Source organism: Agrilus planipennis, unplaced genomic scaffold (genome assembly GCF_000699045.2).
Source record: "Agrilus planipennis isolate EAB-ADULT unplaced genomic scaffold, Apla_2.0 scaffold81, whole genome shotgun sequence".
NCBI classification, from domain to species: domain Eukaryota; kingdom Metazoa; phylum Arthropoda; class Insecta; order Coleoptera; family Buprestidae; genus Agrilus; species Agrilus planipennis.
In genome coordinates this window covers 1,224,149-1,290,972 of record NW_020438902.1, presented here as the reverse complement: position 1 = coordinate 1,290,972, position 66,824 = coordinate 1,224,149, and the positions used below count along the sequence as shown (strand labels likewise).

The 66,824-nt window shown below is 33.9% G+C and overlaps 2 protein-coding genes across 2 annotated transcripts; both read right to left on the bottom strand.

Moving 5' to 3' along the window:
* Positions 1 to 13,190: 13,190 nt before the first annotated feature.
* LOC112904079 lies at positions 13,191 to 27,472 on the bottom strand. Its single transcript, XM_025973303.1, has 3 exons — positions 27,392 to 27,472; positions 14,161 to 14,292; positions 13,191 to 14,052 (listed from the first exon to the last, which is right to left on the bottom strand). Exons 1-3 carry the CDS (start codon positions 27,470 to 27,472, stop codon positions 13,807 to 13,809), a joined length of 459 nt encoding a protein of 152 aa, XP_025829088.1. The 3' UTR covers positions 13,191 to 13,806.
* Positions 27,473 to 57,225: 29,753 nt separating this feature from the next.
* On the bottom strand, positions 57,226 to 58,350 carry LOC108740975. Its single transcript, XM_018475528.1, has 4 exons — positions 58,199 to 58,350; positions 57,935 to 58,143; positions 57,642 to 57,849; positions 57,226 to 57,610 (listed from the first exon to the last, which is right to left on the bottom strand). The coding sequence occupies exons 1-4, from the start codon at positions 58,348 to 58,350 to the stop codon at positions 57,226 to 57,228; spliced, it is 954 nt and encodes a 317-aa protein (XP_018331030.1).
* Positions 58,351 to 66,824: the final 8,474 nt, after the last annotated feature.

Here is a 66,824-nt window from a genome sequence, read left to right as displayed (position 1 = left end):
TGTCTTACTGCTTATCACATTTACTATTGCATTGTGGAGGCTTCTGCTTACTGGCGTTTGCAGTAATGCAGCAGTGCTCTGGCAAGCAGTACTATTGATCTAAAACAAATGAAATGTAATAATGAACTGTATTTGTAATTTCTAATAAAAAAGTACTTCTTGTACAGGTTCCACCATTCCACTGCCAGTTGCACCTTTGTATACTGGCGTATAATCATTTTCGGAGTCCTAAAATATACGACAAACAGTTCTAAAATATTATAGAAAAATGCAAATTTTTCATAAAAGCAATGAACTACCACAACCTTCGACTATTCTATCAATTGTAATGATATTAATAATTGATGAGCGAAAAATCAGTTAGTATAAGTTTCAATTTTCCATTACTTCATCAGTCTCAGCAATAACTTCTACAGAGTTATCGGCCATAAAGTGCTCCAGCAATGGTGTTTTTGACATTGTCTGCATAATAAAGGAACAGATTAAGTATACTGTATATTTACATATTTTTTATTACTAATACATACTGATGTATTTTTAATAGGTGGTAAGCTGCCCGAATCGCTATCAAATTCATTTGTGAGCCCATGAATGGTTTTGTCATTCACGATTGATAAAATTAAATCCATGTTCGGGGTGTTTAATTTTTTCTCGGGCCCTCCAAAGCTTTATACTTGTCTTCTACATAAATAAGTGTATGTTAATTTGTTACCTGTTATGTAACGCTCCTTTCTACCTTCTGCAACTACCTTCCTTATATGCATTTTTTTATTAGTGTAAAATTTTTTAAGTGAATTTGCCGTCCTATACCGTCCATCAGGACAAGTTGCATTAAATTCCCGTTCAATACGCATCCACATTTGCATTTTTTGATCATTTGTGGTGCCATCAGTTTTTTTGTTTTCTATTACATCCTTATATTTAAATACCAAACTAAACAGTTTTTATTTTTCAGATGCCGAAAAATTAGCATTTCTACCTTTTTTTCCTGTTAAGCAAAACATTATTTCATCAGTAAATTATAAATTGCTGAAATCGTCTATATTTACCAATATCCATGTCGACTATGTATGTGATATTTTGTATTTTATAAAAAATGCCTGTACACTATACTAATTACTACTAAAAATTGTATTTAACACTACACTACTACTATTTCTACTAACTAAAACACAACAACACCAGACAAAACACAAATAAACACAAAAACAAAAACGTATGTATAATCACAGGAAAAGGCGGTAGACAACACTTCGCAACACCAAAACGTTACTTAACGGACAAAGCAGTTGGAAACTTCTTCACTATTCGGCACAAAAAACCCTACAAATTGTTAAATTGTACCGTTGTTGCCAAACCATCAACAACTAAGCACTACTTAGTTAAGTTGGAGATAGGCAGCGTACAGTATTGCCATTTGTATGCATTTATTCCAGTATTACCGCAGTACCAATCAACGTCGCCTCTATGTAATGATTTATCTGGCAGAAAAGTGGGCAAATTCCTTCTGCTACTATTTACAGCGGCACATGGATACATCTTCTTTTCCAATAAGTCATTCATCAATTTTACACTGGAAACGAAATTATCAAAATAAGGCCTATGATACTACCCGTCTATAATTGTGGATAATTTTTTAACAACGTGTGCTCCTGGTTCCTTTTCAACCTTACCAACAGTTTTCCCTGTATATACCTCAAAATCTAAACAACCTGTTTCATCACAAATCATCCAAACTTTATAACCCCTTTTGACAGGTATTTTTGGTAGATATTGTTTTAGAGAGCTGCGGCCTTTAGCTTTAATCATAGACTCGTCGACTTCCACGTGTTCATGGGGTTTCATACCGTTATTAAATTTTTCTCGTGTACTATCTAAAAATGGTCCGAGTTTATAAAGTTTATCAAAATTGCTACTGCATCTCGCAGGCATACAACTATTATCATTTAAATGTATGTTGCTGAGTCACCCTTGAAAGCGATGAACGGTCATTAATCTGCTGATAAAGGGATCGTGAAAATCAGGACTTTTTGACCAGTGGTCTCGATAGGATGGTAATTTTTTCATACCCATTAGAAAATTTATGCCTAGAAATGTTCTCATCTGTGCTAAATCAGTCTTTTTATACATCTTTCCCGTTTTCTGATATCTTTGTTCAGTATAAAGATTAGTTTGGAATACTATATGTTGTAACAGGTCATCTGTAATGAATTGTCGGAAGATGTCGTAGGGTGCTCGGTTTCTAAGATCATTCATAAGTTGAGCAACACCGCAGGATATGGAAAATTTTTCAGATTCGGGAATATTATTTACCTTGGGAAAATTTTGATGCCAGACGAAATAAATACTCTTCGGGGGTCATAAAAAACTAATCAGTATGGTGAAGACTCGTACTTTTTTTAAAAACAACAGTAACATGGATGATACTGTGGGTCTATACTATGCTATTAAAACAATAATTTTTTTTGTAGTATTTATTTGTGAAATTTATAAAAATAGTTTCTTCTAATACTGTAGCATAGAAAAACGTTGCATTGAACACACTTACAAAAAGTTATGTTTTTACATCCCGGATATCTGCACATAATACATTTTTGTTTTTCACTAACGTATTCCGGAAGATGTTTAGCTTCTTGCTTTCGTGAACGTTTATCAGGAATTGGCGTAAATTTTCTCCTTTTGTTTGGCGATTCGTTTTCCTCATGTTCTCTTATTTTATTTTACAAAAGAGATTTAGCAAGGGAAAATTTGAACGACAGATAATCTTGGATCTTTCTAGGGAATTTCTGTCGTAACACAAGCTTCTCGATACTGTAACCAGCTGGCTGCAGCGCAAAAATCAATGAAAGCATAAATACATCGGATGGTCCATTTATTTGTCTTACTGCTCATAGGGTATTTTGACATAACTTTATCCAAGAAGTCCACGCCGTCCATTTTTTTATTGTAATGCCGAACTACTGCTGGACGACTGATTTCTATGTATTTTTTTGCTGTGCTGACCATTGTTTGCATGATCCTAGCGGTTCTGTTCCAAATTCTCCTGAAACCAAATAAATTGTTTTAGAATCAAACCATTTTGTAAGAGCTATTGTGTTATCTTCGGTAACCAACACGTCATAGCTGCCCCTTCCAAATTTTTTTAAATCTTTGTCAGATAACTGAATATTTGGTTTTAGTGTTCTCATTTTTATTAGCGTGCCAGTTAGATATATTTTTCGAGAAAGCAGAGTCTCAATCAATGTTTCTGATGTGTAGTATCTGTCGACAAAAACGGATACTCCTATTGGTAAAGTATCGGTTAGTTTCATGAATAATTCTAATGAAAATCGAGTGGTATCCCCTTAGGAGTCGTCATAACAAAATTTTTTAGTCCAACAGGGTTGGGTTTTCCCCGCACACAACTGCCTCATCAATACCTTTCCATGGAGCGATATCATTTGTTCGTCAATTGGTACATGTTGGGATCTGTCATTTTGTAGGCAAGCTTTTTGGATTGAATCCAACAACAATCGCCAAGTTGACATCCAGGTCGAGTTTCGATGTTTTCGTCATAGATACTTTCTTAGAAAGATGTAAATAAGTTAGTTGGCTATCTTTGGTATTCCATTTATATATTTGATGGTTTTATTATTATCACCGTTTTCCATTAAGGTATTAAGTTATGATCATAGAGTTTTGAGGTGATTTCGTTGAGCCTGAGTTGAGCTGGGTTTATCTTATCTTCACTTACGGCAGAACACTTTTTATGAAACCAGTTCTTACAGTTGATGCAACTTATGCTACCTGAATTTTCCCTAATTTGTTCAGTACAATTAGCACAAGTGTAGGTACATATTTGGCACCATCCTTAATTTTTTATCAGAGGAAAGTTCAATATTTAACTTTTATTTAACGTTATCTCCCGTTTGACTTGACTGCTCGGATCGACCCCTTGAAGGCCTTCAAACCGATTGATTATGCTAAAACAGATAACGACGCTGTAGCTTTGCGATACAGACATGAGAAAACATATAATATCTGTTACTGTTACTACCAAAGGATATATACGCTCCTTGTACTACTGGCACATTTTATCCTACATCTACACCATAAACAGTAATTGTTTGCAATTCCAGCGGAAGCTACTATTTGAACATCATTACAATGTCCACATATTTCTTAATAAATTAAATAAAATAGTCAATTTAATACATTTTGAAATAAAAGTGCGTGTTACTATATACAGTATGTTATTTAATAATAAAATAGAATATTATGTTTTATTAAAGCATCTTATACACATAGGTACATTAGAAGTTGCCGGATCGGACTTTGTACATCATTTGACCGTGAAAAGGGCCGATTTTTGAAAAAAAACAAGCGTTAAGCATCCAGTGCATCTTCGTCTATTAAATTAAAGCTATCGGTGTCTGAAAAATCAGACGATTCATCATCATGAGTTCTCAAATTTATTATTAGGTCGTCAATAACCACATCAACTGCCGGGTCTTTAGCGGCATATTGGTTTTCAATTTTTAGGACATGATCGCACAAACGTTTCCACGATTCTTCGATAAACGACGTGGAAAACTCTTTGCAATGTTACTCAACGTCGTCTAATTTGAAACTAACGTTTCGATCTGCAACGAATCAGTTCAAATTGGACCAAACGTTTTCTATGGGATTCAAGTCCGGGTGGTAAGGTGGCAGTCTACAAATATCATGTCCCGCGGTCCTAACAATTTTATAGATTTCGTACGTGCCTTGGCTTGTGCATCTTGATTGAATAATAAAGATTCGGCCTTAAGGCTTTATTGTCAAATGGAATGTGTGGAGCTTGCAGCCAATTCTTCATTTCCGCTTTTAAGGCGTTCAAAGAAGGTACCTTTTTTGGTATTGTGGTACGTTGCGTTGTCAATTACCAACACCAAACGGGGCGGTAAATTAGAAATAAACTTCTGCAACTATTTTTTATAGTTCATGTCTTCTCCCGATTTCATGCCAGATATAAATATTAAACCAGCATTCTTAATGAAGCCCATGGTTCCACCTGCATGAACTACAATTAATCTTCTTCTCTTTCCAATAGGCTGCAGTAATCCCGTTTAGTCGCCATAGCCCCAATAGTTATTGTGGAAATGATTGGAGTGAATGCACGTTTTATCCATGTAAACAATCGAATAACCTTCTTGGCGGAATGTTTTCATTTTTCTTAAGAAAACTGTTCTTAAATTTCTTTTGGTTTTGCTTTTCGTCCATTCAAACACCATTTTATGCAGAAACGTCCACATAATTGTAGTTGAGCCTTCATATCCCCTTTCTTCTTGATATTGACAATCTATTCTTTTCAGGGTTGGAACTATTTTCTTTGTTGCGTAAAAGTTGTGAATGATTCTCCGCAGAAGATCTTGATCAAATTCATCCAAGCTTGATTGTAGACAGGGTTTCTGGAGTTCTTGTCTTGGTTTCTTGAACGAATGCTGCTCCCCTTCTTCAACTTTCTTCTTTTCAGCTGCTATTTGTCTAATAGTTCGAAGACTATATCACGTTGCGGCTGTAACACGTTCCTCGATTTTATTAAACGGAATAATAAAGTCCTTTTGCTCCCTCGCTGCTTCAAAAAATTGCAAAACGTTTGCAATTACTTTTTTACATTAGACATTTAACGCTTGTTTTCGACTCGCACTACTTTTCATGGTGGAATAAAACTTTTGACAGGTACTGTGCGAAAATGTATGTTTAATAAACAAGAGTCGAGAGTATAATGAGCTATTTCTCTCTACTTACCAGCGCGCATCCAAGACGTTGGAAGGGGCATATCTCTAGAGAAAGTAAATGAAGTATAACTACTATATCTTGATTTTATTAAGTTGGAAATAACATAAATTTATTATGCCGAATTAATCTTGGTAAATTCTGTAGAAATAGTCATGGGCTAATTGGTCGATACGTTGCAAGATTTAAATACAGGCGAACCTGGATAAGTGAGAGTTCAAGGAACCGCGGTCTGTTTTCCTCTTATAGAGGTTTCTCACTAACCCGAGTTTCTGTTTCACTTATAGAGGTATATAAAAATATTGTTCGACAACAGATTATTGAGTTTTCGTTTAGACATTACGAGAAAGTACAGAACCTTTCTTCGCAACTGCTTTTATGAACTGACTGTAATAAGATTGATAAACAAGTCGGTACGCACATTTGCCTATAATAAAATAATAAAGACTTACTCGGTCATTCAAATACAACGTAAGTTCCTAGAACTATAGAAAACAACAACAGACGCATATTTGGTCATTCGAATGAAATAACAGTCTCTTGAAATTTAAGAACGAGTCATTAAACAGCAAAAGTAAACTGTCGCTTATAGAGGTATAGGCAATTAGGCAAATAGCAATCTCACTTAAAGAGGTTCACGCATTAAAAATGACTGTCACTTATACAGGTTTTATGTTTCTCACTTATAGAGGCTTTCGAAGGGCAAAATGACGAGACCTGACAAATACTCTCATTAATAGAGTTTTCTCGCTTACCCAGTTCTCACTTATCCAGGTTCGACTGTACGAGGGTGGATTGATAAGTTTCCGGCCTGACCAAGAAAAACAAGGTTTTTAAAAATTTTTTTTTTTTATTTCTCAACATAATCTCCTCCAAGGCTGATACATTTCTCATAGCGGTGTTCCAGTCTATTAATGCCATCTCTATAGACTGATTCGTCAAGCTCCTCAAAATAACCATTTACAGCTTCGATTACTTCTTCATTGTCCGCAAATCTCTTACCGCCAAGCCATTTTTTGAGATTAGGGAACAGAAAATAGTCACTCGGGGCTAGGTCTGGAGAGTAAGGAGGGTGCGGCATCAATTCAAACTTTAGATCGTTGATTTTAGCCGTCGCAACGATTGACGTGTGCGCTGGTGCGTTATCGTGATGAAACAAGATTTTTTTCTTCGCCAGATGAGGTCGTTTAATTTTCACCTCGTGGCTCAAACGTTGCAATAAGTCTGCGTAGTATTGACCAGTGATAGTATTACCCTTTGCAAGGTAATCAATGTATATAATACCTCTTGCATCCCAAAAAACAGTAGCCATAACCTTGTTCGCCGAAAAAATTGTTTTTGCCTTCTTTGGAGTTGGTTCCCCTGGTCCAATCCACTGTTTAGACTGTTCTTTGGTTTCAGGAGTGTAGTGGTGGACCCACGTTTCGTCAACGGTTACGAATCGACGCAAAAATTCGCTTGGATTACGCTTATACAATGACAAATTTGCGGTAGAAATGTTTTTTCGAATCAATTTTTGGTCGACTGTTAGCAAACGCGGCACCCATCTTGCACAGAGCTTTTCCATATGCAAATGTTGGTGCAAAATATGTTGCACACGTTCATATGACATCTTACAGGTCTCAGCTATCTCACGCACTTTCAATCTGCGGTCTCCCAGCACTATTTGATGAATTTTTTCGATCATATCTGGAGTTGTGACCTCAACGGGGCGTCCTGAGCGAGGCCCATCAGAGGTGCTCACACGACCCTTTTTAAACTCGGAAACCCACTGCTTAACGGTTGAATATGACGGGGAGGATGTCCCCAGTGTTGAGTCCATCTCTTTTTTAATTTCCTTCGGCGTTAACCCCTTCAAATAAAAGTATTTGATGACAGCACGATTTTCCTGCTTTTCCATTTTTACGAAAACCACAGAGGCGTCTTGTTCAGCGTGCTGTCAAACCTACACTAGCAAGGAGATCGGGCTGAAACTATAGCTACAAGCTATCCAAGGATGGTACTATAGAATGTCACCTCAAGGTAGGCCTAGTGGCGTCATCTCTTGGTTAGGCCGGAAACTTATCAATCCACCCTCGTATTAATAAACACTTCCAGATGCAACTATTGTCTTGGAGAGCGTTTCTTTATTTAGTTGTAATTCAACTTATTTAAGGTAATAGTATTAACTTCTGAATAAAATATCCAAACTGAAGATAATAAGTTTATTACTTAAGAATCAATGCACATCTTAGGGATGATTGTTCCTGTACTAATATTTATAATTTCTTAATTTGATAAAGCCTAGTCACTATCGGTGAACTGTGGCTGTTTATTTAAATTTGTGAAAACGTCTATGAGAAAAGTTAATATTGTTTGAGTATTATTGTTTTTGGTTTTTGCGTTGGTGTACTATAATTAAACGGTAATAACGTTGTTTGCGAAGTTGTCTGTTTAGTATATGAATAAACCGTAACAAGATACAATAATGGTGGAATTATTTTTGTAGTCCAGCCTGAACAAGATGTAAATAGTAATTATTGTTTGCTGGAATTGTAATATCTCTTCGGTTTAAAGGTTGAATCAGCTTAAGTACCTACTGCAATCTGAAAATCACAGATTTGATCTTCAGTAAAATTTCTAAGGGTACTATTCCAGCAAAAAGTACCATATCACTGATCATTTTTTTTGTTTTGCTTTGGTCCCAGTGGTATTCCTATCTTTTAATCATAAACATTTTTCCATTGTTTTACTAGCAGTGGTAGATTCTGACCATGTATTTTCCTATGTAGATAATGGGCGTATGGAAAAGAAAAAAGTTAATCTTCTAAAGATTTATGAGTTTCTAATTATGGTTATGTTAAAATAAGACAACACAAAACACTAATAGAAACATTTATTTCAAACACAATTCAAGGAGACTCCGATAAACAAGGAAATGGAATTGAGGTCCAATAGTAATACACAAAATATCTATAGGTAACTGTACGTAACAATTCTATGCGCTTCAAGAAAATGTTACAATCCCTGTCAAACGTCTAACATCGAATGTTCTTCGTCTGTCTCCCTTTATCCAGCGTTCCTGCATCGGGTGACGCAGTTTGGCGTCAAATATGTGCCGATAACCCCTTCGACCATATATATACTAGACACGCCATTCGTTTCGAATAGTGAAGTAAACATCCGCCGTGACGCCAGTAAAGGGCAAAAACTTTACTCGCTGTTGTATACTCGCTTGTCATTTATGAATTTAATCGTGGTATAGCAATAAGATGCATTTAAAATTAAAATTAATTAATCTAGTTTAGTACCTGAATGCAAATCATTAATAGAAATAAATGCAAAGAAATCGTTCATGTACAGTTTATTAAACAAATTGTATGTATGAAAGAAAATTATACATATAGGCATCATAACTAACTACTGCAGCTACTGATTCGAAAAAAGGATTAATTTTGTAAATTTGTTTCGAATTCTTTTTTCCCTTTCCGCAATAAATGCATCTGCAGCGTGGTGTAATCGAACTTTACAATAATTGTAAATAATTAATTTTATGAAATGATATAGATGATTGTTTTTAGGAGTTTCATCAAATATATGATCATGGAAAAAACTGGAAAAAACCCACCCACCGAGATTATTCATTATGTCTACAACCAATTTTTCCATGAAGGAATTTCCTTTCATTTTAACGGCCTGAAGAGGTTTACTAAATTCAGTTAATCGAATTTGTCTCTCAGCAGTGTTACAAATGGATATCACTGCTGTGGAAGGCTGAATTAAATATTTCTTTGATTCCTCATAATTTTTTAACTGAATAAATGTGCTAGTTATTTCCCTATGTACTTCAAGCGCATCTGCACATTTGCTGCAATCTAACTTTTTTTTTATCTTATTAACGACAAATCCAGAAATATAAGCTATAACGTCATTGTTATACCTTGAAAATTGATTTTCAAGATTTCTGTATACAATTGATGAATCATCGCGTGAATAGCAAGGTATTAAACAGTAGTCGTGGTCAAAACTAACCATTTCAGTTTCTGACGTACTTTCATGGGGTTCATAATTTAAAAAGTTGTCGATTTGTGNAGTGGTAGCTGCTGTTATCATTATTACTGTATCCGCTTACATATATACTAGACACGCCATTCGTTTGGAATAGTGAAGTAAACATCTGCCGCCGCCGTGACGTCAGTGAAGGGCAAAAACTTTATTCGCTGTTGTATACTCGCTTCTCATTTACGAATTTAATCGTGGTATAGCAATAAGATGCATTTAAAATTAAAATTAATTAATCTAGTTTAGTACTTGAATGCAAATCATTAATAGAAATAAATGCAAAGAAATCGTTCATGTACAGTTTATTAAACAAATTGTATGTATGAAAGAAAATTATACATATAGGCATCATAACTAACTACTGCAGCTACTGATTCGAAAAAAGGATTAATTTTGTAAATTTGTTTCGAATTCTTTTTTCCCTTTCCGCAATAAATGCATCTGCAGCGTGGTGTAATCGAACTTTACAATAACTGTAAATAATTAATTTTATGAAATGATATAGATGATTGAATTGAGGAGTTTCATCAAATATATGATCATGGAAAAAACTGGAAAAAACCCACCCACCGAGATTATTCATTATGTCTACAACCAATTTTTCCATGAAGGAATTTCCTTTCATTTTAACGGCCTGAAGAGGTTTACTAAATTCAGTTAATCGAATTTGTCTCTCAGCAGTGTTACAAATGGATATCACTGCTGTGGAAGGCTGAATTAAATATTTCTTTGATTCGTCATAATTTTTTAACTGAATAAATGTGCTAGTTATTTCCTCATGTACTTCAAGCGCATCTGCACATTTGATGCAATCTAACTTTTTTTTTATCTTATTAACGATAAATCCAGAAATATAAGCTATAACGTCATTGTTATACCTTGAAAATTGATTTTCAAGATTTCTGTATACAATTGATGAATCATCGTGTGAATAGCAAGGTATTAAGCAGTAGTCGTGGTCAAAACTAACCATTTCAGTTTCTGACGTACTTTCATGGGGTTCATAATTTAAAAAGTTGTCGATTTGTGTATACCCTCACCCTCGAGATTTTGAGGAACTGACTGACAGAATAATTGAAGGTGTTAATTCAATGCAGTTATGGACCCACTTACGCTAGTGTGTAACAAAAGCTGTTTGTGTGACGCTTTAAATTGTTTAGGTGTAGGATTATTATTATGACCTCCCCTACTTCGAATTGCGCTGAAAAATACTTCTAAGTAGTCTTGGCACATTTTTTAAGACCAAATAAATTTTAAATATTTTTCTTGTTCAACAAGAGTTTCATAGAGACCTTTAAGTGATTTTAAAGAAATCATTAAGCCAATAAAACCAGTTTTACGTTGGCTTACACATAGCGGTTCTCTGGAAGAAGATTTTAGTTGTTTTATATATTCAAGAGATTCATTTATCCTACAAAAAGAAAATTCCCTATTTTTCTCGTTAATGCCACATTTAAATCCTTTAGCAAGGAAATTGCGGCTATTTAAAATATGAAAAATATCATTAAAAAAAAAATGAAAATTATAGGTATAGAGGTACCGCACCGAATACTGTCGACAACAATGTATGAATGAAAATTGAAGGGTAGTCAACCTTTTTTGCAAAACTTACCAAAAACTGTGCCAGGACAACTTAAAGGGATGCTAGTAGAGTGGCGAAAATTATCTGTGACTGTGAAATCTGTAAAAAAAATGAAAATTATAGGTATAGAGGTACCGCACCGAATACTGTCGACAACAATGTATGAATGAAAATTGAAGGGTAGTCAACCTTTTTTGGAAAACTTACCAAAAATTGTGGCAGGACAANTTCAGTTTTACCCCTACTCCGCGGCCGGCTGTAATGCCACATGCGATAGATGGACGAAAAAATTTGAGGCGGTGTAATAAATGTTTCACTATAAAAAAAAAAATGGGTGCGTGTACTTATGTACGCGCGTGAGAAGTTATACTTCTTTGGCATCATTAAAAATAGAAAAATACACAACATGTCAAAATCTTCTGTCACACAATGATAAAGAAAAGACGTATGTAATAAAAAACAATAAAACAAATAACGGATGTCTTACATTATATTTAAATAATCTATTAAATTTTTGTCACGAACTTTTTATTAAATGTTCTATTAAATTTATTTCTTTATTTTGTAAATATTAAATAACCAATAATAAATATTCAACATTGATAATTTAATAATATTTAGTATTAATTATATTAAATAATGATATTTTAATTTATATCAATAAATAATACATAGGGATAACTAACCTCAATTATATTGGAGCACTTAAAAAAGTATTTTAGCACAATTTTTTCACTAATATTCACAAATAGTAAATAATATTAATCCAAATATTCAATTTAAATCACTACTGAATATATTTTATTGCCACATATATAATTCGCACTTGTATGAAAATAAAACACGTGTTGTGACTGTAAAAACTAAAACCATGTGGATAAATATTATAAATAAATATGAAAACAGTGATCAGAGGCGACAAGCGTACCAACATGCGCGACTAAGAGAGGTTTTATTTCTATTTCGTTGGTAGCTTTTTTCCGAGACTTAATGAATTCGGTTGAGTGGGCAACTTCATGATGTTAATTTTGTGTTACAGTGATGCGCGCGCATCTTGAAATTTCACTCTCATCAGTTTTTCATAACGCGCCTAAAGAAGTATAACTTCAATAATAGGAAGCGTTCTGTTGCTTCTGTATCTGCAAAATCATCAGAATACCTAATCTGCCTCCAATAACATAGAGTTTTCGAGACACTACAACTGAAAGTTTGTGCAGCCAATTTGACCTTCATTTTTTCTTGAAACCAATTTATATGTCTTCTGGTGATTCTGGTTGCAAGATGTAACCCTTCTTTCTCTTGAACATCAATTAATTTTTCTAAATAATCCCATTTGATAGGTTGTTCATATTCATCAAAAAATATCTTATTTGTACCCAATACGTTTCGAATTAATTTTAGCATATGGGGGGGATCTAATAAAAAATAGACGGGTTTGTTTGTGACAGGGTGCGAAAAGTAAGTTTTTTGGGAGTCAGGAGAAATATCAACACCTAAATGTGTGGCCATCGCTGTATTTGAGGCTGCTCCATCGCAAGTTAAGCTACAAATAGTAACACCTGTTTCATGAAGAAGTGTTAATGGTTTCCTAATCAAATTAGCTTTTTGATTTCCATTCAGGCTACAAATAAAAAAGTATCCTATGGGAAGCTATCAAGTATCATTCATGCAATTTATTAAGAAAACAAATGCTTCTTTGGCTTCTATAAGATCGTCACTATTTGTATCACCCACTAAATCAACATACCTAAAACAAGTTTCAATTTTAACATTATTGTTTATTATTGGATAACTATTGTCTTTCATTATTTTAAAGATGTACAAGTATAAAAATAGAAAACAGTAACATGCAAAATTCTATAGTGTTTACCCAATAAACCGCTCACCATCCCATTCAATTTTCTTACACAATGAAATTTCGTCTACCATTAAGCTACAAATACAAACTTTGTCTCTCATTTGCATTTCAAGTACTTTATCTTTTAAAGTACGCATTGACTCTGCATTAAAACCAGGTTCACATTCGATTATTTGATACTGTAGTATCGGGAATGCGTGCTTTTTAGTTTATGGTAGGCTTAAAGTAATTTAGGAATAGTTTGTAATTTTAAGGGATTAAGCAATTGTTATCCGTATGTTTAGAATAAGAAGCAAAATATTTTTAAGCAATAAACTTTAAGAAAACTACTGCGTCCTCTCCAGCCTTAGGGTTTTATTAGCTGACTGAAGGTACCATGAGAAAGTGACAAAATTGACACCTGCAACGTTGGGGCAAAGAGAGACAAAGAGGATATACTTGACTGAGGGTCTCAAAAACATTACGGTCAGTCTTGTGAGGTAGAGTTGAATCAGTTCTCGAAGACAGCGGTTGTAGAGTATCGAATTTGTACGAACTTATGATATGTTCGTTTTGTATTTCATTTTATTTAATAAACACTTTTAATTCCTCCGAATTCTAAACTAACTTCACTATTATTAGTCCCATAATACCACTTTTGTAATGTGCGAGGATGAGGAAGTGCATTATTAAAATTTTTTCTAACGAATTGGTAACCTTTTGGGGAATAGAAGGTAAGCGTTAAAGCAAACTTTTTTAATTCTACTGGATAAACGCGTTGTTTTCTTTGTAATATCTGCTTAAACAACACTTTGGTCGAATGTGGCACAGTACTCTACAATGTTTCATTCTTCAACCACCAAAATAGTAACATGCATTGATGTAAATTAGTTATTTAAGTATCTGTAAATACTCTCCAAAAGTACATAATGTTAAACTTTACCTCTATTACTACAGCTGATAACAATTTCTTCTGTTTAAGGTGTTGCATTAAAGAGTGGATACTATTAATACGCTTCCTAAGTAGCCGATTTTGCTGTTGCAATATTTTATTTTTTTTATTTTTCTCCCTTATAATTTCAATTTAGATTTATTAACCAGATAGATACATGTTATTACATAGTAAATCCTGCAGAAGTAATCGAAGTTACTTGTGCGCAGGGCCGGTTATAAAAATTAAACTTAAAATTAGAAACTTAAAACTAAAAATACAATNGTACATGGTAATACCGGTAATGTCACCATTGAATGATATCATCTTTTAACCAGTTCCCAAAACTAACGTATTAATATAATATATTTTTAACTTAATTGCACAATTAATACCTCTAATAAATAACAATTATATATATCTTTTATCCATTCTTTAAATTTTGCTTTAGTATATTTGAACACATTAACTCTTTTAAGTTGATCAGGGAGTTTATTGAAATTTATAGTAGCTGTCATAATACTCATTCTTTTGCTAACAGCTTTTTTCATTAGTGGTATAGATATTTGCTTATTTTTTGTTTTGCTTTTTGAATTCAAGAAAGTATTTCTTAGTTCATAGTAGTGGAAGCTTAATGATTCAAGAACAAAAGATTGTTCAATATTTAGTGGGTCTTTATCATTTATAAAATTATTCTTATTGACAATTTTTAATAGACGTGTTTGTAATCTTTGTAATAAGCCTAGAACATTTGTATATGCTCCACCCCAAGCTATTATACCATAAGTAGCTATGCTATGAAAAAAGAAGTAGTATATCGTTCTTAGTGTTACTGTCGTCATTACTTTGGCCAGTTTATAAAATAAAAATATTAAGTATTTAGTTAATGTATTGAACATGTTCCTCCCATCTCATATTGTAATCAAAAATAATTCCTAGATATTTACAACTATTAACCCTTTTAATTTTAGTCCCAGCTATTCGTATATTAATATTTTTTGGAACACTATCACAGTAATTACCAAAGGTAATAAAAACAGTTTTATCAATGTTCAGCGATAACTTGTTTAGTGCTAGCAGCGCAGAGAATTGTTGTAAATAGTGGTTCATCCTTGTTTCCACTCCAATCCAATCCTTATCAAAGGCTATTAGAGCAGTATCGTCAGCGTAAGAAATCACAGCATCCGTTGGCATAGATGTTAGTAGTCATTGATGTAAAGTATAAAGAGTAAAGGACCAATTACCGTTCCTTGTGGAACTCCAGTTGTTATTTCCTTGTAGTCCCCATAGCAGCCATTAATTCTGATACATTGTTGTCTATTAAGTAAGTAGCTTTCAAGCAATTGAAAAGCCATACCTGTAATTCCATAATTCTGCAGTTTATCTAACAATATCTTGTGATCTACTGTGTTAAATGCCTTAGCAAGGTCCAGAAAAGTGACTGCAATAGGTACACTGTTATTAAGTTTATTGTATATAATATTAGTGATAAGTTTATTGTATATAATATTAGTGATATGATGCAAGGCATCATTGGTCCCTCTAACTCTCATAAATCCAAATTGCAGATCCGAAATTATCTTGTGCTTGTTAACAAAGTCTATAATTCTATTGTAGATAAGCTTTTCAAATATTTTAGCTACATATGTTGGATATCAACGATATTGGTCTGTAATTGGTGACATTGGTTTTACTTTTATTGATTCTGGTTGCAAGATGTAACCCTTCTTTCTCTTGAACATCAATTAATTTTTCTAAATAATCCCATTTGATAGGTTGTTCATATTCATCAAAAAATATCTTATTTGTACCCAATACGTTTCGAATTAATTTTAGCATATGGGGGGGATCTAATAAAAAATAGACGGGTTTGTTTGTGACAGGGTGCGAAAAGTAAGTTTTTTGGGAGTCAGGAGAAATATCAACACCTAAATGTGTGGCCATCGCTGTATTTGAGGCTGCTCCATCGCAAGTTAAGCTACAAATAGTAACACCTGTTTCATGAAGAAGTGTTAATGCTTTCCTAATCAAATTAGCTTTTTGATTTCCATTCAGGCTACAAATAAAAAAGTATCCTATGGGAAGCTATCAAGTATCATTCATGCAATTTATTAAGAAAACAAATGCTTCTTTGGCTTCTATAAGATCGTCACTATTTGTATCACCCCCTAAATCAACATACCTAAAACAAGTTTCAATTTTAACATTATTGTTTATTATTGGATAACTATTGTCTTTCATTATTTTAAAGATGTACAAGTATAAAAATAGAAAACAGTAACATGCAAAATTGTATAGTGTTTACCCAATAAACCGCTCACCATCCCATTCAATTTTCTTATGCAATGAAATTTCGTCTATCATTAAGCTACAAACACAAATTTTGTCTCTCATTTGCATTTCAAGTACTCTATTTTTTAAAGTACGCATTGACTGCATTAAAACCAGGTTCACATTCGATTGTTTGATACCACTTTTGTAATGTGTGAGGATGAGGAAGTGCATTATTAAAATTTTTCCTAACGAATTGGTAACCTTTTGGGGAATAGAAGTTAAGCGTTAAAGAAAACTTTTTTAATTCTACTGGATAAACGCGTTGTTTTCTTTGTAATATCTGCTTAAACAACACTTTGGTCGAATTTGACACAGTACTCTACAATGTTTCATTCTTCAACCACCAAAATAGTAACATGCATTGATGTAAATTAGTTATTTAAGTATCTGTAAATACTCTCCAAAAGTACATAATGTTAAACTTTACCTCTATTACTACAGCTGATTCATCTGTTAACAATTTCTTCTGTTTCAGGTGTTGCATTAAAGAGTGGAAGAGTGTTGTTGCAAAATTTTAATTTTTTTATTTTGCTCCCTTATAACTTTAGTTACAATTACTTTATATGTAGGATCTACTGCAGCTGAATTGCGATCTTCCTNGGCCACTTCAGCATTTACAGAAAGAGTATTCTCTGTTATGAACGCAAAGTGGCGGGACGACAGGAATAAAGTTTCATTAAAACTAATTAAAAATGAACTCTTAGTTTACTCAAATCTTTGTTTGCCATGTTTAGAGGCTATTAATGTATTTAAGAGCGACAGCAATTTGTTACTGGCTGCTAGGTGTAACAAGAAATATGTTTTTAAAAACAAAAAATTAAATACCTTATCTTTATGCCGAGTACTTTTTTTTTAACCTTTTAGTCGAAAAATACGTTATATAAAGCCTGAAAAGGTGGCTACCCTATTCATAGTGTACAAATAATACCATTAAACCAATTCCTTAAACCCTATCCCGGTATGTGTTTGTGCTTAAAGAAGTTTCACTTCAGTAGCATGTCTTGAATTTTTTTATTTGTATGTTATTGTAGTTAAAAATCGTATTGGTATTATCTCCGGCAAGGGAAACTTTTTTTATCCGAAAATATGGCAGTTAAGATTTTTTTATAAGAGGTGTGTACATGGTAATACCGGTAATGTCACCATTGAATGATATCATCTTTTAACCAGTTCCCAAAACTAACGTATTAATATAATATATTTTTAACTTAATTGCACAATTAATACCTCTAATAAATAACAATTATATATATCTTTTATCCATTCTTTAAATTTTGCTTTAGTATATTTGAACACATTAACTCTTTTAAGTTGATCAGGGAGTTTATTGAAATTTATAGTAGCTGTCATAATACTCATTCTTTTGCTAACAGCTTTTTTCATTAGTGGTATAGATATTTGCTTATTTTTTGTTTTGCTTTTTGAATTCAAGAAAGTATTTCTTAGTTCATAGTAGTGGAAGCTTAATGATTCAAGAACAAAAGATTGTTCAATATTTAGTGGGTCTTTATCATTTATAAAATTATTCTTATTGACAATTTTTAATAGACGTGTTTGTAATCTTTGTAATAAGCCTAGAACATTTGTATATGCTCCACCCCAAGCTATTATACCATAAGTAGCTATGCTATGAAAAAAGAAGTAGTATATCGTTCTTAGTGTTACTGTCGTCATTACTTTGGCCAGTTTATAAAATAAAAATATTAAGTATTTAGTTAATGTATTGAACATGTTCCTCCCATCTCATATTGTAATCAAAAATAATTCCTAGATATTTACAACTATTAACCCTTTTAATTTTAGTCCCAGCTATTTGTATATTAATATTTTTTGGAACACTATCACAGTAATTACCAAAGGTAATAAAAACAGTTTTATCAATGTTCAGCGATAACTTGTTTAGTGCTAGCAGCGCAGAGAATTGTTGTAAATAGTGGTTCATCCTTGTTTCCACTCCAATCCAATCCTTATCAAAGGCTATTAGAGCAGTATCGTCAGCGTAAGAAATCACAGCATCCGTTGGCATAGATGTTAGTAGTCATTGATGTAAAGTATAAAGAGTAAAGGACCAATTACCGTTCCTTGTGGAACTCCAGTTGTTATTTCCTTGTAGTCCCCATAGCAGCCATTAATTCTGATACATTGTTGTCTATTAAGTAAGTAGCTTTCAAGCAATTGAAAAGCCATACCTGTAATTCCATAATTCTGCAGTTTATCTAACAATATCTTGTGATCTACTGTGTTAAATGCCTTAGCAAGGTCCAGAAAAGTGACTGCAATAGGTACACTGTTATTAAGTTTATTGTATATAATATTAGTGATAAGTTTATTGTATATAATATTAGTGATATGATGCAAGGCATCATTGGTCCCTCTAACTCTCATAAATCCAAATTGCAGATCCGAAATTATCTTGTGCTTGTTAACAAAGTCTATAATTCTATTGTAGATAAGTTTTTCAAATATTTTAGCTACATATGTTGGATATCAACGATATTGGTCTGTAATTGGTGACATTGGTTTTACTTTTATTCTTATGAATAGGGATAACCTCAGCACTTTTAAAGTCTCAGGCCACACAGATTCATCAATACACCGATTGAAAATGTAGACCAATGGTTCGAGTATAAATGGCTGTATAGCCTTTAATGTTCTGACATCAATGCCATCCACACCACCGCCTTTCAGCTCCATTCGGTCTATTATCATAGCAATCTCATATGCTGAGATTGATGCCAGAAAGATGGAATGCTGATTAGGGATGGGCAGTGCGTTTATGACATTTGTTGGTTGTTGTATAGTATTACTGAGATTTCTGCCAACGTTGCAAAAAAAAGGAGTTCATATAATTGGCTAAGTCTACAGGTTCTGTGATTTTTTCGGTTTTATTAAATAGATACTTTATATCATTATTCTTGGGATTCCTACCCATTTTCGTGTTTATGTAATTCCGTAAGTTTTGTGGGTTATTGGAGTTTCTTTGAATTTGTTGTTTGTCATGTATTATTTTGGCTTCAGTTATAGTTTTGTTTAAGCTTTTAACATAATTTTTGTATTCAGTTTTAGCATTTTCGTTAAATATATCAGCCTTCCATTTTTTGTATAGGATTTCTTTACGATGACATGAGTTTATTATAGCTTGTGTTATCCAGCTGCTTCTTGGCTTGTTTTTCTTCCCATTTTGATTATCAATCACTTCAGCCACTTTCATGCATCTTTTTATTTTCAGTATCAATGCATCAATGAGCGGGTAGTGATCCGTGAAGGAGCTTATGAGTTTGGCTGCTTTTGTACCATATGTCTCCATTTTACTAAAAACATTATCTATGCATGTTCCTCCATCAAGGTTTGAGGCTGGTCTAGTGATTCCCTGAAAACCAGGGGAATAGCCCTTTTCTAAAAAGTTGTTCAGAAACTCCTGACCAAGATTATCAAGTTTCAGTGTATCTATATTAAAATCTCCTATGATTAAGTGATTCTTAACCTGTTTTTTAAGTTCAAGAAATTCTTTCAGGTTATGAATGAATTCAGCCTTTGGTAGATCATGAGATCTGTACACTGCTGAGATCTCAAGTTTTTTTGAATCCACTATATCCACAATAGAATTAATTATTTTAAGATTATTTATTTCAATAATTTCCACATCATGTATAACACTCTCAAGAACAAAAATAGCAACTCCATCAAATCTATTGATTTTGCTATTATTATAATATATTTTATATTGATTAAAAGCAAAATATTGATAGAAATCTAAATTCCATGTTTCAGTGCNTTGATGTAAATTAGTTATTTAAGTATCTGTAAATACTCTCCAAAAGTACATAATGTTAAACTTTACCTCTATTACTACAGCTGATTCATCTGTTAACAATTTCTTCTGTTTCAGGTGTTGCATTAAAGAGTGGAAGAGTGTTGTTGCAAAATTTTAATTTTTTTATTTTGCTCCCTTATAACTTTAGTTACAATTACTTTATATGTAGGATCTACTGCAGCTGAATTGCGATCTTCCTTAAAATCTCCTATATATCTTTTTCTTTTGTTGTCAGCATTCACACTTTCCTCGATATCATAATTACTAGTAGATGGCTTACTGTATAGGTAATTCACAGTCAGTCAATGCAATATTTTTTTGTATTAGGCGTCTTACTTTAGATCTGATAATAACAAAATTCACTACTTACTCATTAGTGATGGTTTCTGATTTTTCATTCGAACAATTACGTTGCCGTTTCATAGGCTTCCTCTTAACACTTTCTTTTTTTAATAAATGTGTTGGAAAATCAAAGATACTAGGAACTGCATCTTTTTTCAGAGTGATCCTATTACTCTATGGGTTTTTCTTGAAACAATCAGCACCGAAGTGTTTTGAGCATATTCTAGTAAATTTTGTAGGCACAAAATTTTCTCGACGGATTGCTACTAACTACTTTTTCAGTAAGCTTTTCTCATCTGGAAATCTTCAAGAAATTAAAGCAAGCGATCAAAATAACGTTTATATGGGATTTTCAGCGACTAACCTAATGTCATGATGATGTCACTTGTCCGACTTGTTTCGACTTATTACTGCCTATCACTTTTGGACATGCTTAAACAGTCCACAATCCACTTTCGTCGCAGTTATATATATATTTTGAGCCTCGAAATTGTATTTTTCACCCATCATCTTTAAATTTGTAAAAAAGCTGTTATATATTTTTTGATTAAAACTAGTAGCGCGAGACAAGCTAGTGGCTACAGGTATTCTTAAACTTACTTCTGGATTTCTGGAAAGAAAACCAGAAAACCAATATTTTCCAGTAGCATTGTTTGATGTCCAGCTATCAGGATACTTTTTGAATTCGCCTCTGCGAATTTAAAAGCCAATTGCAATGCTTGTTTTCTAGTCAGACCGTAATGCATTTTACTGCATGATAGTAAATATTCAACTAGTTTTTTTTCAGTAACAGTAAATATTTGTGACTCTTTGTACTGGCCACTTTTTGCTTCAAATTTTTGTAATTTTCGTTCAACTTATATCGACTTAGTGTACTTCAGTAGTGTAGCTATAGGGATACTGTGACAGTTCGATGGCCTGTCCATCTTCAGTCCCTTACCATGCCCTCTAAAGCCACCTTGAATGTAATTTTTTTTGTGCGTAAGACCGAAACGTCGTGGCCAGTGTTGTAAAAATGTGTTTTGTTTGACCTCTAAGACACCTTGGAGATTGAGAAATGTCACAATCATAAATTTTGTTAATTAAGTTTGTAAAAGTTTTTTTCGATCATAAATTGAACTATAAAAACTTCCTCGAGGTGGTAATTCAATATCTTGTAATTTTTCCCAACAGTCTAGTTATTCATTCGAAAAAACACCCTTACGCTGAACTAATTCAAATTCTTCATCATTTTAGTAATACATCCTTGTGATAATTTTTGGTTTCTTTTCTATCAATTTTGTGAATGAAATATACTTCTCTTTATTGACCGGCAATATAGACATATTACCTTTTATTTCTACGCTTAAAGCTTTAATTATGAAATGACTGTCATATCCGGATAAATTGTGAAAAATTACAGGTATTTGTATGATCATTCTTATAATTCAAGTTACAAATTGAATGCGCTGGACCTCTATAATTTGCTCTTAAATGACAGTGATCCTTTACTTTAACATTTTCACTACTAAATGGTTTACAACAAATATGACAATATCTAACAGTAAGATGTTGATTTTCTTGTTCATATGATAATTATTTAATTGGAATAATGTTTGAAAAGATATTTTTAAATTCGAAAGCTAAAGTTTCAAGTTCCTTAACGAACCATGTAATACAATCTTTCCCTGTGTATAACTTAAATTTAGAAAGAGAATCATCATAATAACACTTTAGATAATATGCAATACTGAAAGGCTCATGTTTCTGATACTTTTGCATTTTACTTGTACATTTTAAGTCATTGTGTTTAACTAGTATACTTTCCAAATCAGCATAAATTACAAACGGTACAAATTCCTTATTTTTAAAATTTTTAAATTTTAAAAACTTTTCGTTATCTTTTGGCAAAGTGATTTTTGTCCTGTTTAAATTTTTACAATCAATTAAATGCGTTTCTAAAGTCTGCTTTGATGTAAAGTTGTTGAGACAACGGTTACATATCCATTTTCTAATTTTATTGTTTTTCATTTGTTTGTGTAACAGTCGCGAAAGGTCATTAATTAATGCAAAATGAAATGTTCTGTTTAATTCAACATTTGTTTCATTAAACTCAGTAGAGGAATCTGAAAAATTATTTTTATCATCAATATCGCAATTTAAATTATCACACGGAATCATTAATAAGTTAATATGAGGTGTAAAATCGGTTTTACTCAAACAAATGGGTACAATACTACTTTTATCAAGTGTGAAAACATTAATGGATAAATTGTTAATTTTTTCAAATTTATTTATATCCTTCAATTGAATTGGAAAATTAATTCCTTCATACTTAAGGATTCTACTAAAGTGTGGATATGATGTTGTTCTATTTGGATTTTTATTGAACGGTGAAGGATGTAGTGCAGCTACAACTGACCATAGAAAACAAAATTTATCGTTATTTTGAATATTGATAACTGATTTTGAATTTTTAATAAATGAAGGCATTTCTACATATGTTGAAATACCTACGTTAATTGGAGCATAATTATTAATATTTATTTTAAGTTGTATTATTTCGTAAAGGGCCCATCCTGACTCCCGTTCTTGAAATCCTTCTAGTTTTGTTAATATTTTGTTTTTAATGTTTTCATTGTACCAATCTTTTAAATTTGAATTGTGATCTATAACGCTATTTCTAGTTGTAAAGTGTTTAATTCGTAAAGGGCCCATCCTGACTACCGTTCCTGAAATTCCTCTAGTTTTGTTAATATTTTGTTTTTAATGTTTTCATTGTACCAATCTTTTAAATTTGAATTGTGATCTGTAACACGATTTCTAGTTCTAAAGTGTTTAATTTCAGTCTCACCATTTTGGGATTTTATAAAATTGCCGTAAAAGATTGCATTTACCTTTAAAATAGACTGTTTTAAATAATTTTTNTGGTGTTATTGGTACCAATTACTACTGAAAATATCAACGAGATGTTTATTTATATTTGAAGACATATTAAAGGCTTTAACGCTTGTTTTCGACTAGCACTACTATCTATGATTGAACATAACATTTGGCAGGTACTGTATGAAAAAGTGTGTTTAATGAACAACAGTTGAGAGTATAAGTATTAGGTTTTTTACCCTACCTACGATTTTGCCAGTACGCATCCAAGACAGTTTCACTTGTAGAGTAAAACGGTTTAATTTTAAACTTGAAGTGTGTTAAATTTATTACATATTTGTAGCAGAATTTTTTTTTATAGTAAGAGGTGAAGAGGTCATCTTTTATTATTATTATTGATATTTGCATTACTTCTGTACGAACAAGTTGTTGCTTGTTTATACGGGAGATGTAATCCGCGTGTTTGTTTATAGTATTAGCATTTTTTAAGCCTCTGTTATTACATGTCACGTGCGGCGGATATCGATCGTAGACATGCAAAAAAAAACAAATACCAATGCAATTTATGTATAAATGTTATAGAACAAAAAAGTCTATTTTATGGTTCAGTATTTTATTAATTTTATTGCAATTACAATCTATTTACATGTATATTCATATATAAAAATACATTAAGTTATTTTTTCACAGATTAACTGAGCTATTTTATCACCTATCTCTATTACAAATTCTTTATTAGAATAATTAAATAATAATTACACCTGTTCTCCTATGTCTATACAACAAAAAATTATTAAGCCTTTTCAAAGGAAAAAAGCCCCGCTTCGTTACCTTTGCCGACGTCTTTACTTCCCTTGTATGTAATAGTTAGCTGGGAATGTTTCATATATTCTATGCGTTCTTCTGTGAGGCACTCGTACATTCGTTTCGGCAAGTAGATTGTATTGTTTTCGGTTTCCACCACTACACATTTACCGTGTCTTGTTTTGCTACGGTAGATGTTGATTACTGGAAGAGGCTGGTCCTTTACCATGTCTTTTATATGTAAAATCGGTTTAAATTGGTCACACATTGCCATCTTATTAATTGTATCCAACGTACTATNCAACTGACCATAGAAAACAAAATTTATCGTTATTTTGAATATTGATAACTGATTTTGAATTTTTAATAAATGAAGGCATTTCTACATATGTTGAAATACCTACGTTAATTGGAGCATAATTATTAATATTTATTTTAAGTTGTATTATTTCGTAAAGGGCCCATCCTGACTCCCGTTCTTGAAATCCTTCTAGTTTTGTTAATATTTTGTTTTTAATGTTTTCATTGTACCAATCTTTTAAATTTGAATTGTGATCTATAACGCTATTTCTAGTTGTAAAGTGTTTAATTTCAGTCTCACCATTTTGAGGTTTTATAAAATTGCCATAAAAGATTGCATTTACCTTTAAAATAGACTGTCTTAAAGAATTTTTAACTTTTAAAGCGAAACTTTTGTAGGCTGCATCTAAAAATTTAATCGGTTCCTTAATTTTATAATTTACAATGCTACCAGTTCTAATTCTTCCTCTAAAACATGAATCTAGGTCTACCCATTGTATATTTCTATTTTTAGTTTTTTTTGATTTATTCACATTTGAATCAAGTTCATATTTAAATTTATTCTTATAAAACTTTAACATTGCCAAATTTGTTTCTAACTGAAGCTTATTTCTAATATTATCTTTCTGTTTTATAAGTTTTTTTACTAACCGAATATTTTTATTTAAAAGTTTAATGAATTTCGTATATTCATCCTTAGTTTTAATTAATGTACCAACTTTTTCTATTTTCTTAATAAAATTCTTAAGTATAATATTAGCTTCCATTACGAATTATAAAAAGTATCTATTATTTTATTCCTGAAGATCCAAATCCACAATTTGACCTATATGTATTATCTAATGATGAACATTCAACAATTGTTGGATATGATATTTTTTCACAAATTAACTGAGCTATTCTATCACCTATCTCTATTACAAATTCTTTATTAGAATAATTAAATAATAGTACCTTAATTACACCTCTGTAGTCTTCGTCAATAACACCTGCTCCTACGTCTATAGAATGATTGACTGCTAGTCCAGATCGTGGAGCAATACGACCGTAATGACCAATCGGTAGTTGAATTTTAATTCCAGTATCAACGAGAGTTTGACCACGAGCAGGAACTTTGTAACTATAGGCACGTCTCAAATCGATACCTGCAGCGAAAAGTGTTGGTCTGGTGAGTGATTGACTATTGTCTGTTAATTTAACATATTTTAAAATAGGAGAGTCCATAATGCTTTAATATATACAAAAACTATAAGCATGCAATAAAAGTAAAAATTAAAACATAAATCACCACTTATACTTCGTTTAGTTTCTGTAGCGATGTGACCTTCAGTTTGACCGGCGCAAAGTGGAAGAGAACAGCACTAGGTCAGAAAAGAAAGGAGACAACTCTTAACCGGTGAGGAGTGTATAATCTGTACAGTACTGCACGGAAAAGTTGACCATTTTATCCACCACAATTGCATAGCTCAAATGTGCTGTTATTGGTACCAATTACTACTGAAAATATCAACGAGATGTTTATTTATATTTGAAGACATATTAAAGGCTTTAACGCTTGTTTTCGACTNGAAATTATTTTGTCGTGAATAATATTTCGAAACGTTATTTCTTTATAAACAGATGTTTTTACTGACCTTGACCATCGCACAACATATTATTATTATTATTGATAATTGCATTACATCTGTACCAACAAGTTGTTGCTTGTTTGTTTATAGTATTGACATTTTTTAAGCCTCTTATTACACGGCACATGTGGCAGCGGAAATCAATCGTACACATGTAAAAACAAATACCAATGCAATTTACGTATAAATGTTATAGAACAAACAAAAATTCTATTTTATGGTTCAGTATTTTATTAATTTTATTGCAATTACAATCTATTTACATGTATATTCATATATAAAAATACAGTTAAACGTAGAACAAGAAACATTGTCTTTATTAGTATGATACATACAATGGGCTGGTTTTTTATTAAACTCTGGTGCAATATTACTGTAACCTAAATCTATAAGTAACATTAGCTTGAGGTAAATAGGAATTTACGAGTTGATATTTTTGATGAACTTTTAAAAAATATTTCATCGGCATTAGAAAAATATCTTTCTAAAATAGGTCGTAGCTGGGACAGACTCTTATATCCATGGTAGAAATTGATACCGAGATGATTTTTTTCAATCCAACGAACCATTCTTTTCGTGGCTTCTGATAACGATGTAAGTGTACACGGTGGACGGAAAACAAAATGAGCAGTACGATTTCCATCGAATATGCTCAATTCTTTCGGCACAAACCCTTTTAGTTCGGGAATATGAAATCCTTGAGTATCTACAATAATTCTATTCATTTTTCTTCTTCTGGTTTATGTTTAATAGAACAAAGATAAAAATACTGAATGTCTATGCCCTCTCACTCTCAACTGGATACTGATCAGAAATTTAACTTAATTTGTTGTCTACTTTGAAATTCCAATTTAACATCGACTGTTGAAGATTATATAGACTCATTTTGTTTTGTAGTGTTAAGGACAAAAATGGGTTTTTTCAAAATCTTTGTATGAAATTAACGGTTCCGGATATACTTTGTTTAAGTAGTTCTTTTGAAAATCGACATACATCTGATATGCTTCTGCATAGCGCTGTTTCGTAAAGTCCATCTTCAGCGATTCATACGGATAACATTCGGAATTCAAAAACAAACGGATATCCATCAAATCTATATTTTCGAAACTGGTTATATCTTCTAGGATATTATCTCGTCTGAATATCTATGCCCCCTCACTCTCAACTCGATTTGAAGGTCATTGCTGAAGAAGTAGACGACACACAACCCCTTCTTCTCCTCGATGTCTTTCAAGGTCATTCTTTGGCCACCACCACCACCACGACCACCCCTTTTTACTGTAGGTAAGTGGTGATTTTTGTTTTAATTTTTACTTTTATTGCATGCTTATAGTTTTTGTATATATTAAAGCATCATGGACTCTCCTATTTTAAAATATGTTAAATTAACAGACAATAGTCAATCTCTCACCAGACCAACACCTTTCGCTGCAGGTATCGATTTGAGAAGTGCGTATAGTTACAAAGTTCCTGCTCGTGGTCAAACTCTCGTTGATACTGGAATTAAAATTCAACTACCGATTGGTCATTACGGTCGTATTGCTCCACAATCTGGACTAGCCGTTAATCATTCTATGAACGTAGGAGCAGGTGTTATTGACGAAGACTGCAGAGGTGTAATTAAGGTACTATTATTTAATTATTCTAATAAAGAATTTGTAATAGAGATAGGTGATAGAATAGCTCAGTTAATTTGTGAAAAAATATCATATCCAACAATTGTTGAATGTTCATCATTAGATAATACATATAGGTCAAATTGTGGATTTGGATCTTCAGGAATAAAATAATAGATACTTTTTATAATTCGTAATGGAAGCTAATATTATACTTAAGAATTTTATTAAGAAAATAGAAAAAGTTGGTACATTAATTAAAACTAAGGATGAATATACGAAATTCATTAAACTTTTAAATAAAAATATTCGGTTAGTAAAAAAACTTATAAAACAGAAAGATAATATTAGAAATAAGCTTCAGTTAGAAACAAATTTGGCAATGTTAAAGTTTTATAAGAATAAATTTAAATATGAACTTGATTCAAATGTGAATAAATCAAAAAAAACTAAAAATAGAAATATACAATGGGTAGACCTAGATTCATGTTTTAGAGGAAGAATTAGAACTGGTAGCATTGTAAATTATAAAATTAAGGAACCGATTAAATTTTTAGATGCAGCCTACAAAAGTTTCGCTTTAAAAGTTAAAAATTCTTTAAGACAGTCTATTTTAAAGGTAAATGCAATCTTTTATGGCAATTTTATAAAACCTCAAAATGGTGAGACTGAAATTAAACACTTTACAACTAGAAATAGCGTTATAGATCACAATTCAAATTTAAAAGATTGGTACAATGAAAACATTAAAAACAAAATATTAACAAAACTAGAAGGATTTCAAGAACGGGAGTCAGGATGGGCCCTTTACGAAATAATACAACTTAAAATAAATATTAATAATTATGCTCCAATTAACGTAGGTATTTCAACATATGTAGAAATGCCTTCATTTATTAAAAATTCAAAATCAGTTATCAATATTCAAAATAACGATAAATTTTGTTTTCTATGGTCAGTTGTAGCTGCACTACATCCTTCACCGTTCAATAAAAATCCAAATAGAACAACATCATATCCANATATTATACTTAAGAATTTTATTAAGAAAATAGAAAAAGTTGGTACATTAATTAAAACTAAGGATGAATATACGAAATTCATTAAACTTTTAAATAAAAATATTCGGTTAGTAAAAAAACTTATAAAACAGAAAGATAATATTAGAAATAAGCTTCAGTTAGAAACAAATTTGGCAATGTTAAAGTTTTATAAGAATAAATTTAAATATGAACTTGATTCAAATGTGAATAAATCAAAAAAAACTAAAAATAGAAATATACAATGGGTAGACCTAGATTCATGTTTTAGAGGAAGAATTAGAACTGGTAGCATTGTAAATTATAAAATTAAGGAACCGATTAAATTTTTAAATGCAGCCTACAAAAGTTTCGCTTTAAAAATTAAAAATTATTTAAAACAGTCTACTTTAAAGGTAAATGCAATCTTTTACGGCAATTTTATAATATCTGAAAATGGTGAGACTGAAATTAAACACTTTAGAACTAGAAATCGTGTTATAGATCACAATTCAAATTTAAAAGATTGGTACAATGAAAACATTAAAAACAAAATATTAACTAAACTAGGGGAATTTCAGGAACGGTAGTCAGGATGGGCCCTTTACGAAATAATTCAACTTAAAATAAATATTAATAATTATGCTCCAATTAACGTAGGTATTTCAACATATGTAGAAATGCCTTCATTTATTAAAAATTCAAAATCAGTTATCAATATTCAAAATAACGATAAATTTTGTTTTCTATGGTCAGTTGTAGCTGCACTACGTCCTTCACCATTCAATAAAAATCCAAATAGAACAACATCATATCCACACATTAGTAGAATCCTTAAGTATGAAGGAATTAATTTTCCAATTCAATTGAAGGATATAAATAAATTTGAAAAAATTAACAATTTATCCATTAATGTTTTCACACTTGATAAAAGTAGTATTGTACCCATTTGTTTGAGTAAAACCGATTTTACACCTCATATTAACTTATTAATGATTCCGTGTGATAATTTAAATTGCGATATTGATGATAAAAATAATTTTTCACATTCCTATACTGAGTTTAATGAAACAAATGTTGAATTAAATAGAACATTTCATTTTGCATTAATTAATTACCTTTCACGACTGCTACACAAACAACTTTACATCAAAGCAAACTTTAGAATCACATTTAATTGATTGTGAAAATCTAAACAAGACAAAAATCACTTTACCAAAAGATAACGAAAAGTATTTAAAATTTAAAAATTTGTTTAAAGTATACTAGTTAAACACAATGACTTAAAATGTACAAGTAAAATGCAAAAGTATCAGAAACATGAGCCTTTCAGTATTGCATATTATCTAAAGTGTTATTATGATGATTCTCTTTCTAAATTTAAGTTATACACAGGGAAGGATTGTATTACATGGTTCGTTAAGGAATTTGAAACTTTAGCTTTCGAATTTAAAAATATCTTTTCAAACATTATTCCAATTAAATAATTATCATATGAACAAGAAAATCAACATCTTACTGTTAGATATTGTCATATTTGTTGTAAACCATTTAGTAGTGAAAATGTTAAAGTAAAGGATCACTGTCATTTAACAGCAAATTATAGAGGTCCAGCGCATTCAATTTGTAACTTGAATAATAAGAATGATCATACAAATACCTGTAATTTTTCACAATTTATCCGGATATGACAGTCATTTCATAATTAAAGCTTTAAGCGTAGAAATAAAAGGTAATATGTCTATATTGCCGGTCAATAAAGAGAAGTATATTTCATTCACAAAATTGATAGAAAAGAAACAAAAAATTATCACAAGGAAGTATTACTAAAATGATGAAGAATTTGAATTAGTTCAGCGTAAGGGAGTTTTTCCGTATGAATATCTAGACTGTTGGGAAAAATTACAAGATATCGAATTACCACCTCGAGGAAGTTTTTACAGTTCAATTTATGATTGTGACATTTCTCAAACGGAATACAATCATGCATGTAATGTGTGGAAGACATTTAAAATTAATAATTTGCAGGAGTATGCAGAATTCTATCTAAAAACAGATGTGCTATTGCTTGCTGATATATTTGAAAATTTTAGATCAACATGTTGGACAACATATAAATTAGATAGTTTACATTATTGTACTGCGCCAAGTCTTGCTTTTGATAGTATGTTAAAAATAACAGAAATTGAATTAGAACTATTAACCGATATAGATATGATAATTTTTATAGAACGAGGTATAAGAGGGGGAATATCGCAATGTTGTAATCGCTACGGAAAAGCAAACAAGTATATGGTAGATGAATTTAATTCTAACGAACCTACATCATATTTAATGTATTACGACGAAAACAATTTGTATGGTTATGCAATGAGTTTTCCACTGCCTAAAGGAAAGTTTGAATGGGTATATGACATTTACTCAATTAATATTGATGACATTAATAATAATAATGAATACGGTTACATATTTGAGGTCGATATACATTATTCAGATGCATTACACAAAACACACAAAGATTTATCGTTACTTCCTGAACATTTAGTCCCACCTACACTTAAACTGAACTAAAACCTACAAAGACACCTAAACTGTTAACAACACTTTTGATAAGAAAAAATATATCGTTCACTATAAAAATTTAAGACAAGGATTAAGCTTAGGTATTAAACTTGAAAACATTCATAGAGTACTGAAGTTTAAACAGTCTCCGTAGTTAAAAAAATTGTTTATTTAAATACCAATTTACGGAAAGCTAGTAAAAATGAATTCGAAAAAACTTTTACAAACTCATGAATAATTCAGTATTTGGTAAAACAATGGAAAACGTACGAAAATATAAAGACGTTAAATTAGTAACGAAATGGTCAGGAAGATATGGTGCTAATTTTTACATTTCCAAACCAAATTTCCATAGTTGTATTATATTTAACGAAAATATGATTATAATAGAGATGGAACGATTAAATATTAAATTTAATAAACCAATTTACGTAGGATTTTGTATTCTTGACATTTCGAAAACTGTACTGTATGACTTTCATTATAATTACATTCAAAATAAATTTTCTAATTCTGCTAAACTTCTCTATACTGATACAGATTCACTCATATATCAATTCTTTGTCGATGATATATACCATCACATAAAATGTGATTTACATAAATTTGATACATCAGACTTTTCACAAGATAATGAATACAATATACCTTTAACGAATAAAAAAGTAATGGGTTTAATGAAAGATGAAAACAATGGTAAAATCTTTTCTGAATTCATTGGACTCAGATCGAAAATGTATGCAATCAGACTTTTTAACAAAGAAAATAATAATACAGATATTACGAAGAAAATTAAAGGAATAACAAAGGCAACAATTAGAGGAATCACTTTTGATGATTATTATAAATGTTTATTCTATAATCAAATCATAGAGGCCAATCAAAATTTAATTATTTCTAAAAAACATAACGTCTATACAGTCAAACAAAGAAAGGTCGCACTTAGCCCATATGATGACAAGAGAATAATAAATACTTTAACAACGGATACGTATCCATGGGGATATAAATAACGTTTAAAATAGACTGTTTTAAATATTCTACGTAATTACAAACACATTAATTACTACTTTTGTTTGTAAAAGTTTATTATTTATAATTTTACTAACAATAATGTTTTATTTTTAAAAGAAATTAGCATAGTTTTAAGTATTTTATATATTATTTAAGATGTTATTTATAATCGTTAGATGTTTTAAATATTCTACGTAATTACAAACACATTAATTACTACTTTTGTTTGTAAAAGTTTATTATTTATAATTTTACTAACAATAATGTTTTATTTTTAAAAGAAATCACTTATTTACAATAATATTAAGCGGTGGAAATTTACGAGAAGCTACAGCAGAAATAAACAGAATATGTTCTGTAATGAGGCAACAACATACATATGAAGAAGGAAAAGAAAAAATGAAATTTATTAATTGTTATTTAAGATGTTGTTTACAATAATATTAAGCGGTGGAAATTTACGAGAAGCTATAGCAGAAATAAACAGAATATGTTCTGTAATGAGGCAACAACATACATATGAAGAAGAAAAAGAAAAAACGAAATTTATTATCTATGTTAATAACGAAACTGAAGATTCAATACGTATGGTTGAAGGCTTAAGTTCCATCGGCTATTACGAAAATTATAAAATGTTGGGAAAAAAATCGATTTTGTTTGCATGGAACAATGATGATGATGAAGACAAATAAACCTGTAAATACAACGACTTTAATGTAACCTGTGTAACTACTCGTACATATTACTACATATACAAATAAAATTACTTCTTCGTTTAATGTGGTTCATTATTTATCAATAAAACTTAAACTCTCAGTACATCTATGCAGGTTCAGTCCTGTTTTGTGACGTATCCTCTTATCTACACAAAAATTCAAATGACCAAAGTTCAATTACGTCACAAAGTATTCAATAGGCCAAATTTCAACAACGTTGAGTAAACATTATTATGGCGTGCTGCAACTCCTCTAATTTAAGTGACAAAAATTAAACCGCATTCTAAAAAGGGGCGGTGGTGGTGGACGAAGAATGGCGTCTGTGTCGTCTACTTCTTCAGCATTGACCTTCAAACGCGCGCGAAACTCAAAATCGAATAGGCTCCGCCCACTATGAGGACAATCCGGAGGCTCTTATAAACTTCTTCAGCTGAAGAAAGACCTCAAAGGTGTCTTAGAGGTCAAACAAAACACATTTTTACAACACTGGCCACGACGTTTCGGTCTTACGCACGAAGAATGACCTCAAAGGTGCCATTAAAGGGCAGGGACTGCGGATGGACAGGCCATCGAACTGTCACAGTATCGTCTATCGGTTCCATAGATAATAGATGTTTTTCTTAAAGATGCAAAGGCATTTTTCATGCAATTAACCTGTGAGAAAGAATAAAATTAAACATTAAAAGAAACAAGCAAAATACAAATAGGACACGCGTATTTAGGTTTCCGAATTATTTTTAAATTTAGTCAAAAATTTTTAAATTTCTACATCAATAAATAAAACCCCAAATATCCTCATACAAACACTATAGAGGGAGACATGAACCACTGAGCATATCTCCCACACACGCCATGGTGAAAGACTCTCGCATACACTATTTTGACATTAAATTTTACTCACAGAAAAAACAATCGGTCTTAGCAAAAGCACACGTCAAACTGCAATAATTAGGCAGTACAATAGTAATAACACACAGTACATACCTCAACAACGCGACCGCAATCAAAAACTACATAAATTAGTAAGGTTTACTCGGCCGTAACAAAAACACCTTTCCGAACATGAAATCCAACCAAACCAGCTGTTCAGTTTAATGAATCTTTTTTCAAAACTTTTCAAACGTTCAAAATAGCCTCACCATTCACCCGCAGGTAATTTTTGTCGAGGACCTTCACTAACCATTTTTATGATGGTCCGGCAAGTTCGAACTCTCAGTAATCCCTTGAAGTGTTATTGTTCGTGAAGAAATAGTGCGTTATTTTTTATCCGTATCAATTTTCAACCTTTAAACTACCTATAATCACTTAACTGGAGTTATAAGCAATTGATAACAACTCAATTCCACACCGAGTTACGTTCATCAATTAACACCAGCCATTGTTAAAAGTGGTGGCGTACTGGTTATTACCGGCCTCCTACGCTCTACCAATGACCGTCTTGACGTTTCATTAGCGCGAAATTTAAATTGAGTTTTCAAAGATGGTTCAATTCTCCCACCTGAGCAAGTCTCCCGGACTTTCCTTATGTACCATATGCGGAACAGTTACAATTTAAAGGATTCCAGATATTATGTTTAAGCTTGATACTTTTATAATTGCACGATTTGAAACTTTTTAATCTATTACTGTACAGCTTGATTTCACACACATCAGAATTTAAAATTAGTTGAATTGGCTGATTTTGTTGACAAAGACTTTCGTACTTTGACACTTTACACTGAGCGAATTCACTTTCACTAAATTGCACAAAAAGATGTTGAGTCTTATCTATGACAAGATACGGTATAGTTGGTTCGATGAAAATAAATCGTGTAGATATATTGGACTTTGTAAGTAGCGGGTGTAATTTGTAGACTGTAAATTCTTTCTTTTACTAAGGGAATCCTAACTGCTATTATGAGGTTTCCATTTATGGTGATGATTTCCAACTTTGCGATGTTCAGCAATAAATGAAAGTTTTCCGTAGAAATAAGAAGGGATAGTTGAGTCCAGGAGGAAGATTTCTGACATAAACTGCGTAGGATTTAGGATAAAAGGATGTACTTGTCCCAACCGTGCTACCGTTACTGCATTAATTAAGTTATGAATGCTAGCTTGAAAATGATAAATAATCTGAGATAGAATAGTTGCATGTTGTTGAAACTTTGTTTCGATATCAAAATATCGAGAGAAGCCTTTCGATCCTATCAGCTCTCTTATAAGAATTTTTTGAGCTTTTATTTCTTCAATATCGTAATGCGCCGTTGCTGTACATCGGGCACATTCGGAAGAGATCTCCAGAAATTAATTTAATAGGTACAAGTGATGTTACAAAAATGCTAGTCATCATTTGCTGATAGTTCGAAACTTTGTTTATATTGAGATTGTCCAGAAGACCCGTCAAAACCGCATTTGCTTATTAAAACAATGGAGTCTACACTATCGTCCAAAGTTAAAATAATTTCTTCTAAGGACAATCATCGTGTGATTCAATAAATCTTGTAACGGCACTTCAGCATTAATTTCAGTTACGGAAATGTTTTCAGGATAGCATCTTTGTTTAGCTCTAGTTACTGCTTCGTAATTCGAATATACATTATGACCTTCTTCACTGGCTGTACTTCTTATAGTGTTGTATTGAAATTTGGACAAATTTGCGCTTATGAGCATTGATAATGCTTTATCGTCGCCAATTTTATTTTCCGGTGTGTTTGCACTTGGAATAGCTAATTTTAACGTTTTCTCTCTAGTATCTACCTGATTTTTTAACATTTTACTCCTGTCGATCATTCCTTCTGCTCTACATTTCTTTTGAGCTGCATATAATAACATATTACTTTCGGTTTCTATTCTTAATGTTTCCGTTTTCCTTCTTTTGTATCTTTCACTACAATCTTCGAATTTTTTTCTAGTGCCCCTAATTTTTTTCGTTTTATCGGCACTAATAAATCAACTGTGCAATCCATCCAACTTTTGTGTTTGCGTTCAAATTCAGTTTGAGTCCTAGAAACAGCTTTCCATTTCGCTTTTTTTTTTATGTAGTGTCTAACTCATTAATACGTAAAATTTCTGAAACTTTCTTTACTAGGTAATGAAATTTATCAGATGACGTGTCATTCTTGTAAATATTTATCAGTTCTCGCCTGCTAATAGACTTTAATTCGTTTGTGGTACTACCTGTGGAAAAGGATTCCTTATATCATAGCAAACTGCTCTAACAATACCAATGTCAGGCTAATTTCGGCAACCCAATTAATGTTACACTAGCTGATAATATTGTCAATTTTTTCCCAATCTAGATTATTTATTGGAATACATTAGAATATAGGATACATTTTCGACAAGTTTTTATGTTAAATCATATAACAAACACGCTCAACTTCAAATCAAGTCTACCTGCCAAAAAGACTACAATTAAGTTAAAATAGGTAATGATAAAATTCAACACACCTGTAGGAATAGAATTCATAGTCAAAAACTTTTGTTTAATTAAAAATGAAAATAAATTCTATAGTACTGCTTGATATCAATAAAAGATATTTGTGAATATTTATTTTTGACAGCTTTCCCGCTAAGATTTTTAAGAAACTGCCATCTTGGAAAAATTCAAATGTCACTTCAATAATGCGTCATCTATCGAAGTTTTAAATAACTAGTTACATATTGTTTTATCGGAAACTTTTAAAAATATTTAAAGATCAACTTTTTGGTAAATTTCGCCAGTGTGGAACGTCTAATCTATATATTCTATATATTATATTATCTTAGTCGCTAAATGATGAGCCACGGTTTTTGCCTCCTGTTCTGGAATGTGTATTGCCTCTGAATATTTTGTTAAATTATTCTGAAAAGTCAGTATGTAGTTGTTACCGCCTTCGGTTAGAGGAGGGGGTCCAACGATGTCGATAAAGCACTTTTGCATAGGTCGAATAGCGGTGTCTGTGATTACCATAGAATTATTTTGAATATTGGCTAACTTTCATTTGGCATCTTCCACATTTTTTTTTATACAATCGCGGATGTGCCTGTTCATATTCGGCCACATGTGGTACTGTTTAATTTTTTTTAGAAGTTCTACTATATCCGATGTGTCCTCCTACAGGAGTGTCGTGATATTAATAAAGTATTTTACTTATATCGTCTGGAGAATATTTCTCGGTAAATAGATACTTCTATTAAAGTGTTCTTAAATACAGGGAGTTCCATTTATAATAATTAAAAAAAAACATGGCTTCCTGACACAAAATACAACAAAAAAGGGTTATACAATTTTTCAATCCAGTGACAATTGAGCTCGCAAAACGACTTTGTAAATTTGAACCAACAATTTGTTTCATTACAGGCCTGGATCTAGGTGACTAACGTCGCGTGTGAATGTAACAAGTACCTAGCGGGAAGAAGCCGAATGCACTTCCACCTTGTAAAAAAAAGGTAAAAGTGAAAAAGAAATGCGTACCTTTTATAAAAAATGTTGAAATTGTTCGCCATTCGCTTCAATGCAACACTGACAGCGGCGTACCCAGTTGCTGCGAATTTTGGCCCAGATATCGGGAATATTTCGTATTATACGATAGGCATTGGTAATGTAACTCACCACCAACTGATGGTTGAATAAGAACCCTACTAGAATGCACTATCACACTACTTATTGTCATTATTGTAATAGTCTTATGAAATGACCACTAAATAAATAAACTAACACTAACAAACAAGTAAATTCCACAACAATCCAAACAACTGAACAACCTGTTAGAAACATTATGTGTATTTATTCTCGTTACTTCCAGCAGTGCAATTCTACGAGGTTATATCAATATTTAGCTTTTTACATTTAATGAAAACAAAATAACCAAAATTGGTCCTTCTGGACACATCCTTGTATTACCCCTCGTAGGGTTAATGAGCCATGCCAGACAAAACTAACGTTTAACACATGTGAATGGTCAAAGTAGGTCTGCATCTTGTCTCAACTTTTACAACCATAACACATTATTTGTTTTCGTACAGTTAAAAGATAGATTCGTAGATTGGTTTAAAAAAACTTATTTATTATTGCCACTTGACAAACACAATATTACAAAACTTACAACTAACAAAACGTTTCACAGACTTTTTGAATAAAACTTAGACTGACTTGAAAGTAAAAAAAAACTATTATTTATACTGTGTTAAAGTATTTATAAACTAATTAGAAACTAAGCCTACAGGCCTTTCTTCAGGGCCAATCTATGTAAGTGATTGTTCCAGACACATTATGTATAATTGCTCTAGACACATTATGTATGTAATATCATTACTCCTCCTCCCTTATATTGAAGCGTCTCGTTTCACGTGATCTTTGGGTATAATGGAGTTGATGGTTCAATGTCCTTCAATTCTTGTTCCTCAATGGCTTTTTTCCCTTGTTTCCATTTATAACATTTTTTGATGATTGGTTTTCTACAATATGTAAAAATTGCAAGTGTTATAATAATTATTACACATATAGTTGTTATGGAGATGTGTCTATAAAAAGTGGTAGTTTTGAGGTAGATGGGCGTATCTTCAATTTTCTTGAGAAGTTGGTTGAGGTCCTCTGCTTCTTCGGTAAATTTGGTTAAAAGTGTTAACCGGGCATCGGCATATGATACGTTGTAATTTTGGTGTTGGATACCTCTAAATCCTTTTTGGTGAAGTCGTTTTGATTAATTATTACTTTGTCTTCATAATTGATAATGTATGATCCAGGCGTGTAAGATTTTGAATCGATAGTCCATCGGTGATTGCTGGTAACTAACAGACTTCCATTATGAAGGGGAGTAGTTTCCTGGTACTGCTCAACGATTATGCTAGGACTCTCAGAAGTTTTAGTAACTTTAGTTATAATCTTATCTTTACAGAAATAGTTGTTTTGGTCTATATTAGTACATTGCTTATACCAATAGGAAAGGGATTCATATTTGACTATGAATTTTAAAGGAATTAGTAATATTTGATTTTTTTTTAATTATATATGATGGGTAAAGTTATAGGAAAATTAATTATTCCAATTATTACTGTTTCTGTAAGTATCATGGTTTGTTTGTTAAATTTTAAGTACATAATTGGATTATCTTCTGAATGAGGTAACAACTGATTTTTGCTATAAATTTCCTGTAAATGTTGCATCATTTCACGTATTTGTTTGTTTGATATTAATTCATCATTTAGTACTTCTTCGCGGGTGAGTGACCTTTCAATTGTTTGTATTTGATTTAAAAGTTGTTGTGCAATTAAAGTTAATTTGATTATTTGATTTTCTTTAGTTATTATGTCTAATTCTGAATTTATTAAGTTAATTGATTTATTGAAATTTTGCTGTATTTTATCTATAGTTTCTTTATAACTATTAGTAATATGATGTGCAAGAGAGAAGTATTGATCGCGTTTTTCAATTATTTTCTTTTGATTATCAAAAAGGCTTAGTATGTTTGTTTTCATTTCATCGTAATCATTATTATCCATTGTTCCAAAAAGATATTTGAACGCGTTACCTATACCGTTAATTAATCCTCTCTTATGTCTAAGTGGTCTTAATTTATTTAATGCATCTTCTATATTACCTAGAATACTATCTAATGATTCAATTAAACTATCATTATAATTATACTTAAGAATGGTGGTTTTAGCTAATAAATCTAAATAAGTAGAACGTATTTGCGTTAAATTAATATTATATATGAATCTGTGATAATCGGAAAATGAATGAGCTTGTCCCAATTCTTCTTGAAGATAGGTGGTGGAATTTTTAATTGGTATTATTTGGGTTGTTAAAGCAACTTGTACCAGGCTTAGGATTGCTGTTAGCTTCATCGTGACCTATAAGAGAAATATTTTTTCTTATTCGCTTTATCCTTCGCTTTGGATACTTTCGTTGTACGTTAGTTTTTATTTCTAATGCTTCAATAGAATTGTCATTAATTTTTAGGGAAAATGAATGAGCTTGTCCCAATTCTTCTTGAAGATAGGTGGTGGAATTTTTAATTGGTATTATTTGGGTTGTTAAAGCAACTTGTACCAGGCTTAGGATTGCTGTTAGCTTCATCGTGACCTATAAGAGAAATATTTTTTCTTATTCGCTTTATCCTTCGCTTTGGATACTTTCGTTGTACGTTAGTTTTTATTTCTAATGCTTCAATAGAATTGTCATTAATTNTTTGATTTTTTTCTAATGACCTTTCTTTAATTTGCTCATAGAATAATTTTAGTTCATTAATTCTTTTAACAATATAATCTGAAGGTTTATTAAATTGGGGGATTTCCGTATCTGTTATATCTTTATAAGGTCCATAAATGATCTCAAAAGGGCGTAATTTAGTAGTGGTTTGAATAGAATTGTTATAAATAAAAACTGATTGAATCAATAAATTTGGAATGGTTTCATTCGGTTCTTCTAATTTTAAGGCTGTAATTTTTTCTTTGAGAGTGCTATGTAATCTTTCAAGGGGTGCTATACCTGTTGGACTCTTGACGCTTGACATTTGTAAATCAATATGATATAATTTACAAAAATCTCGGAAGTGAACATTATTGAATTCAGTTCCTTGATCTATCAATATTTTTCCGGGAAGGTTGTGATGGTTAATGAAATGTGTAAGCTTATTTAGATATGTAATGTGATTTTTATCTTGTAGATAATATGCTTGTGCATATTTAGAAAAATGATCAAATATGGTTAAGAAGTGATAATTATCTATTGAGAAAGTATCTAGAACTATTATCTCAAAAGGTTTACTAGAAACAGTTGGTCCTTTGTATGGTGGTTTATATGGATTACGATCATATTTTGATTTAAGGCAAATTTCACATTTATTAGTATAATATGTTATTTGTTTTAAATTTTTACAATAAATTTCTTGTCTAAAATGAGAGTATGTTTCTTCTATCCCATTATGGTTTATGTCGTGATAAGCACTTATTAATTCTAGAGTATCTTCGGATGATAATGTATTAGGATAATTGGTTGTTTTAATTATTTTTACGTTATTATTCCTAATTCTGAAATGATTATACAATATCATGAATATTTGATGTTGTGTATCTTCTTTTATTTGAGTGTCAAAATGTATTCCTATAATATTGGGTATTTTTAATTTATTTTCTTCAAGAGTTTCAGATAGTTTTTGAAAGATGTTATTAAGATTAGCATTAATTATTAACATTACTCTACCATTAATTAAGTTAGTGGTTATCTTAGTGTCATTTGAAATCTTGATGAATATTTGTAAGGAAAATGTTTGGAGGGGGCGATCTATGATAGGCATAGTAGGGGTAGGATTTTCGTATGCTGAATGTAACGTTCGGGATGAGTCATTTTGTGTTTCCTGTCTTTTTCTGGTGTCTTTGTCTAATTGTTGTTTTATATGTTCGTTTAATTCGTCTAACACCGAATTATAGTCTTCTAAATTAGGTGGATTATTAATCATTTATTCCTTGTGAAGAAGCTCATCAAGATCTATGTCATCCAGACTATCTTCTATGGCATTTATTTCCACTCTTGATAAAGTCCTAAAAATGACCTTAATTCTTTAATATTTTTAGGGATTGGGAAATTATTAATAGCCTTACACTTTTCAGGGTTAGGTTTAATTCCGTTGGTGGTGATGATGTGACCTAAGAAAGGAACTTCTTTTCTTAAGAATTCGCTTTTGTATAATGAAACTTTTAAGTTAACTGTCTTAAGCTTCTCAAAAACTTGTTTGAGATGTAAAATATGGTCGTGTAAACTTTTTGAAAAAATGACGATGTCATCCATATAGACAAATGCGAATTTATACAAGTACTCCTTAAGGACTTCATCCATCATTCTCTGGAACGTTGCAGGCGCATTTTTCAACCCGAATGGCATTCTTACATATTCATAATGTCCATTCTCTACAGAGAACGCGGTCTTTTTAATTGACTTGTCATTCATAGGAATTTGATGGAATCCGGAAGCTAAATCTAAGGTAGTATAGTAGGAGCATTTTCCTAGTGCGTCAAGTACATCATCAATGCGAGGCAGCGGGTACTTATCTTCTATTGTCTTCTTATTTAGCTCTCGATAGTCAATCACCATCCTCCATTTCTTTTTCCCTGAGGTATCCACTTTCTTCGGGACTATCCAAACTGGACTTGAATAAGGTGATATGCTTGGTCTTATGGTCTTATGATATCTGACAGAAGTTTCTGTATCTGCCTCTGTATTTCTTCCTTTAATTGCTGAGGATACCTAAATGACTTCTTGTATATTGGTTCGTCGTCCGTTGTCCTTATATTGTGCTTCATAGATGTCACAGCAGTTAGTTTGGCTTGTTCCTTGTGGAAAATTTGTCTCTAGTCGTAAGACAATTTAAGAATCTTACCCTTTTCTTCTTCGTTCATGTGGTCCATCCGTAGGTCTTTCAATGGATTAAAATAATTATTATCATTTTCTATAGGTGGATCTTTACTATATACATAATTATCTAATGGATCAACATCAATTGGTTCATCTGTTGTTATGTTATTTAGACAGTAAGTGAAAGCATGCCCATTATTAACGTCATAAATTCCAGGTAATATTTTGTCATGATTATTTATTACACACCTACCATTATCTATACTAACAGGTATTTTCCTAAGGGTGTAAGCGTTAATTATCTTGTCCCTAGTCTCATAAAATTTAATTGTTGTGAAAGGTGTAGACAAGGATAAGTCATTATAATTTAAAATAGCATTCATTTTCTTTAAATCTGTATTACTAATTAATGCGTCAAATGTATTGTGAAAGTCAAATATCAAAAATTCTATTACAGTTGGTTCATTAAATTCAAATAATAATGGAATGTTTAATCCATGTGTACCTAGTGTTTTTCCATGAACGGTTTTAATTTCAAACGGATCTTCAAAAATGTATTCAGAAAAAATTTAGAATTAATTATAGATTTGGAGGCTCCTGAATCAATTACAATTTTGCAATCAAGTTCTGAAGATTGAATATAAGGCAAACGGGGTGTTTTTACTAAAAGATTATTTAATTTATCTAAATCTAAGTGTTCTTGGATGTTGAGGCTATGGTCATAAAATTTTCATCTCCAGTTACATCTTGATTCTCCTCTTCGACGTATTTTTCTACCTCATATTCCTGCTGTTCTACCCTATCTACAGGAATATATGCATTACCTTCTTCATCATAAACATAGAAACTGTCCTCTTCTGTGTTGGTTAGTTCTTCGGAAATAATGTGTTGTTTTTGATGGGGTTAAATTGAAAATAATTATGGGCTCGTCTTTGTGAAGTTACAGTTCTTATTTTTACGTCATTACTGTGTAAAGGACTTTTTTGAAAGGTGTGGGGTTTTTGTACGAAGTTTTGTAATCTTTGATGAAAGTTTTGATGATTATTTTGCCTAGGTGGTTGAATAAATTGAGGGTGTGGTTTAGGTGCAATAAATGGTTTCTGTGGTGTATTATGATTTACAGAAGGGAAAGTTTGCATAGGTCGTTGTTGTATATGTGTATGTTGTGTAAATAATGGTTTTCTTAACAAAGGTGATTGATAATTATTGATAGGATTAGTCTTATTCTTATTTATATTAATGTTAGTAGGGGTTTTATTAAATCCTGATTGAATTCTNAGTTTTATTCTTATTTATATTAATGTTAATAGGGGTTTTATTAAGTCCTGACTGAATTGTCTGCATCTGTTGATACATGGCGGCATTTTGATTAAGATTATCTAATTCCTTACATTTCACTAAAGCGTCCTGTAAGCTATAAGGGTTTCTATACAATAAATGAGTCCTATAGGGTTGATTTATTGCAGACAAAACAAACGTTTAACACATGTGAATGGTCAAAGTAGGTCTGCATCTTCTCTCAACTTTTACAACCCTAACACATAGATTTGTTTTCGTACAGTTAAAAGATAGATTCGTAGATTGGTTTAAAAAAACTAATTTATTATTGTCACTTGACAAACACAATATTACAAAATTTACAACTAACAAAACGTTTCACAGACTTTTTGAATAAAACTTAGACTGACTTGAAAGTAAAAAAAAACTATTATTTATACTGTGTTAAAAACTAATTAGAAACTAAGCCTACAGGCCCTTCGTCAGGGTCAATCTATGTAAGTGATTGTTCCAGACACATTATGTATTATTGATCCAGACACATTATGTATGTAATATCATTACTGTACACTAGTAGGTACGTTATGTTACAAACCTTTACCAAACGCTGGGTGGTAAGAGTTGTTTGTGCACCGCTCCTAACTACTCCGTAGTCGTTAAAATTTCTTTTCTATTTAAAATAACATAATACTCCACGTCATGGGGTACATTAGGTCTACTTCAGTTTGCGATCATGGGATTTTCGATTGTGATAGGTGCGTAGTTTTTCTAACATGTTCAATCATCTAATGGACCTCCTTAACGCGAGATAACATAAACAATAACATAACCCCAAAAAGCAGCTCATTCCGACCTACTGAAGGTGAATTTTTGTACGATCAGCAAAACTGTTATAATTTTATATTTTTTTATTTTGTTTCAAAAGTCAAAAGTGTTATAACATTTTATGTTCCAAATGTCCGTGGGAATCTGTGATATAAATATTAATTATTATAACTGGGACACCCTATATAAACGTTAGCATTGCGCGCACTTCTTCGGTGCGCGCACTTCTTCGGAAGGAACTCTTTAGAAAAATATTTTATAATCATTTTTTAAACAGCTACACTAGTAATATTGTGACGTAAACATTCCGCTTTAAGTTTATTTAACTATTTTCAAAGATTTTCGGCTATAGGGTAGACTAGGTATGGTTGAAACCTTTTGGCTTTTATTGTTTATAAACTGAGCGATGATGATGATATGTCAAATTAAAGAGCGCATTTCTAACTACGAAAGAGCACTACCATTTTAATTCCTTGTGTGTTATTTAGTATACAAAATTAAAAAAAAAAATCATTTGTTATAACCCTCCCCATGCCAGGGGCGGTTGAAACAGTGATTGAGGTCAGTTGAAACGCATGCATATAATACGAAATATAATATTACAATACGTTTTATTTAATATTATTGTAGGCTAATTCGTCTTTGACGAATAATAAATAATTAGCGTAGTTGGGTAATTCCCGGGACAGTCGATTTTGAGAGTCACAGCGTAATAAAAAAACTAAGTGAAAATCATTTGAGAATAAACTAAAATGATGCATTTCCTCAATCAAATAAAAAATTGACGTAAGGATCAATCTGAGTAGCAATTGTGGCAAACATAGCTGAAAACACCTTTTATGTACTCTTCGGGAGCCCATTGCTTACAACAGATGCATTGAATTCACTTTTTTTCGGATCTGCATTCTAAATATGGTGTTAAACAAACAATACAGCAGCATTTCTCTCCTACGAATGAAGTTTCCTAATGGGTATTATTTTTTTTTGCTTTTGATGTATTTTTTTTTACCTTTTCTGCCGTCCAATCTTTTCTTAACTTATTTAGCTGTAGTCCGTTTCAATCATGTTCCTTTATTAGACTTCCTTGGAGGAGCTTTCGATAATGGCCGTACTGCTTCCGGTGTAAATATAATAGGATCACAAGAAATTGGTTGTACACTTGTAGAAGGTCTAGGTGAAGTTTCCTGATTGTTACTACTTCTATGAAGTCTAGGTGGGATATTCAAAGTTTCCTGACGTTCATCAATGTTATCCGGCTCCATGGTACAATAAAGCAAGGTATGATATCTAGCCGTTCCAAAATCGTCCGGTTCGCGCAGTGACGTCACCGCGTGAGCATATTTTAAATGACTGATGGAAATGCACGTAAATATTCCTAACATTGCATTATATTACACCCGCTTTTCTTTCAGTTTAACGAAAAATTGACTTTTACGACTCGGTAAAATTGAAAATTCATTTTATAATATGTAATACAAATATTAACAAAATCCTAAAAATGATAAATTAATAGAAAATACGTTGTAAATAATATCACTTTAGTTTTAGTAAACACATTTATTTTTTATCTTTATACAAAAGTTTTAGTTAGGAAAAGTTAATTATGAAACTAGATCAAGAAGGAAAATATATACAGAAAGAAAAATAGAAAAGCTATTATTAATAATACACTGCATATCAGTAAAACTGGGAGGTGTAGGTAGCGTTTGAACCCAAATAAAATACAAATTTTTAAGTCAAAAATATAGCAGTTTTATTTATTTATAAATTTATTTAACCATATTCCAATGGGCAGAAAGCCTATTTTGGGGCTGGTATTAAAATTAAACAGAATGCACAAAATACAAACTTAAACATGGATAATTCAGTAGAAAACAAACCTAAATGAAGACAATTCATTTAAAATAATATTATAAGAATTTAAAATCTAACAACATATATCTACTTAATACAATTCATTCAAAATAACAATAAACAAACTAAAATATAATTTCTTCAAAAATCAATTATAATAGAAAGTAATTTAATACATATTCAGAGTTTAAACAAGTGAATTATTTTTATTTCTATTATACCATTCCTTTGATTTATATTTTAGTTAGGTATTTTTTCCACATACAAAAAGGTATATTAAACATTGAAGTTCAGAAGTCTCTTCATGCCATAATCATATATGTTGCTGTGAAGAAGTATATGTTCCTTCTATGAAGAAGAGCAGTATTTTGTTATTCATATTATAAAATTATTTTTTAAAATAGCATCCCTAAACAGGTTGAGTATAAAACAGATTTTGATACAATATTAAAATCTAGAATATATTTAGTAAGATTCCTTATACAGTAACAGAATTGACACAGAAAGTGCTTTTAAAAATTCAATCTATAAGAGGGCAAAGCTGATTTCAAATTTGAAATATTAATGCACAGCCGAAACAGTTAGGTCTAGAAACATTTATTTTCTCCAAAAGTTCCTTACATCATATCGTTTGCATACACTGTACATTGTAAATGTTATTGGCAAATTCCAATCCCTAAGTTGAGATGTGTTTAAAAATTGAGGCATAGTTACCTCAGACAAATGATAGATTGACTTTTAAAGTACCTGTTCTATCTTTATAACCTTTTATTACAACGCATTGCAAGAGATCTCTTGGATTTCGAATAGTTAGCATATACGATACTTGCAATAATTTTAATCCGGTCCAGACCACGTTACTGAGGTACGCATCAGTCATAAATAATATCCTACAGTCTGTGGTCTATTACCCTTGTTAACTTACATTTATAATGCCCTCCATCTTCAAATATGATGATGAAAATAAATCTCCTTCTAGGGGTTATGTTATTTTTATGTACGAAAATGTTTAGTGTATTGTAGGTTAACTTTTCAAATAACTTTGTTGAAGTCGTATATTAATTTTTAAAGTAAAACTTAATTTATGATTTTTGAAATTTTTCTTTTTTTTGAGTTCGTTGAATTTTGTAAACTTTCATTCAATGCCCTAATTCTAAAATACATCCGTGACCGAAAAAAGAGTCCTTTACAATCCTCAGAACAAGGTACAGCAGCACTGGTGTTGCAGATTTTGTAAAAAATTTTTTGTTATTAATAAAGTGTCAGAATTGACAGACTGAAATATTTTTTCTAATTCTTGCATGTGGGCCATGAATTCTTCAGATGGCTTGCATAACCCTCCTTCACTAAGATGAGACGTCCATGTGTAATCTTGAGAGACCATTCTCGAAGTATCATTTTGGTTAACTTTATGGCAAATATAACCTGCTAGATGTTCTAGGCCATCATATTGAACATCACTTAATTCTATCTCAAGATTATTTAAAGGTGTTTCACAATCCTCATTTACTCCAACTAAAGAAAAGATAGCCCCACATAGATTAATTTCATCAATATTCATACTTGCTGTATCGTCATTTCTAACATTCTCAAAGTCTGAAAATGATCCTTCATTTCGACCCAGAATGTAAGACCTAAGCCTGTATTTAAATTCTAAGGCATCTGGATGGTCATAGAGCCCTCCTTTTGATCGCATAACACCAACACATCTTGATTTAGTCTGTATGTTAGGAGGTACTGCATGCTAAATCTCCTCTGAATATCCTCAAAGAGTAATTTAATTGCTGTATTTGTCATGATAATGCCTAAAATTTAATACATATGTATTTTCAATTTTACTGCTTGTAGGTATTATTGTACCTTTTTGAAATGGTAGTAAATGTGCTTTTCTTTTAACCCTGATCTTCTGTATATTTGAACTCATATCATCAATTATGTTGTTTTGGAGCTCCAGAGCTAGGCCGTAAGCTTTTTTGCGATCTCTGCTATCGATAGCAGGTACTCTCACATTCAATACATCAAACCAGTCATTGACCTTCAAAAGTTAAGTAAAAACGATCTGCAATTCGATTAAAGTGTGTAAAAGAGAAAGATACCTACTAATTTTAAAAACTGTGCACATTCAATCCAGTTTAGATGTTTTAACAAACCCAAAGTGCCACACCTACTTATACTTTTTGAAATTGTATGAGAAAATAATTTTGCAGCCCATTTTACTTTTTGTCTGGCAGCTCCTTGGACATTTACATTATCCTTACTGATTTTATAACTTATTTTCAAATCAGAAGTGCTCGTTACATCCAATACCTCTTCGATAATAGATTTATCAATTTCCTTATTATTTATTATAAATCCATTATCAACAAAATTATTTCTTATTAATTTTAGTAAGTGAGGCACATCAGCAAAAATAAAAATTTTTTCGTCATTAGCAGGATTAATAAAAAAGGGATTAGTATGATCGATGTTTAATTCATTATGCAATGCTCTGTTTCCTCCTCCAAGATCACTAACCATTGCTACGATTTGAAAACCTAAAACACACCCAGACTTCCAGTATAATTTATAATTTCAAAATCACACTATGTAACAAAAATATTTATTGATTTGTTACAACATAAAATATTACCTGAAGACTGCAAATTGTATGATCTCAAATAGTTTTCCTTTAGACATTTTAAAATCAAAATCGTAAAAGACTGGTTGTTTCCAGCTCTTGAATATCCCCCTAAGCATAACAACTTGCACATAGCTATAAGGTTTCACAGTTTCGTCATTGACCCTATCATATAAGTGATCAAATGATAATACGCATACTTTATCTAGGGCACTCATTTCAGACAACTTCATGATAGTGAAAACGTTTTTTAAAATACCAGGTGCAATTTTAATTTTCTTTAAACACGATCTGAGTGTTGACATTGCCGGAAACGGATACCCATTTTTTAAAAGCATTCGATAGCATCTTGGTCCAGCTGAATAAAGAACTATTGCTTTCGATATATCTTCAACCGACCAACGAAGGCGAGTTTTTGAACCTTCCAACTTTTTCATCTGTTGGTTACTAAATAGTTTTCCAACAACTTCTTCCCTTTTCTCTAAATATTCGATTTTTTCCTTAAGCTTGTTTATAATCTCATCCCTATCATCGACTTCTGTCTCCGTATTGATTCTAATAAACAAAGTTTGGAATCTATTATAATATTAAAAAGTAAAGTAATTTTTTTACAAACAATATGAAAACCTTTCTGGCCCACCCTATAGATATGCTGATTTAAAAAAGGAAATAATTACCCAATACTTCGACTACATGAACTAACAACTGTAATATTATTGTCTGTAGAACTACCACTCAACACTGTAGCAGAACCTTCACCAAAACCAAAGCCTTCACAACTAATAACAGAAATATCGGTTTTAGTAATTAATACACTACTCAGCAATAAAACCAAACTTTGCTTCTCCTAATGACATACCCTTTTAAAATATCCTCAACAAGTTGTTTTCTTTCTTTTCTCTCATAACGAACTTCTCTACAAGAGTTTTCTTCGTGATGTCGTTCCACAGGTAGATGCTTGGAAGGTACAGCTTCCTTTTTCAATACCCTCACTGAACCATTTCTAGGAGTATATCGAAGCAATTCGTGTTTCAGGTTGCGCACATAATCGTCTTTCTCAAAATGTTTTGAACAAATCCGTGCAGTAATTACATTAAATTTATCTTTACGCTTGCACAACTATACCCATTCACGCTGCATTTTTATATCTTTCGGGAAAGTAAAAAAATCTAATGTCCTTATCAAAGTTTTTTGATTGATTGTCCACATTACATGCATACACAGCACACCTCATGTTGAACTATTTTCTAACACAAACCAAAACTTTTTACACAATATGTATTGTTATAACAGCTCAACGGTTGAAATCCGTTGAAATCTGTTTAAATCGCCACCACGCCCAACTCACGCAGTGACGTCGTAAACCACGTGATTACATGCGCGGTATCATACCTTGCTTTATTGTACCATGATCCTCCCTCACTTGTTGGGACTGGTAAGTCATTGATAGCCTGAGCCGGCGCCCCTGGTGGTTCATTTGCTAAGAGAAAATGTGATAATGATAGAGTTTCATCTTCAGGTGGGATTGGATCCAATGTAGAAACAACCGAGGCCTTAGTTGTATTTTCGGGTTTGGGTCTGTCTGTTACAAATGCAGGAGCAAAGTCGAGCTCACTAAACAGATTCCGATTGTATGGGTATATTCCCGTTTTCCGAAAGCCGGCTTGAATACTGGATAATGTCAGAGCAAGGGACATAGCAAACGCTACAATCCCCGGAATGTCATAAATTGACATTGTTTTTGCTGCATGGCTTCGCATCCACGCATCACAGGTCGAATTTATAGCGTTCCTTATAGGACCATATGCAGATCGATCAAGTGGCTGGAGTTCGTACGAGCAATGGAAAGGGGAAGATAGTAATGCTATTATTCTTACAAAAGTCCAGTGCATTAATATGAATGTGTGAGGAGTGGTTGTCAAGTACAAGTAACACTTTACGTGACAAAGACACGTTTGTGTGTTTCGTGAAGTGTTCTAAGAAATGCATATATGATTCACCTGCATCCAACCAAAAGGATTTGCAGTTCCAGCAGACCCTATTGGCCCATATCTAAAAAAGCGGTCTTGACAACGCACTCATGCAAAAATAAAGAATGGAGGAATTACATTTCCGATGACGTTTGCTGCAAAAGTTATATAACTAAAGTACCCTTTTCAGCTGAAGTTACTGAACCTACTTGACGAGCACCACGTCTAACTACCACTATTTTGCATGATCGATGTCCATGACAGTGGTCAAATTGTCATAGAAAACATCGACGTTAGTTTAATTAAAGCTAATCTCCCTAGACTCATAAACCTCCGAAACCACTCCTCACCAGCCATCTGGTCATCTTCTCAAGTCGGAGGCCGTGGTAAATTATACTTAAATGGTAAGTTCATACGCTAATTTCCTCATTTTCTTTTTAGATAGTCAAAAATATATATCTGCACATCGAATCAAATATTTTGAAAACTCTCGTTCTTGAACATCACTAAAAACTCAGTTGTTTGCTTTATACCCCATAATCTCATCTTCCTCGCCAGATGCATCTCGCTTTCGTATATCCCTTAGGAGAGTACAGTGGTTTATTCCATGCTTGTCCGCCAATCTGTCCTCGGGATGTCTTTCTAACGTGAACTCTCGGCATTTAGAAAACAAGTAAATAAACAAACTAACTATATATACTGTTTCAACCGTACCCACAAAAATTGTTTCAATCGTCCCCAAACCCGCCTTCGGTAAAATACAGCTTATAGTAAAAGTAGTAATAAAAACACATTTAAAGTAATCATATTTTGGTATTCTACAAACTTCACTTAAGTGACAAACCAACACTCAATATTTTTACTTAAATATATCACAAGACAATAGTATAAAAAAGAAAAAACTTACCTTTGGGTATCAAAATACAATGTAGCCTTCTAAAAACAATTGCATCACGCAGTGAGGGTAACAACACTGAGATTCTAGTTTGGTCCTGTCTTCCGCTTCGTTCTTCCCTTGAACCCCCCACTCACCGCGTTACCCTTTACGAGATATTTGTTTTGTTTCAATCGTCCTTTGTTTTAACCGTACCCAGACTACCCTATTTTTTTAACCTGTTGTGTTAGGAGTGTGCTGTATATGAACCTCGTGTCATGGTATTTTTTTGTGAATAAATTTTCAATGTTGTATATTTTCTTGGAGTAAGCTGATAATTTTACTTTAGTTTCCCATAAGGGAGATTTATGTTTTATGTGTATAATGGAGTAGGAATCCACTAAGCTGAATAAGTTCCCTAGTTTATGTGTGTAGAGTCCTGTATTATTCGGTAATTGTGCGTATTCTTGCAGGGAAAGTGACAGTATTATCAGGACAAACAACAGTCTGCAATGAATTTAGTTTAATAATTTTTCATAGTTTACTACTAAGGTGGAATTATTATTTTTATTAAAAATTTCTATCATTAATGATTTTCGTTATCGGATAAGGACTTTCAATAATTGTTTTCCTACCAACGGTCTCTTTTAAATAGACTAAGTCGTTAACTCGATATTCTTGAGGTTTCCTTGTGTGTTTGCCGTATCTATCTTTTTGTTTTTATTTACTTGAAGTTTGGTTACTTACTGCATCTGATCGTATTTGTTCTATTCTTTCGAGTCTTTCATTTGGTACTCGTGTCTCTTCAGAGAATTCGGAAAAGATAGTAGAGGGTTTTGTTCGAAAGAGGACTTCATAAGGGGAATACTTAGTTGATTGATTAATTGAGGTGTTATAAGCATGTACATCATTGTTGAAAGATATTTTCCTATTATATTGTTCAAATAACGTCATGCCTGTTTCTTTTATTGTTGCTATTACCCTTTCTATTGCTCCGTTACGTTTTGGATGATAAACTGCTGATCGTGTCCATTTCATATTTAACTGTTTAACCAAAGTTTGTATTTCATTATTTATAAATTATTTTCCATTTTCCCTGAATGGATACGTGCTGGGAATGAAAATGCGGATGCAATTTTAATTAAGCAATTTAGAACAATTTTACCGGATATCTGGTTAGTGGTTATATATGCACGAATTTGGTATGCTGATCTTGAAATACTAAAAGGCTCCTTTTATTTGACCCAGCTTTAATTACACAAGTATCTACATTTATTAGATGAAATAGTTTTAATAGTGTTTGTGTAATTATCATAGGATTCTATCTATTTATTGTGCCTACAGGGACCGCAACAAGAAATTTTCAATAAGTGGTTTCATTTTTGGAAATGAGTATTTACTTTGGAGTTTAATAAGCGTTTCATAAACACCTTTGTGCCCATTAGCTGCATTAGAATGATAATCTAATATTAATTGGAAAATTAAAGGAGTGAAATGTTCTGGTAATGTTAATTTTGTTGATACGTAAAATACTTTTTCTAATTATTGTAATTTTAAAAAGTTTAAAGTGTTTGATATGTTAGAATTTTTCGTAATGAAGTGAATAATGTTATCTGGAAAGGGTTGCAATAATGAAGTAATTACATCTTACGTCGCGTCGTAAAAACAGTAAGAAATGTCATGTTCATTTGTTGAAGTACATAAGTGAAAGTCTGTTTTAATTTCCTTGATGTTAGTATCTATTAATATACTATTTCTAAATTTTTCGTTTTCATTAACTGGGTATGCTATTATTTCAGCATCGGATTTTGTTTCGTCGGTTATTTGTATAAGATCACTAATATCTTGTTGTTGAGCAGTATTTTCTTATTCTTGAATTATTTGTTAGACTTCGTTTTCTCTGGATGGTGACAGGCCTTCCTGAATGATGTTATCTAAATTTAATTCCCAAACTATTTCCTCATAGGATTGGGGTGTTGATTCCTCGCTAGAATTCGGAGCATAGCATCTTGACGAAGCATCGGCGTTTGTGTTTAATTTTCCAAGCTTGAGAGCAATTAAATATTGGTATTCAAGCAATTTCAGCGTCCTTCTAACCAACCTGGAAGACGGATCAGGTACATTGAATGGCCATTTGAGTGCGGCGTGGTCTGTTATCAATGTGAATTTGGTTCCGAAGAAGTACGGCCTAAAATGCTTTTCTGCAGGACTTAATGTTCTGCTCGCATAGGCGTCTGGAAATTGTTCGTTTCAATTGGGTCCTTGGGATAAAATAGCGTCCAATGCATACTTGCTAGCATCTGTGGTGAGGAAGAATGGTTGTGAATAGTCGGGATATTTTAATATTGGCCCTGCGGTCAATAACTTCTTTATTTCTTCAAAGCTGGTTTTACATTCGTCATTCCATTCGAATTTGAAGTCTTTATGCAGTAATATGTTCAAAGGCTTTGTTTTCTTGACATAGTTTGGTATAAATTTCTAGTAGTATCCGCTTAAGCCTAAGAATCCTCGTAACTGTATAGCTCGCATGTTGTCCCTTAGTTTTTTAAATGGTGGTTTATGTTTACTGTGAGAGTGTGCTTCACTTTGATGTTCTTGTATATTTGTTGTGTTCTTTGCTTTTCCTTGTTTATCTTTATTATTCATAATCAGTTTTTTGTATTGTTCGTTCCAACATCAACTTGTATGTTTAACAGTCTTTTTGTGTTTTGTTGCATCTTTTATTCCGTTTTTTGCATGGTATGCACACGGATTGCTTTTCTTTACTTTTGCACGCCTCTTTCTTGTGATCTTCTTCGCCACAATGTGCACGTGTGATTTTATTTTTATTACAGTGTCTCTGCACGTGACCTAGATAGTCTTTGACATTTCTTAGTATGCCATATACTATTATAAGGGGTCTCTTTTTCTTAGGTAACCCACATTTCATTTGATTTTTAATCCGTTCATGTTTCATTATTTTTTCAAAAGCTGCCACAGTGTTTGTTTCGATTATTAGTTCTTTGTTTGTTGTTCTCATTGCCTTTATTTTAATTTTGTCTGTGCTGGGGTTTATTGATTTTGTAAATACCGATTGTACAGTCTTTTTACCTGCACCATTTTGTGTTAGAAATAGAGTATTTGTTTTCGTCTGTTTTGGGGTTTTGTCCTGTAATTTGGTGGCGCTTGCCACTGCGGTTGCATATGTCATGTTGTCACGTTTTGGGTTAATTTTTTCGTATTTTCCAGTTCTTTCCGTAATCGTTCATTTTCCGCTGATAGGGTTTTGACTTGAACTTGGAACTCTGTTTCTGCCAGAGCCCACTCCATAATTTTTTTTGAGGGCAGCAAGGCTCAATGGGAACCTCCTCTCGACATTGTGTTTTGTCTGTTCGGGTTCTTCGTCTGAGCTTCCTGTTTTCTTTCTTTCATGGGAGGTCTTTGCTTCACCCTGGATGAAGGTCTGGGTTTACCCCCACGTTTGAGGCGGGGGTTCTGGATTCATTTCTCCCTGTCCCTTTTTCACGGCTGTTTGAATGATTTTGCGCACTTAGCCCTGCTGTGGATTTTTATTGCGGGCCGAAGCCCGTTACCACAGCTTGGTTTCCGCCCCTGACCACGAGGAGGTGGCGCTATTTCCACTATTTAGCACTTCGTCGCTTAAATCGCTATGTTAAACACTTTTCTTTTGCTTTCTTTCGCTTTTTATCGCTTCGAACGCATTCCAACAATGGTACTCAAGCCTGATGTACCATTGTGCCCTAGGGGCAGTGGGTAGGGAGAGATATTGAGGATGGCAAATCCACACGCCAGCACTAGGTATACATGTGTCCTAGGTGGCCTTGAGGGCTGGTGTGAGCCTATCCATACCCCGCTAGTACGTTTAAGGTCACGATATTGGCGTCTACCGATAACCTCGTCGTCCAGCATTCGGACCATCAACCACTGCCCCCACGAGTCCATTCCTCAACATAGACCAAAGACACGCACCCCCGCTCGGTTCTCTTAAGGCGCCCCGGGCTTGGAGGTCTAATCCCATGGTACCATGGCATCACTGGTTTGTCATCGTAGCAGAGGGGGGATACTGCACTCGCGTTACCTTGCTAGTCCTCTCCGTGTTCGTGGGGGCGATACTCCCCAAAGCAGTGATGGGTGCGTGATGACGTTGCCGGGGCGCCAGTACACACGGTTCCATACTACCCCTAGCTTATCAGAATCTTTCCTTTTAGTACGTTACTTCTCGCTTACGGGACATCAGCAAGTAGCTGCCGTCTCCTCTCAAAAAGAGCCCAGGCGAATTCTATCAGTGCATCATGGCTCTCTCTTGTTGTCACGACTTGGTTCACATACGGTTCTCCCGCAGGGTCAGAAAATGCGCCGAGATGTATAAGGTCTCGGATATCGTCGTACAGCGGGCACCTGACCGTAGGCTCTAACCTCTCTACCGTGGAGGTAGCTTCGCCACACGACTAGCTCTCCACATCCTACTCGTTGGAACCTTGCGACAATACAGTTCCAATGCAAGTTGTCGAACGCGCTTGCGAAGTCGATGAACAGACCTAGAACATGGCGTTTCTTGGCTCTCGCCCTCAACCTGGTGTGGGAAGCACCACTCGACAGCCGTTTTTGAACCCGGTGCGTGTACTGCACCCGTGGGCTGACTCTCTACATGTTCGGGCTTCTCAGCGTACGGCTCCTCTACAGCGTCAAACTCGCTATTGGATGAACGAGCCCTTCGCTGGGCGGTAGCTCTGTCAGACACCCCACACCAGCTTTGGAACCCCCATCCCAGCCGCCTCTGCCCTATCCTAAGGGGCTGAAGCAGTAGCCTTCGTGTATCATTGTCCATTAATCCATTGCATTGTTTTGGTTGTCCTTAGCGCCTAGCAAGCATTTTTAAGGTGTCGTTCGCTACCAAGGTCGTGCCCCCCACCACGACAAGGTGACAACCAAAGGGGGAAGGGGAGGAGTGAAGCTCCCTAATCCATTCATGCGCGTCGCTAAGTAGATGACGAGGTATTTGGCTATTGGATGATTTATTGTTTTTGTTTGTGAGAGGTTACAATCATTTCGGCCGAGATGTTGCCGCCGTGGCTTTCTATATATTTTAAGTACTGTAATGGTGAGGGGAGAGAATGTACGCTCAGCGGCATTATTTATTTATACAACGTTTTTTATTATTAGGTGTTTAGACGTTGCGGTGTCGGGCTGGAGAAGGATCTCATCGTTGTCAAACGATCCTGTCGAAGGAGGAATGGGAGAATATTCCTCCCCGGATGGTGGAGCAGACGAAAATGGAGATGATAGATTTTTCCAAACCTAGGGCTTCCAGAAGGATGTTGTTCCTGGAGCATCAGGTGTCGTGAGCTCCCGTGATGAGGGCGAGTACATGCAAAGGGCGACCAGGAAGGGAAGCCTTGACATCGGCAATGATGGCGATAGAGTCCTTCACGAGTAAGAGTAAGTCCGGGTTCCTCAGACGGCCGTCGGAGTTCCGGAACCTGGGTTCGGTTCTAGTTTCCCAGCCCTTTTTTCGAGCAGCATCCGACAGGATTCCTACCAGGTTGTCGTGTTCGTAATTCGTTCGTAGTGCATCAACAGACACTTTTGAAGAATGTGGCTGGTGGTTTCCACAACACGTCAGCTCTACAGCGGAGTTGTTCGAAGAGGAGGCGTTGGTTGCGGAGGCCTCCCACAGTTGGTAAACCCCAGCACGAAAATGGATGACCTTGATGTAGCTGGAGCCGTTCTAGAAAGATGGAGGGGAACGGATCCAGTTGGTGACCTGTGGCGGAGAGGAATGTGCGGTCACGCCAGAAACCCCCTTGTTCCCTCTGTGATCCATACGGTCGACACAACCTAGCAAGGCGTTCGGCCTGTTTGAGTATGTGCGGCGAATCCAGGATGGGAAGGAGTTGTGGATCGTCGCACAGTGTGAGGTTGTGTAGCCATTTGAGGAGTATGTCTGGCATGCGGGCTGCGAAACAAGGAAGTCCAAGCCCGCCAGCCTTGATCTCGGTTGCACGATGGCGAGGGCAGATGGAGGATCGTCTTCACTGTACGGCGAATGCCCTTGTCTACCAGATCAGGCGCTCCACGGGATACAGAGGGGAACTGAAACTGATAGAATTTCGGAAGGAGATAAGTTGTTGCCAATTCCAGTTTTTGCCACGGTTTCAACGAGGCATTCTTGATTCGCTGCATGACGGTAGAGATGTCGGTGAGGATGGGCGTTTGGGTTCCAGTAGGGTAGAAACGAAACCCAAGATACCTGAATAGTTCTTCAGGGCCAATTTGGGGAATGGGATCACCGCCAATGTACACACGGCTCTTGGTGGAGGTGTAGCTTCTCTCTTACCGGTAGTGGGTTGTCGCTGAGGTGCGTGCACTTATTGCTGTTTAATTGCATGCCTCTTGCTTGAGTGAAGTGGTTGACCACCCAGAGAAGATGTTGTTGGTCGTCAAGAGAAGTCGACATGAGGACCAGGTCATCCGCATAGCTCAGGATGCTGCATTTGTTTTCCCGGAAATGAATGCCGGGCTATTGTGGTTTCCAGTCTGTACAAGAACTCGTCCATGACGGCGTTGAAGTGAAGGGGAGAGACGGGATCCCCTTGTTTGACGCCACGTTCGATGTTTATTGGCGGGGAGGTGTATTGGTCGCAGGAGTTGATGATAGTTCAGCTCGTCAGTGAGGAGAAGGTGAAGCGGGGATCCACGCCCAAACGAACTAGTGCTCGCTCAATGACAGGGTGAGGGTCTGTGTCGAGAGCCTTGTGCAGGTCGAGGGTGGTGATGTGAAAGGGCCTGATATGTTCCCGTTGATGTAGGATGAGGGTCCACAGAGTGACGGCGTTGACCAGGGTGTCGTCAAGAGAGATGAAGCCTCACTGGGACCTACTGAGAGGAAGGGTGGCGAGCGTCTTGGCCAGGATACGATGGAGAATTCTGACCAGGAGTGGGGCGACGGTGATGGACCTCCAGTTGTTGATGTTGAAGTTAGCTATCACTTTTGGGATCAAGGTGGTACGGCATTTGCGCAGTGTGGGAGGAGAGGCTCCAGTAAGCAACATAAAGTTGAATAGAAGAGCCAGACGGCGAGTGGGTATATGGTTGACGTCGCGCAGGCGCATACCATCAGGTCCAGCAGTATCAGACATCTTTGTTGATTCCGGATGTCCTCTTCGGTGGCGGGAGCATAGAAAAGATTGTGTGAAGGTTTGACATCACACAGTGTAGGAAGGCCTTTGCTGATGTCGGGCATGCCAAAGATCCGGGAGTAAGCCCCATAAAGGTGATCTGGGTGGGAGGTGGTCGGCAGCTGCTCTAGATCAAGACCGTCGATGACCTTTTGGGCAAACATGACTCTATTGTTGTTGTAGAGCTCCTGTTCTAGTCGGTAACGGGTGATTCTGGCTCGTCGCTTCGAGTGTTGATGAGCGGGAGCCTTCGGGGGCTGGGAGTCGTCGCAAGTCCGGTTGTTGTCCTCCCTTTATCACGCATGCGGAGAAGAAATTCCTCTAGGACGGTTTCCGCATTGGCGTTTGAATGGAGGAATAGTGTGATGTCCCCTGCGGTGGTGGAGTCGTCGGACAGCAGCAGCCGTAGGTATTCTGCTACAGGGTCATCTACGGTTTCGGTGGAAATGTTGTCGTCCAGTGGAGAGTTGGGGAAGAGAGGCGATGAGCTTAGCTGCGGTGAGCTATTGTGCAGGGTCGTAGCCGGGGTTCGAAGGACTTCAGGGGCACTCGAGATGAAAGTGTCGGACTCCGGGGAAGCGGGTGTTATTGAAATGGAGGGTATGAGGGCAGCATGCTCGGAAGGGTCCTTCCCGGATTCTGCTTCTTGGAAGTCGGTGCGGATTCGGTCTATCTCTGTTCTGCAACGTTGGGAGCGCCTAGGGTTTTGATAGCTATTACGTCATGGTTGAATTTCTCAGAGAGATGCCTTTGTAGTTGTGAAACTGGTCCTCACAAGCGTAGTTCTTCCAGGACGATGTGATATACTTCGAGGGTTGTGAATTGGCGCTCCTTTCTGCGATCGGATTCTTCAACCTTGGCTTCGTACTCGGAGCAATGGGCGTGCCGAAAGGGTTGAGTAAGGCCGGTGTTGGTCTTAAATTCCCTATCGCACTATTTACATCGTAGCTCAACGGGAGGGTGGCAGTAATAGCGTTGGTGTTGTTTTGATCTCTCTAAGGATGCGTAACTCTTGCCGCATAAGTCGCAGGTTACAGGTGGAGAAGGTGAAGGAATGTCATTGACAGAGCTGCAGTTACTCCCAGAAGAAATGGTAATGGCAGGCGTGTAACTGGGCACCGGCAGGCAATCGGTAGGGAGGAGTTCCGTAGAGGACAGTGGAGCTTGATGTGACGTGGAAGACTCCTTTTTAAGGCGAAGGAACATCCACCAAGATGTCAAGTGGGGCGCTCATCAGGCATGGATAGTGACGCATTTGGCCGTTCTTTAGGTGTAGTTACTAGAATCCTAGGAACCCTGGACCTGGTGTTGTAGTGTAACAGTTGCTCGGGGTATTCCCGCTTGGGGTCGTAACGGGCGGAGCCTTATTTCCGGCCCGTACGTTGGAAAATGCAGCCGAGCAAGGACAATTATTTGTTTGACCACGGATGGTTCGATCTATTCCTTCTCGCAACGTTCGATAGAAACGTAGGTGTTTTAGTTAAATAAAAAATATATAGATATATATATGAAATGGAAATGAAATTATTTATTTACAAAGCATTATCCAAAGAGATAGAACAAACAAAAAGACATACTCACATTCATACCTTAACAATAATATATACAATTAACATTCATTCGTCCATTCATGTCGGAAATAGGTAAAAATAATATCTATATTTATCTACCGTAACGACGGCGTTCGGTCGGCGAAATATGACGTCGGAGCACCAGAAGTTCGGTGCGTACTGCTCTTCTAACGTGCAGAATAAGGCGTCTAGCTCTTGGTGGAACGTCCGTCCAAATGGTTTTGGAGTCCGTCGTGGCTTTCTTCGGGCGGCGGTGATTTGTCGTTCCTTTCTACGCTGGTCCCGAAGTCTGTGTTCTTTTTTTGCTGAGCGGCTGGCTCGTGGCACCGGTAGTATGTACAGGAGCTGAATGGTAGCTAATTACTGCTAACGAGGGTAGCTACTGTAGCTAAAGGTAGCTACTAGAGCTAAAAGTAGCTACTAGAGCTAAACGAGAGCCGAATGGTTCTGAATATCGATTCTTTTTTTTTTTTTGTTTTCGGGAAAGAGGGGAAATCTTCAAAAGACACCCTGGCTTCCGTATGACAGGGTTGTGTTGGATTCACCCTGAAGGAGCGACTACCAACTGAAACCCCTCTACCTCAGACCGTTCTAGGACCAATGAAGTCGGTCCTCTTCAGCCAATGTGTAATTTTGTAATCTGATTTGTGATTTTAAATTTTATTTAGTGAGCGTTACATGTATGTGGGGTGTGCGTGTGTTTGTATGTAGTTGGGGTGGTTTTGTGGTTATCTTATGGAGTTGGGTAGGGAATTGAGGTGGTCGATGTAATCATCGGGAAAATTCTGCGGGGAGTTTGTGTAAGTGTATGTGTGGAGATGGGGTTATCCGTTTGGATGGCCCTTATAATAAATTTGATCTGAAGTGTGACGATACGGTCTGTGATGGGTGGCGATTTTTCTTAGGATGTTTCTTTCGGTGGCGATGAGCACTTCTAGTTGACTATCGGAAATGTGAGACTGCTCGGTAATCGATTAGTGGTCTTACGAAAGTTTTGTATGTGTGGAGCAGTGTTTCTATGCTACATGATTGTATGGTGCCGTTTACGAGAGATAAAAGGTTTGCCGGCTTTCAAACTTTGTCTAGTGTTATTGCTAGATCCTCGTGTGGGTTCGTAGTATGTGTGAGTTTATTCCCAGGTATTTTATTTCCTTTTGTAGTCGTTAGCGGGTGCGGCAAATTTGAATATTAATGTGGTCGGGTGAAAGTGTGGGTTTGCACGTGTACCTACCATGTGTGAATAATATTAGTTGTGATTTATCTGGGCTTCGTTTTAATCGCCATTTATTGAGCCATTGTTCTAGGAGTTTGATTTGACGTTTTAGTTTGTTGTTGTAGAAGTAGGAGGTTAAGCCGTTAGCCCAGTACGCCGTATCGTCTGCATATTGACATAGGCTGACGGTGTTTTCGATAGGTTGGGGTAGATTATGGCAGAATATGTTGTAGAGATGCGGGGCGAGCACTGTGCCCTGTGGTACTCCTGCATTAAGTGAGAAAGTTCGCGAGAAAGTATTACCGATTTTGATTCGGGAGGGTCTGTTCGTTAGAAAGGAGTGTATTATTTTCACGAAGTAATTTGTACAAGAGGCCGTTATGTCATACGGTGTCGAAAGCTCTTTCGAAATCTAAGGCGATTGCAAGTGTGCAACCGCCTGTGTTTATGTACGAAGTTACTTCAGATTGGAGTTTTAGGACTGACTCAAGGGGGGAGCGTTCCTTTCGGAACCCAGTTTGTGAATGATATGGTTGTGATCGTCGTATTCGGTTACACGGGACGCGATAATACGTTCGAATATTTTTCCGGAGTTGTTTACTAGGGAGATAGGGCGGTATGATTTCGCGTCTATATGGTCTTTTCCTGGTTTAGGTATCATTATTAAATTCGCGCTTTTCCAGGTTGTAAGTATACCGTTGTAAATGCAGGTAAGATATTCTATTGCTGAAGGCGGTAGGTTTTTAATTATGCTGTTCGTTATTGTGTTTGCTATGTCGTCAGAAGTAATTTCGCACAAAATGTTGTGTTGGGTGTAGCATGCCATTTGAAGTACTTGTGTGGTATGTAAATTTAAGGATCTAATGTGTGCCGCGTCATGCTGTGGGGCCGTGTGTGTGGTGTGTAGTAATTCAATTGTATCCGTGAACGCGCTTGCCTTTTCTGCGGGTGTGTTATAAATCTGATTATTGTCGATCATGTGGCTGATGGGAATTGTTTTTTGCCCAGTTAGTGTTTTGAATTTTTTCCAGAATTGGGAGCCGTTATGGTAATTTAATTTTGAACAAGATTCGTGCCATCTTTTTTGTTGATGGTTGTTGACTTCGCGGCGGACTAGGACTTTTAACCTGTTCCATTCTGTTTTAACGAGTGGGTTGCGTGAGTAGTATAGCTATAGGGATTCTGGGACAGTTCGATGGCCTGTCCATCCTCAGTCCTTACCATGACCTCTAATGGCACCTTGGAGGTCATTCTTCGTGCGGAAGACCGAAACGTCTTGCTAAAAATGTGTTTTGTTTGTCCTCTAAGACACGTTGGAGGTGATTCTGCAGCTGAAGAAGTTCTTAAGAGCCTCTGGATTGTCCTAAAAGTGGGCGGAGCCTATTCGAATTTGAATTTCGCCCGCGTTTGAAGGTCAGTGCAGTGTTTGCTCAACGTTGTTGACGATACTTTGTGACGTAATTGAACTTTGGTCTTTTGAATATTTGTGTAGATAAGAGGATACGTCACAAAACAGAACTGAACCTGCATAGATTTACTGAGAATGATTACGTTAGGGTTAGAGGAGTTCAAATTCTATCATTGTCTGCTTTGAATAACATACTTTTTTATTTCGTAATTTCATTTACATTAATCCAACTAATATATTTATTACTAAAACCTAACCATTTTACATAAACTTTATCTCTATTTGGTTTTAAAATTTTTTTAACCAAATATACGTCAGGATATTTAACTTTTAGTAACTGTTCTTAATAAAATCCTCCTAATATACTTTGTCCATTATAATCTTGCAGTGTATATGTAACAGGTTTCGTTAAGTTAACTTTTTCAACTGTAAAAATTTCTGTTGACCAATTAGGNTATATATCTTCCCCTTTTGTCCATGATTTATTAATACATAAGTAGACGTAGATAATTCCAACAACTGTCTGTCGTCTAAACCGTTGTAGCGTTCAGGTAGAAACAGTCGCTTATCGCCATCTAATTCAGCAAGCACCCGTTCACCGTATTTACTTGTAAATCGAGTCATTTTAGTTATTAAATAACCCTTTCCCTGTTCCAATCTTGCAGTGTATATTTAACAGGATTCGTTAAGTTAACTTTTTCAACTGTAAAAATTTCTGTTGACCAATTAGGTTGATATCCTTTGTTAAAGGCTCCTCGTACTTTGGAAATTCAGACACGATCGCCTACTTTAAACTTAGAATTTTTATTAACTAATTTTATATGATTATATACGGTTGATAATAAAAATTTCTCATCTTTTTTCATTATATTTTTAGGTTTCATTCCTATTGTTCTATGTTGTGTATTATTGTACTGGTTAACTACATCATCTAATATATTAATCCACTTGTAATTTCCATTTAAACTAAAACGTTTCCACATGATGTGTTTTAATGTTCTATTTACTCTTTCAACAGTTGCAGCTTTTTCCTCACTGTATACATTGTAATGATTAACACCATACTTTTCCACCATATTTTTAAAATCTTTATTAAAAAATTCAGTTCCTTGATCAGTTTGTGAGTTTTTAGGTGTTTGAGGTCTAAATATAGATTCCATTGCTTTCGTTACATCTCGAGCTGATTTAGTTTTGAGCGGATAAGCCCATACATATTTTGAAAATTAATTTCGTTTACATGACCTGTATGACCAGCCTGTTGTGGGGCATACAATAAACGTAATCTATCAACCAATTCTTCTTCTTGTCGACGTTCACCATCGTTTATTTCTTCTTCAATATCTTTCACTATAGATTTTTTATATGATGGTGATGGAATTTGTGAGGCTTGTTGTTGTTGTTGTTTAATCTCGGTTAAACATTTATGTATAAGTGTAGAATTATACCATGATTTTGATGACGCTGAAGATGGTTCATTAAAAAGTTTTGAAATATCTTCCCCCTTTATCTCAGTGTAATTATCACTGTAGTCAGTGGTACTTTCATCTATAGACATAGGCTCATTGTCATCATTATCTTTTAGTTTGGTTTCAATATTTTTTAAATGTTTTGTGATTGGTGCGAAGACATCTTCATGCATAAGTTGTCCCTCTTTTAATAAATTTAGTTTATTTTNATTTATTATTAAAACCTAACTATTTGACATAAACTTTATCCCTATTTCGTTTTAAATATAAATCAGGATATTTAATTTTTAGTAATTGTTGTTGATAAAATCCTCCTAATATATCTTGTCCATTATAATCTTGCAGTGTATACGTAACAGGGTTTGTTAACTTTTTCAACTGTAAAAGTTTCTGTTGCGAATTAGGCTGATATACTTTATGAAAGGCCCCTCGTACTTTGAAAATTCCGACACGATCGCTTACTTTAAATTTAGAACTTTTATTAACTAATTTTATATGATTATACACGGTTGATAATAAAAATTTCTCATCTCTTTTAGTTTTAGGTTTCATTAGTATTGTTTTATTTTTTCTATTATTGTACTGGTCAACTACATCGTCTAATATATTAATCCACTTGTAACTCCCATTTAAACAAACGTTTCCACATGATATTTTTTAATGTTCTATTCACTCTTTCAACAATTGTAGCTTTTTTCTCACTGTATACATTGTAATGATTAATACCATACTTTTCCACCATATTTTTAAGCTCTTTATTAAAAAATTCAGTTCCTTGATCAGTTTGTAAGTTTTTAGGTGTTTGAGTTTTGCTTTCGTTACATCTCGAGATGATTTAGTTTTAATCGGATAAATCCATACGAATTTTGAAAAACAATTTATAACTATTAATATATGTTTGTAACCTTTGCTTTCCTTAGCATACGACATCATTTCAACAATATCAGCTTAAAAAAGATCATTTAACAATTTTAAAATAATTCTACGTCGATTAAAGTTTATTCGTGCAGGTTTATGTATCTCTTCTACAACTTGCTTTTTCGCTTCGGCGGACATGACTAATTATTCTATAATGTTTGCTTCTTGTAATTCTTCTATTATAGAATTAATTTCGTGTACATGACCTGTATGACCAGCCTGTTGTGAGGCATACAATAAACGTAATCTATCAACCAATTCGTTTGGATCGTTCCAGTATGTATAATCGATTGAGTTATTTGTCACAACATTGTTGCTGTTGTGGTTATTGATAGTCATTCCCTTACCAATCAAAGGTGCTATTATCTGTTTATATTTTGTCGATCGACTACCAGCGATTTGTTTGTTGTATTGGTAGTGACGTTTATGAGCATTAGTTTTCTCGACTTTTTTAAACAGTAATTCGTAAAGACCTCGAGTACATTTATATTTCTTCTTCTTTATAATTACGTCTGATCCATCTATATACAATTGTGTGTTACCAATGTAAAATTTTTCAGTTTCCCTGTCATGTCATACACCGGTTTTCTGATCGAATGCATCAGGGTTGTTATATAATCCGTCTACGTATTTGCTTGGTAACGTATCATATTGGTTTAAATATTCTGTGTATGATTTTTCAGTAATTTTTGATAAATCTTTTAAATCTTCTTGTTGTCGACGTTCATCATCGTTTATTTCTTCTTCAATATCTTTCACTATAGATTTTTTATATGATGGTGATGGAGTTTGTGAAGCTTATTGTTGTTGTTGTTGTTGTTGTTGTTTAATCTCGCTTAAACGTTTATGTATCGGTGTAGAATTATACCATGATTTTGATGATGCTGAAGATGGTCCATTAAAAACTTTTGAAATATCTTCCCTCTTTATCTCAGTGTAATTATCACTGTAGTCAGTGGTACTTTCATCTATAGACTTAGGCTCATTGTCATCATTATCATTTAGTTTGGTTTCAATATTTTTTAAATGTTTTGTGATTGGTACGAAGACATCTTCATGCATAAGTTGTCCCTCTTTTAATAAATTTAGTTTATTTTTTACAATATTACGTTTTGCGATAAGCTTACGCTTAATCTCCTTTTCCATGATCCAGGTGATCTATTCATGGGACCAGCAT

What these genes read in the sequence shown, in the direction of transcription:
- LOC108740975 (XM_018475528.1), bottom strand. Translation starts at nt 58,350, where the DNA reads ATGTCGACTTCTCTTGACGACCAACAACATCTTCTCTGGGTGGTCAAC. An exon ending in CTACACCTCCACCAAGAGCC is followed by an intron (nt 58,144 to 58,198) that starts GTGTGTACATTG and finishes AGAACTATTCAG; the next exon opens with GTATCTTGGGTTTCGTTTCT. An exon ending in ACAGGTCACCAACTGGATCC is followed by an intron (nt 57,611 to 57,641) that starts GTTCCCCTCCAT and finishes GAACGGCTCCAG; the next exon opens with CTACATCAAGGTCATCCATT.
- LOC112904079 (XM_025973303.1), bottom strand. Translation starts at nt 27,472, where the DNA reads ATGACCTTGAAAGACATCGAGGAGAAGAAGGGGTTGTGTGTCGTCTAC. An exon ending in ACCTTCAAATCGAGTTGAGA is followed by an intron (nt 14,293 to 27,391) that starts GTGAGGGGGCAT and finishes TAAATTGAAATT; the next exon opens with ATAAGGGAGAAAAATAAAAA. An exon ending in TATCAGCTGTAGTAATAGAG is followed by an intron (nt 14,053 to 14,160) that starts GTAAAGTTTAAC and finishes GAAACATTGTAG; the next exon opens with AGTACTGTGCCACATTCGAC.